At 38.8% G+C, this 62,858-nt stretch overlaps 1 protein-coding gene across 2 annotated transcripts; it reads left to right on the top strand.

Annotated features, from left to right (window-relative positions):
- Positions 1-19,654: 19,654 nt before the first annotated feature.
- RDX (radixin) lies at positions 19,655-57,695 on the top strand. Of its 2 annotated transcripts, XM_032099338.1 has the most exons (14): positions 19,655-19,858; positions 27,939-28,010; positions 36,788-36,871; positions 41,716-41,811; positions 43,962-44,236; positions 46,107-46,190; positions 46,643-46,789; positions 48,248-48,344; positions 48,984-49,147; positions 49,763-49,893; positions 51,993-52,153; positions 53,115-53,207; positions 54,042-54,284; positions 55,269-57,695. In XM_032099338.1, exons 2-14 carry the CDS (start codon positions 27,999-28,001, stop codon positions 55,431-55,433), a joined length of 1,752 nt encoding a protein of 583 aa, XP_031955229.1. In that variant the 5' UTR covers positions 19,655-19,858; positions 27,939-27,998; the 3' UTR covers positions 55,434-57,695. The 2 variants fall into 2 exon arrangements, with proteins under 2 accessions (XP_031955229.1, XP_031955230.1); XM_032099339.1 differs by lacking the exons at positions 19,655-19,858; positions 27,939-28,010; positions 41,716-41,811; positions 43,962-44,236 and having other exon boundaries at positions 36,813-36,871.
- Positions 57,696-62,858: the final 5,163 nt, after the last annotated feature.

Genomic DNA, 62,858 nt, shown 5'->3' with positions numbered 1-62,858 from the left:
GGTGTCAGGAAAATTAATGCACAAACACCAGAGGTTTATGTCCAAAAAGGAGACAGAGGAGTCCTGTTACTTAATTCGAACAAAGGGAGACGCCATGGGGCATTCCCCTGGGGTGTCTCAAATTTTTGGAGGGCGCAGCCTCCTATTTATCCTAATTTCCCGACTGCATTTCCCTCTCTCTTTCCCCATTGGCTGAGGTACTTGAGAGGTACCGGCTTCCCGAATTGCTTAATGCAGACGCCCTTCTAATGTATACCCCCCCCATTTTTCTTTTCCTATGGAATTTATGGCTCCTTCCATTGCTTCTTTCATCTCTCAGCATCCATCTTTACCTATCAGCAAACCCACAGTTTGTTTGTAAAGACAAATCCCTCTCACTCCTTTCCTCAGTCAGTGGAATTCCTCCCATTGTTTCTTCGACCTCTCAGTATCCAGCTTTTACCTAGCAGCAGACCCATGGTTTGTTTATAAAGACAAATCTGTCTCGTTCCTTTCAGAGGCCTGGCCCGTGGGGGAGTGGGCTCCAGCTCCAGGCTGGGCAGGTGGTCGATGCTACCTGGGACCCCCTTGAAACAGCTTATAATAATGTGGAACTCCCAGGGAAGTGGAGCTGGCAGCTGGGGAGTCTGAGCCGTCCACCTATGCTGTCCAAGCAGGACCATAGAGAAATTCCCAGTTCCTCATTATTATTTCTTACAACAGAAGATCCAACCTCTACAACACGGGCATCAGCAAATGGACAGAAGTGCTGCTGTCAGAGGGTCTAGCAGGCAGTAAACATTCATGGTGAATGGCTTAAGTACCAGCATGTGCCACAGGAAATTTTGAAATTTCCTGAGCAATCACAGACTGCACATGCAGGCTTAACTTGCCTCTGCTAGTTTTGATCAGATGGTTATCTAGATACCCTTCATTCCAGCACACCCTGACTGGAGAGTTCTAAGTGAATAAGGAAGAAATGAACAATTACTTTGAAATAATTCTTTCAAATGGGAATGGAAATGAATGGAGAAAAAGAGGAGGAAATGATACTTCTGATACACTTGAGGTTGCTAAGATTATTCTTGATGCCTTATAATTTTCTTGCATCAGAATAAGATTGAAGAGGGAGTTAATATAAACTTGAACTTCTGTATTTTCTTTAAGGAGAAGAGTAGGTTCTGGTGGAAATGTCCTGGTGGAATTGTCAAGAGTCTCCAAACTGTCTGTCCATAAACCAAGTGATCCAAATACCACGCTGATCTCATTTTCTTTGGGTTTCACTCTTTTGCAACACAAGAGAATGTGGCCATGAATAATGCAGTTTATTTCAGTGCCGTCACTACAGCATGGGGTTATATATGCATAATCTTAAGGCACTATACAGCTAAATACATACAGTTCCAGCTGGACGTCTAATATTGTAAAGCCAAAAGAGCTTTACAAAAGATCACATAATCTAGTTTGACTTCAACCAGAAGGCTGCCTGTTGTAAATTAATGGTTAATGCTGGAAATAAGCCTGAAAGGGACCCTCTGGACCTTCTAATGTAAACCTTTGCTGTCACATTCAACTCAAGTAACTAAATAAAGAATAATTTATCCATTTCTTAAAGTTTTCTTGCTGGTATTAACTGCACTGAAAAACAGTCCAAAAATTTCATTTTTTGGAAGTGGAGAAAGCCTAATTATTTATCAAATTTCAATTAATCTATTTTATTAATTTAATTCTGAGTATAGAAATATTTATGCCAATTTTCCACAGCCAGGGCTGCTCACAAATTAAAACAGATTTTGTTCTTTGCGATGTTCACCCATCATTTGTTGTACCTCCTCCAGCCCTTTTATTTTAGCCTCTGCTGTTACTAGTCTCCTTCCATAATACAGGAAACTCTCACTGTCCTCCTGGTTATCCCACTGAGCCATTTGTGTATATGTTAGTTTGAATTGCCTGTTCTTAAACACGGGTGACTAGTTAGTACATTAACTTCAAGTCTCATAGTGTGTCCCTGATAGAGGATGAGTCTGAGTGTCCCTGTATCCGTATGACCCTGATACATCCTATGATTGTGTTTGATCTTTTTTTCATGTACAAATTAAATCAGTAGCCTCAAATCAGTGAGCTTTAAATCAGTGTGGTCAGTTAATAACCTAGATGTCCTTTGTTGCTTCTCATTAATGAAGCCATCATTAACAGCAAGAGTCCTTGGTTTGCCCAAGCTGAACAGAGTAAGGTCTTTGAACTTTGCTTCCATCTACTTTTATGTGTGGTTTTCAGTCATGTGCCATTTTAACAAAAAAGGCCAATTCCTGCTTCCCCTGTGTTGGATGTGTTCCATAGCTCTGTTCCAGACCTCTGACTGCCGTGGCCCTGAGCACGTTACCCCTTTGCAGAAGTTTAGCTGGCAGAGTCCAAGGTCAGTTTCTTCCCTGATAAGAGCAGCTGTGACAAAAGAGAGACAGCAGCAAGGGCCTGTCTCTCCCTGAGAGCCACCTTTAAGCCGTGGCTTTGCACTGGCCCTTACCTGTGCTGCAGTGCAGCTGTGCAGCAGCTCTCTTCACGCTGCCTCGCATCTCCACGCGTCTGGCCCTCATCCAGACTTGCTGACTTGGCATCCTGGCTTGGCCTCAGATGTGCCTTGCCATTGCAGCCCTGCTGGGTGACCATATGGGCCATGTCTGATCCTGACCACTGTCTCTCGATCTAATCTTGGCCCTGGGTTGCTGCTCCACATCCTGGCTCCTTGTTGATGAAGTGACTACTTTCACCTGCCTCGGTATTGTGCTTAGTTTCTAGTACACCTTCTGTTGCAAAGCAGCTAAATCTTGCTGCTCCCTGACATCCCCCACCCCTAAACACAGAACCCCTCTAATTCCCTCATAATTTCTATATAATGTACAATTTTGGGTGGGCAAGCTTGAAGAAAATGGTGAAGCAAATTAGGTCAGGATTTCTCTATGAAATAAGAGCAGCACAGTGAAATAAAAGAGAAAAACTACAAACTATAATAGGTGTTTACCTATTTTCTCTCAGAATCTCACCTTGGTTATGTACAAATTTTTGTTGCTTGTTTCTGTGGGATATTCATTCTCTGGAAGAGGTGCTTCATCTTTTCTTGTATGGTGGGGTTTTTTTTTGTATAGGTTCTTGCACATTGAGGAACTTTTTTTTTTTGTAATTATATCCTCCAATTCTTTACTATTTTTAAGATTGTACTTTTAGGAGGCCAGCAAACCACTAGGTGGCAAACAGTTTCGGCAAGAGAGTTAACGCATGGGTATTGATACAACCTTCTGTCCTCTGCTTTATCATTCCTCTTCTGTCCATCTTCATGAGTTGGACCTGGGAAATCTGGGTTGAAGCTGATATGGTCGTTCTTCTCCCTGCCTGTCTGTCTCTTTTGCTCTTATAGGGTTCAGGAGTCAGGTGTGGGGTGGATTCATATGGGTGATTTTTGCAAAAACTAACAGGAAAAAAAAAAAAGAAAGGAAAAAGAAGAAAGCAAGCAGTTTCCAGGCATTTCACTTCCATCAACCAGCCTGGAGACCCACTGTGCAGAACAAGATGTGTCCTGGGAGAAAAGCAGTCCCAGCTTGGATTGTTTTATGCTGCTGAGAAAAGGTAGCACATATTGTTTTATTTGACATAGAATTCCAAGATTCAGGATGATACAAACATTAAATATGTGTATCATCATCAGCAGGTAATTTCTATAAATTACTAGATAGTCTCTCTGTATCCTGCTTTTCTATCTAAAAGAAACATGGCAGGAATGCATATTTACAAAATAGAAATCCAGCTTTTTTTTTTAGAGATATTTTGGAAACAAAAATATCCGCCAAGTAATCAGACTTCTATATACCATTAGCTTTTCTGGTCACTATCAAGTTCTCTGTGAACATGTATTTTAACCAGGATTTTCTTGGAAGTAAAATTGTGTCAAATTATCCCTTTCAGTTAAAATATTCAGGGTGAGCCATAGAAAGGAAAGAATCCATCCAGCCAGAAGTGGAGTTTCCATCTGCAGCTGAGTGAGTAGGACACAGACTCTGTTACCCTCAGCTCAGAGCACAGGACTTAAGAGGGGTGAGGTCTGAAGTAACCCATGCTTGAGAAAAGGCAGGAATGTGAAGGAGAGGTCATCAACCAATGAGAGGTTAATGGACAAGCAAAATGCTCACGGGATGGTAGTTTTTATTTTGGGAATTATTTTGGTTTGTAAGCCTTTACGTAAAGGGCAAGTGATCCAAATATCAAAGTGTCTGTAGCTGCCAAGTGATTCTATAGCTAAAGGGAGATCTGGGAATTTTGGCACTTGTTGGTGAGGATCTGGTAACTGTGGCGCAGGAGGGCAGGAGCGTGTTTTATTTGCAATTACTTTTTCTTCGCTGGTTTTGGAAAATTACTTTCCACCTGAAATACAGCTGGAAACAGATAGAAATGTTTGGTGTTTTGTCATTCAAAGAGGTGGCTCCCTAGGAATAAGCCAGAGAGCCTGGTGTTTTTTATCCACTCAGAGAGGAAAGCTGAGGAGGTGGGTCTGTCTTATGACAGAAAGCTGAATTACTGCCAAGAAATTCTGCTAAACTGTAAATAATCCATTGCTTCAAAGCCATGGTTCTGTCATACATAATAGACTGTGAAATCTGTGTGAGAATTTGGATCTCTGAGTAGGGGATTTTAAAGTTAGTTGTCTGAAGGTCTTGATACTCTTGAATAGAAAGATATGTGAGTTTTTACACAGAAAAACTTTTCTTACTCTTTTGATTTTCTGAAATTCTTCAACTTAATGTTATGCATAACATTTCATAGCAACAGGTCCTTCCTATGATAAGATGAAAAAGTACATGGACAGTGTAATGTGAAATATTCGAAAAAAAGCAGAATTTGTCAGCACTGAATTAGAGCCAGATTTCCATTGTCAGTATTTATGTCCATCAATAGGGGACCTTGAAGTGTGTTCAAAATGCAACCATACAGCGTCATGGAAGGGAAAACCACTATGAAATACAGAAGCACCATATCCAGTTCACGTCTGAATTCCTTCACCTGCATGTTGTTGGAAGATGGGAATGTATTCTGGGGAAACCAATGTTTGCTCTATTCTTAGATTCTTTCCCAGGTGTCAAATTTTACAGTTGCTGGAGACAAAATATGGGTCTTGAGGGACCTTTGGTCTAACATAAAACAGACTCTTCTTTTCGTGTGATGCTTTCCTAATTTTCATATGTATAATAACACCCTGAAATTCATCTTGTTCCTACTGGAGGACAGGAGTTGAGGACCAAAATCCACAACAACTTCCCTAGTAAATTTGGGCTGGGCCAATCTTTTTCACTACTACCAGTGTCACAAATACTGATCAGGACAGTAATTAGAGTCTTCAATTAAAGAAAAAAGCATTTCCAACTGCCCAAGATTGGTGTTGGCAATGAATTACAGCCTGACATGCACTCCTCTTGTCTGCTGGTACCCATTCCTCTGGATAATGCTGTTATGAATTCTCAGTAACACATTTTCACTCTTTCCCAGAAGTCCATGCAGTTGTTTTGTAAGAACATGTGCAAAAAGTGTAAGTAAAATCTCTCAATCAAGCAAGGATGTTGATTGCTGTAGATGCTGCAAGTCCTGCTGTGCTGTTGGTAGCAAGCGAATGAGTGATGTATGAGGTCCGGCATGCCGATCTTTTCTACCTTTGAAAAATACCTCTTCATATAAACCTCTGTGAAGGAATACATTTCCTTTTAGTGATAGTCTATTGGTTTATAGTGGGAAGCAGCTGAGTTACACACGAGAAAGGCTTTAGTGTAAGATTCTTCGAGGCAGAGTGATGCTCACAGGTAGTGCACCGATGCAGGGGGTTGTGTGTCCACCAGGAGGCACAGCGAGCTCGGGCTCTGTCTCGCTCACAACCCTGAACATGCGGCACGTACCGGCAGTGAAGGGGAGCAAAGGTGTTCAACTGATTTTTACAGCCGGAGGTAGAAAATGTGGAGAGCTGGCAAGGGGCTGAATGAAATGCATATATGTCAAAATATTCTCCGGACAAAGGTTATAATTTCAACTAAATTTTGCTGCTGTTGTTCACAGTCATTGGAAGTCATAAGTCATATGACTACAAAATACAAATGCTAATCGGTGTATAAAGCAACACTGGGGCTCAGCTTCTTAAAGTACATACCAGCAGTTGTGTGAGAGGCCAAATTAGACGCCTCCATGTACATGTGGAGAAGGACAAGGTTAGAATTATAGAACCATAGAATATCCTGAGTTAGAAGGGACCCAAAGGATCACTGGTCCTGGCCCTCCACAGGACTGCCCCAAGAATCACACCAGGTGATGCTGCAAACATTTATGGATGTGAATGGTCATATCTGTTATATCTTAACAATACAAAAGAGGTTGCAAAACCAGCTGGAAGCTTACCAGTAAGTACTTGCACGTTTGGGACTTCATGGGAATCCAGGCTGTAATAAGCTTATCAGTTATGCTCCTCCTCTGACAGTGTAACTGGAGTTACAAACAAGGATCCTTCTCTCTGATCCTAGAAGCATGTATAGCACATTAGGAATGTGAACAGTAGTGTTTTCAAAGTTGCTAAATTTTGTACTTTTTAAAATACTGTAGTCAAATTCTTCTTTTATGTCATTTCAAAATCTGGTAATTAGCTAGGAATTGAAAATCTAAACCCAAGCAAGTAAGAAGTTCTCTTCCCAGGCTTGAAGAGAAACCTGACTATAAGAACATGGAAAAGAAATAAAGAGAACCCCAAAGTATTATTAAGTCCTCATGAGTTTTGTTTTTTAATGCCAGCCTCATGACTTTCTGGGAAGCGATTTATTGAAAGCCTTGGTTTGACAATTCTGTGCTTGGCTAGCTTGGGCTTGACCCAAGTCCCTTTTTTCTTGGCAGCACTTAAAACAGTTGAGATGTAGCCTATGCTCCTTTGTAATCCAAGATTGCTGCGTGCAGTCAAGGACCTTTAGGCATGGGAAATGAATAAAGTGATCCAAAGCCGTGGGGCTGATCCAAAGCACCGGCTGGTGCTGTGGGCCAGCAGGGCTGGGATGGGGAGCCAAGGGCCCACTGTGCCTCCCTGGGACCAGCTTCTATGTGGGTTTAGTCCAGCTGACACACTCCAGCAGAAATTCTGTTTGACTTCTAAATTTTGCTAGCTTAGCTGGCAGTAGTCCAGCTGCTGGGAACTCAGTTGCATAGAGAGAACTCTGCTGATATTTCCAGTTCTTCAGCATTCACATGAGCTGCTGCTGCACAGCAAAGAGACGCAGTGTGCGGCCATCTCCTGCAGCAGGTCACGTCCTGCTGGAACAGTGCAGCAGCAGCACCAGGCATTTTCGTGACCATTCAGCAATCTCAGCAGTAAAGCAGCAATAAAACAATGCTTCCAGTGTACTCCACTGGCTTTGCCTGTCGGCTCTTATTTCAAGGCAGAGCGCTGTGCTGGCGTATAAATATCGTGCAGTAGGTTTCTCCCGCGCCGCTCCGAGGGCTCTTAGCCAAAGTGCGGGCACAAGGTCGGAGTTAGCAGCCCATAGTGGTACCACTGTCGTTCCAAACTGCTGAGGTAGTGCCCTACCCTGTTACTCTTTTACGTAGAAACAAGGGTAACAGAATCACACAGCTCTCAAGTCTTAAACCAGGCCAAAATCTGTGATTTAAACTGGCACAGCTGTGAAGTTAGCAGAGTCCTGCTGTGCTGCACCAGCTCAGAGCTAGGCTCACAGTCCCGATGCAGAGGCCTGCACAAAGACAAGTAAATGAATGTCTAGCTTCAGCTTTTATGCCCTCTGGAATTAATTGTGATACTTTTTTTAGTAACCTTGAAAGCAAATGTCTGTCAAAGTTTCCTTGTAATATCTTGGTCTCACTGACTTGCTTGCAGTTGTGATTTCAGGACTGCTGTTGGTGGCGCTTGACAGCTTTTATCTGTAGCCACTGTCTTGCTAAGGTGGGAGAAATTTGAACTATGCCATTATACAATGTAGAAGCAAATGCTTTTCCAGAAACTACTGTTTGTTTATTGAGGGAGGTTAGGAGTGTGTGGGCTGTTTCCTGGGTCACCATCATTGCAGTCATTGCAGGCCTGCTTGTTTCTCTGCCATTTTCTAGCTGGGACATCCAATTAATTGGACTGAATTTGTTTCCTTTCATATCTACCCATTCTAGGTTAATAGTTTCGAGGTATGAAAGATGGAAGTTCCTGGCACTGTGAACACGTGAACAGTTGCATTCAAAAGACTAGTCTCACTGCATGAAAGACCAGGTTGTCACACAACAGCTACAGGAAAAATACTTGTATTTTTACATCTGTTTTATTACAAACACACAAATTTTACTGAAGCTAAAATACTTCAAACACAAGGCCACAGAGTTCCATGCTTTTATTTGAGAGTATTATATTTTAATAGAAGTAAACAGAAGTTAGAACAGAACTCACCCTCCAGCAACACTCTGGAACACAACCTGTGTCAAGATGCAACTGTCCCTTGTGGAGATGTCAGCCCATGTGACACCTGCAGAAATGCTCACAGGCAGCCCATGGGCATCCTGTCTCTATACCGATGCAGAGTGGTGGCCAAGACTGAGCTGTACTTACTGAGAACCAGCCTCTGAGGTTCTCTGAGGCTCTCAGACGCCCATGCTGCATGGCCGGGTTTATGCCTGACAGAGCACATTTCTTCTACAGGACGAGTGTGGCGCATCCCTCAAAAGGCAGCTGAGATACAGCCACCCAGACCAAACATGAAACCAGAATTATCCACATCCTTCCCTGCAGGACTGATGTCTCAAGTTTATCTTCCTCCACTTCAAAAGGAAAAAAATCTGGGGAAAATCCTTTTCCCAGATTTTTGCTATAGCTCTGACATCTTGTGTAAAGAAATGTAACAGTCACAGCTAAATTTAGGATAAACAGTATCTTTTAAGCCATCTTTGCTTGATTTGCTGAATTATCTTTTTTTCTAACAGCTTTCTTTCTGGCTTTGCCTATCTTGTAGGAAATACCAGTCCAGTGGTTTTGATTTCACTGAATCTGGAAAAATTTACATCACTGGTTCTGCAAACCAAAATGCATATGAGCAGTTCTTTGACTAAAATGATCAGTACTACTAATGAGACTCATATCTCTTTTGAGACTAACTTTACTCTGTGTTTTATCTTACTGCAATAGAAGGTAGTGAGCTTTTGAGTAATACAACATTAGGTACTACACAAATATTTTTGTAACTGATATATCTGAATATATTAAGACGCAGATGAGCAGATAGAGTATCTTAAACTGATGAAAAAAAGTGTTAGCAATTAAAAATCTCTTCCAGGGATTTTGAAAATGTAATGAGAAGCAAATGACATCTCATTATACTAACATCTTGAAGAAGGCCTGAACCTTCTCTAAAGCATTGCTCTGAAGTCTTTAGTTTTGATGAAGAAATTTCAGCTGCAGTTCAGCAGAAGTGAAGAAGTGGGCAGAGAATGTGCCTACATGTGCATGTGACAGTACTGCTGCTGGTTTTACTCACAGTATCTGGATTAAAAGCCGTTATGCAGACTTCAGGCATATCTTGGTTTTGCTTGTAAAACCACCTTAACAATACAGCCTTCCTTGCTGTATTTTGCAGGATGTGGTGTTTCAGTTTCATCATACAACTACTAATGAAAAAGACATGTAAGCAAAAATGTTATATTCTGCTCGGCTACCATTGGCAGTAATATTGTGACTATGCCACAAGTTGAAAGATAAGCAGATTACAGTGAGAGCTGGACTCTCTTCCTCCATACAGTTGTAAAGGAGGACTACTGCCATCAGATTTTGGATATGTGGGAGAATGAATATCAAAATGAGCCTTTGCAAATACAGTGAACTGTAAAGAATCCTGAGTGGAACCATGACAGATCCTTCCACAGGGAAAGGTAGTGCTTTCGAGGATCTTAATAGTTGGCTATTGCAGTTCAACTTAAAAATTTAAATTTCTAGGAAGAGCTATAAACAGAAATCCATCTCACCCTTTTCATGGTCTGTTGCATTTGTGTTTTCCAAGCCCCAATAGTTGTATAGTAACATCTGAAATGGATCTCTGCATAAATGAATTTCCCAAAAGCCTAAGTTGCCTAAAAGAACTGACTTCCTTCAGTAATGAAGGATTTTCTGAACAGTTGTGTAACATGTGTTTCTTACATTCCCCTACAGGGTACATGCTCCTAAAGGGGACTAAAAAATGACCTTTCAGAAAAAGAGAATTTGGAGCAATTACTTGCTCTTCAGCAGTCTCTTTGAAACTTTGCTTTACAGAATTAAACCTTAGAGATTCCTTCCTCTGTTTTTCCTTGAGGCATGTATAGTTTGATCACTGACATGCTCTCTCTGTGGGCTAAACCTAGTTTTATTTCTCAGAAAATGTTGAGCTCACTGAAGCATATAACTTGCCATACAACATTATGTTCATTTAGCCCAGCTGTGTATCTGTAACTGTTGTCAATTCCCAGTGCTTCTGAGAAGATGCAAAATCAAAGCAAACTCAAACATATTTTCGACAGAATTGGGGTGATGGAGGCTTCATCCTAATTACAAACTTGTTTAAATTTTGTGTTTCAAGCTGCTCTTTTCTTTTAGTACCTCTTACGTAAATAACAAGAATATCCAAAAATACAGTAATCCAGGACAAGAGAATATTGTCCTCCCTCTTAGACTCCTGCTGTGTGTTTTGACTTTAATAACATCCTGGAGCAGTGAGTTTCACAGTCTATTTTGTTATTTGATGAAAAGACAACACTCAGAACTGTCAGCTACACAGCCTGCCTCCTCTTCTACTACAAGACTAAGAAAATGAAAGCTCTCAAACCACGTTCTCGATGCTATTTTTATGTTTGCAATCCTTTTGCTAGACCTTGAAGTAGAATCTACAAGGGAATATTTACTAAAAAGTGACCTAAAAATACTGTATTTCGTATTCACAAACAGCTTAATAAAACAGAACTTAGAAAGGAGGAAAGTAAAGGAAGGGAAATGGGATAGCAATTACACTTTTCCTAGAAGACAGTGGTCATAACTTAGAGTGGTCCCCTGATTTCTTAGGGCAGGTCACAGCTACTTACCCTCTTAGATAATACTTTGTTCACTGGCACAATACCTCAAGTCCAGTGTATTGATCATAAGCCTCAGTCCAGGCTACTGTGTGTTAGAACAGCACCATGTAATTTGGGTTGGTTGATCGCAGTCCTCTGCTGTCCTTTCCTACTCACCATGCTGACAGCTGTTGCTTTTTGTCAGTCACTTGTTAGTGATTTTGTGCTTTTTCATAGGAGATAACATAAAAAGACACAAATAATCCTTGTTGTGCCAGGAAGACTGCTTTTTACGGTTTTCCCTTCTAGAAGCTGCTGCAACCCGAGGCTTAAAGGGAGGTTTTAGATTTGGATGACTGCTAGCCCTGAGCACATTTACACTGAGTTAGTTTGCCCAGGCTTTTCACACATTACTGCAATTGCATCACAATTTCGAATTTATACCATGTTTTTTCTCAGTGTCTGAATTGTTAACAGAAATACAACAAAGCATAACCTTCCAAAAGAAGGTTTCGAGCCTGCTTCTTTCTGCTCAGCTTCTTTTGTACTCACAGGATGCAAATGGAGCACTCACCCCCTCTTGGTTTTCCATTCCTCTACAGTGCTCAGAGAAGGGCTGTCTTTGTTTTTTCAAGGGCTTTTTTGTTTTGTTTTGTCCTCTCCTAAGCCTCAGGCCCGCATATTTGAATCTCTTATTTATTTAATTTCTTAGGCAAAATGTTCTAATTCAGTTACGTGCCTTTTTTCCATGCCAATTCTGTATCCAAATGTCTTCTAATTCGTTAGCCTTCTGGACTGCAACAACCAGAGCTGTACAGATTTCAGCTGAGATTCTATCATTTGTACATATATGAATTGTAAACATTTTGTTGATCATAATTACTGTACTATCTACATTGATAGCTCAGTCTTTTTCTGGAAACTATTTTTAACATATAATGTGCACAATTAGTGTTTTGTCTTCTTTACCTTGTGCAAACAACTTGACATTGTACTCCCTCTACACAAACACTGAGGAAATTTCCCCATTTTTGTGTAGATTGACAACAGAAATGAAGTTTGCAGGCACCGCTGATGCAATGAAGGAAAAAAAAAATCTCAACTGTACTTAAACTATAGGAAATTATGTAAAGAAACAAGAAAGGGCAGATCTTCAAGGTACTGAACCTTTATTTTCATGCAAAGCCTCAATGATTTTGGCTGGCTCCAGGTAGAAGAAACTCCATATAGAAGATGATGAGCAATCAGCAGGGCAACCAGACTAACTCTCCTCTTGACCTGTTAAGTGGGTGCAAGGAACATACTTTGTTTGAAAAGAAACAAAAAGTGAGCAAATCTGACATCTTTGCAGGAGGAATGCTCATCTAATTACACTCAGAAGGTGAACAGTTGGATGATAGAGATGCAGCAGACAGATGTTCAGCCTATTCCTAGAATTCAGGTTTGGGATATAATGAAATTTTGAATTTTCAGATGGAAAAGGTTGTAATCACACCTGCTGGTTTCAATGTAGGCTGCAAGTAGCATTTAATGCCTAATATAAAATTTAATAATGTGTTATCTACAGTCTAATCTGAACCTTAGTCCAGGATATAGGAAAAAAACCTGTTCACTGTTTAATAAGGTAAATACCTGGGATTGGTATTTCTTCTGCCTTCATAGGGGATCTCAGTTTTATAACTTTATTTTCAGCCCAGCTTTTGTCATCAAAGTAGGTTCCTCTGCAAGTTTACTTGATAACTTTAGAACCTGTTAGCCAAATACAACCAAATGCAACAAAGGTAGGAGCCTTGGAAGAAATTAATATCCTAGAAATTTCATTTAAACATCCATCAGGAAAGAAGAAAAAGATAACTGAGGTATTGCCAGCTGGGAAGGATTGACTGAGGAATCTACTAACTTCTTGGTCCATAGGGAATCCACACCAGGCAGAGCTGACAAGCTTGTCTTAGCCAGAGGAAGGAATTACAGCTACCTCAAGTCAGTCAGTCACGGGGCTCTGTTTCCAAGCATGCACAACCTAAGTCAATCTAGTTTCATGGAGAAACTTAACTATTTTTTAATTTCAACTTTAGCAGCATCTGAAGTGTCAAATCTGCCTTTATGTACCATCCTTTCAATCTCTGTTCACCAGGTAACAGAAAACCATTAGCAGAATTTAAATCCTTAAGGGGACTAATTTCCCATTTCAGTTTAATCATTTGTCATTGTTTTGGTACTTGTAATATTGTAGCCCATCTGGTTCTTCAACTGCCTTTGAGGTATCCTTAAGGGTAGTCAAAGACTGCATCTTTTAATATTTTTTTTCTAAGGCAAATAAATACTCTTAAATCTTTCAGACCTTCTTCATACACAGTGAAATGCAAAAGAAGCAGCCTTTAAAAATATACTTGGAGACACAGCACATTGAAGATCTTAGCACCCTAGAATTATCTTACCTTTCTCCTTTTCCTACCTTTTTTCTCTTTGATGAACTTCAATGAAGGGTGATTTGATCTGGTAAGTTTCAATTGCAACATAGCTGCTGCAAAAGCATGTGCCCTCTTAAGGCTAAATTATCTTCTTGCCTCCAAATTACATCTTTGTAGGTGTGCTGATGATAAAGCTTTGATAGTATTCTGGTTCAGCAAATGAAGTGCCTTGATATATTCCACACTTGTTATGCTTGTGGGATGGAAAAAAATTAATCTCTGGGGATATCCGCTTCAGAAAAAGAGCTGTAACTGGTTTTAATGACACATGCTTTTGCTAATATCAGCTCACCCTTCTTGCTCCTAAATTCCTTCTGAAATTTAGAATGTCTGTGGACTTAAGACCTTGTACTCAGTACTGGCAGATTAATGCTGAAATAAGCCAGTGATTTCAGTGGAAGCATAGAACATTTAAAATAAGAGAGGAATTATAGTCAGTCTCTCACTACCTTTTTACGTAATGTTAATGCTGAGACTTTTTTGGGGTTTTTTGCTGTTTTTTTGATCAGAGTTTCATGATTAATGTTTAGCTGGAAACAACTTTGGCAAAAGTGGGTTGAGGAGACTGTCGTGGAACATCCCCTTTAAAGAGGTGATGAAGTGTTTCCTTTAGGCATTTTTTCATCTTTTGTGATACTACTGGCATGCCATCAAAAATGTCCCATATCTGGAAAACACAAACCTGAACAGTGTACTTCAATTTTCACTCTTCTTTTTTTCCCCCCTCAAGATATATAAGTATTCCAGAAAATTCCCAAAAATAAAAAAGGCTGGATTTGTGAAGAAATATGTGCTTCTATTTTGAGGTTTTGACATCTACATTTTTGTAAATCTGGGAGATGACAAAATCTTGAGAACATATTTTGCCTGAAAAATTGTAACACTCCTTCTGTGGTTTTGCTTATTTCTGCTTGTTAATAAAGAAGCAAGTACATGCAGTAAAATTAGAAGGGATCAGGACCTAAAAATACTTCAGTGATGCATTCCTAGTAAAAAGCTTTACCTTCTATTATGATTTTATTTATTCACAAAGTGTATGACTGTCTCAGAACAGTGTACATCCACCTTAGGAGAAAAAACAAACAAACAAAAAACCCCACAAAACACAAACCCAACAATAACACAACCTCCTAAACCATTTGCTTTGGCTCTAACAGGTATATACATTTTTCAAGTTTTCAAACACTTGCATCCAGTTCCCTGGTAATCATACTCAGTTTTTTTGCCCACAGAAATAGTTTCTTCAAAAACGTTGTCTGGATTGGTGCCTTTAACTGCTTAGTACCTTACGTGCTATTTTAATTTGTTATAACATTATTTCACTGAAGTGAATATGGTTATCAATTACTTTGATTTCCAATGCTATGGACATGGCACAGCTACTGCCACATTCTAACTAAATAAACAGTGTCACTAAAAAAACAGTGCTGTCACTGCAGAACAACTTGTACTTGTCATAATAATTATAACTGTGAATGAGATAGAAACAAGTAAGTGGACACAAGCAGGAACTGCAGCTAAGTGTCAGCTGTTAGATGACAGCCTTATGTGTCAGTGAAGGCATGTTTGGGTGATATGACACAAGAGCAGTGACATACAAGAAATCAGACAGCTTGCCCCAACCTTAACTGCAAGCAGCTTTGTTAAGCTGTCTCTTGTGCAATTACCAGTCTGCAAGAAAAAAAAATCATAACATTTTAAGGTGATTGAAATAATAGATGGAATGTAAGTGCTGCATAATATACATTTTGTGTACAAAAATTAAATTAGTAAATTATTACAAAGAGATGTGAATACCGATTCACTTAGAATGAATTGCTGAGATCCACATTTGGCACTTAAATACACACTCCTCTACAAGTGATTCTACTACTCCCTGTCTTGAATAGAAAAGGTATTAAAATTTGACTCTGAGATAGGTGGACACCACTGTGGTATCTTTGCTGTAGTACCAGAGACTAAATAACAGGAAAAAGCCAAAAATCTGTCATTGGAAGAAGTCACCATGTGTGACAGACAATCAGTGATAAAGCCTTTGGGCTTCTTATTCACCTGGAACTTCTGATAGGCACAGTCAGCAAGAGCAACAATGTTCTTAAATCTTACACTGGCAGGAGTTGATTGGGCTGCAGGACAGAGCTTTTGCAAAACCATTCGGATTTTCAATGGGAAAGGTGTGTGCTGGCCAGCCAGGCTTCACAGTTAATGTTAGAGGCAAAGCCTCCTCAGCAGGGTGATTAAATCAATAGGTGGAAGGACAGCCTGACATGGAGCCAGCTGCCAACACTGCAGCTCAGCAGTAGATTACCCTGCCCACTGTTTTTCAGGTGTTCCAACCAGGCTTTCAGGTGCTGATTTATCCTTTCTGTTTACTGTGTGTCTCTGAAGAGGGAGGATACCCCTTCCATATAACTTTTTGCACACTCTGTCCACCCTCCCTCATTACAACACTCATGCAGGGGATTATCCTGGACATGGACTCCTGGACTTCTTCACTGGAGCTGAGGATTCTGGAGGTGCTGCCCCAGTGCAGTCCCTGGAGGACACCTAAGTAAAGTTCACATACCTATGGTATTTCAGAGAGAGAAAAGACTAATTCCCCAGGATCATACCATATTTTGCCTTTTGAACTTGATCAAAGCTGAGACTGTACATATGCATGCAATAACGGCGACTTGGAATACTCAGCGTTGCTACTGGAACCCTTTTATTTTTATTGAAATCTGGTATGTTAATACCATGCATGAAAAATAATTTTTGGAATTAGATACATTTAATTTTAAGTGACAGAAAAATTTAACAAGAGACATGAAAACTATTACTTCAGACGTTTATTGTCATTTCACCAAATATTTAAAATATCTGTGAATTGTTTTCATCTAATGACAAGAGACTTCTTTAAATTCCGTTTGTTTCTAGCAAAGACTCTAAAGGGCAACCTAACATACTTGTTGGAAAAATAATTACTATTAACGCCCATTAAGGCAATGTATCCTTTTATTGTTATTCAGAAACCAACAAAAGAAAAAGCAATTTGGTTTTAGACCATACAACCAGTAACAGTAAAATTATCCTACAATAATTCTAGACAATGTCAGGTCTGCTTCTGTAAACATATTAATAGCTGAGTATGTGTGTTGAGTCACAAGTATAATTATTCCCAGAATGGCTGCCTTCCAGGCGTGTAGGCTGAGTCCACGTATAACTCTTCACGTCAGGGGAATGGTACGGGCAGCACTACACTTCTATCCAGGCTGATGGCATAAATCATAATTGAATTAGGCAACGTCAAGGTGTTTTGCATACCACTGGAAAATTAAAAAAAAAAATTAAAAAAAAAAATCAGAAATTTCTCTTTTTTTTTTTTTTGTAGTTCTCCCTTTCAAAATGCTTTGTCTAGTAAATGTCCCTTGAACTGTACATTTGGCTTTAAAAAAAGTAGATTCTAACACACAACCAGGTATTCACTGACTAATGCTTTATGCTTTTGCAGGTGCACTGCAAAAAAAACCTTAGCCCAAAAATCTTTACTTTCTAAAAGGATTCTAGGATTGATTTCTCAGATCAGGCAATGGAAGTTTAAAATCTGTTTTTTAATGAAGAGATGGGTTTTGGCATTACTGCTGGAAGATAAACTTCTATGCCTTGCAGTTACAGCATTCTTATCATTAGCTTTATCTTTATAACCTACCTCTTAGAGAACTGTGTAATTTAAGTTTATAGGGGTATCTGAAAGCTCTCTTTATTACCTGTAGTTCTTTCTGTAGTTTCAGTTCCATGGCTACAAAGAATATGATCTCTAACTACACTTCTGTTTTTACTGCCCTGTTTTATCAGACAAACTGCAATTTTACACCTTGTTAAGGAAGCAAGGTGAGAAGAAAACCACATTATACTGTTGACAAGGGAGATAAGACTATTATTTACCTTGACATTTCTGAGCAATAATATTCTTCATGTAACAGGATAAGAGATAAAGCATATCCTGCAGTGATAATGCACAAACTGAAAGGAACTTGCTTCCACATGCTATCAACATCAGTAATGAAACTGAGCCCTAGTGCAATAATCCCATATTTGAGCCAGTTCAGAATTTGGGAAGAAAGCAAGCCTTTAATTCGGTCAACTCAAGTAAACACATTTTAACTGTGCACTGCAGTGAATCATAGTCAATTTATTTAAGTGGCCGAATGAAACAGGGCTTGTTTTTCTGCCTTTTGTTTGTTTGTTTCACTTCCCTAACTCGGACCTGCAGGTAAAGGCCATCTGAACAGGGAACAGTACAATGCATAGGAATGGTGGCTGCTCCGGGAAACACTGTATCTGCAGACGCTGCAAGATGCCTTAGAAGTTTAACGTACTGCAAAATACTGTTTCACACAAGGATGTTCTTCACAATGAAGAACAACAGAGACAAAGAGGAATTAGCCACCATTGCTTCTTCCTTGGAGCAAAATGGCACAAACAAAGCTGGAAGTGAAATTTTAGCCCACGTGAGGAAACTGAACATACCTTTAATAGACTGAGATGTTCAGATTCTGTGGTGATGAGTGTTTAGATGAGTGCCTGTTTAAAATACACAACAAAATGCATAAAACTATCACAAATTAAACTCACTAAATGTCTCCAGAAAAAGTAATTACATTCAAGCTTATATCACTAATTCAATTTAATTTCATAATAGCTTGTATTAGCTGGTCATTTCCCTTATCAGAATGTTGTTTAAATTTTGTCCAAAAAATTTAAAAAATTTAGTCAGTGAGGCTCCCACAAACTCTCTGGTAGATTATTCCTTGTTTGCTAGGCTGCTTTCCTCCTGTTCCCCTTCTCCCCACCTCCAATTCACCCTAGAGTGTTCATTTTATTCTTTTTGAGGCAGCTTTTAATTGAAAATTCCTCATAGTTCTTCCCCCAACCTCTCTTTATCAGACAGCCAGAGGGCAAGGTGTATTAATAGCAGCTGCATGACTCAAGAGTTGGTAGCTCAAGTGGATCCCTTTGCACTGAGCTTTGCTGTTTGGCCTCCCCGCTTGGGTTGCCGCTGAGCTCAGAGAGCACCTTCACTTCCTTGCAAACAAAAACAAACTGAGAAAGCACAGTGGGGGCTGGGATTGCCTCAACCTCTCTGTCCTTCAGAAGGATTCTCCTTACGGCTGTTTTCTTCTACATTCCCATTGGGATGGTATGTATATACATATATATAAAAGAAAATTAACAAAAAAAGGTGTGATCCCATCCATAAATCCACCAGCGTGACTCTTTCACACGACTGAGTGATGAAAAGAGAGAACGCCCATCGCTGCGATGATACGGAGCAGAGGAAGAGGGTCAGTGCTCTCCATTCAGACTGTATTCCATGCTCTTTCCCTGAAGGCATCCTTGTTCTCATGAGCCTTCACAGCTCGACCCTTCCCAACCCCCGGCTCACCACTCACCCCGCTCCTGCCCGCCGCACCCCGGGGCTGGTGGCATCGCCAGCTCTCAGCCACCCTATCTGGCTAGACACCCGGCCTCCCACCGCGCCCCGGAGCTCAAGCCTGCCAAAAATGCACTATGCCTGGCGGGGCTTTGGACAGAAAAAAACCCCCATGCCGCCAACTCCCCCTCTCTGGCTCGAGCCTTTACAGTGGTTTTCCTTTCCCGCCCACCCGGCCGCGCCGAACGGGAGCGCTCCTTCTCCTCATCCTCTCCTCACTCAAGCGAGCAGGGAGTTCCTGGAGGGCAGCTCTGCCGCTCAGCAGTTGCCACAGGCTCACATAACACGAGCAGGGCTGCGCTCGGGTGGGCTGCGCGGGGTCCCGGAGCACCGGCTCCGCCCGAGCGCGCAGAGAGGCGCAGAGCCCCGTGAGGAGAGGCCGCCGCTTCAGAAAGTGAGCGCCCGCCGCCGTCCCTTCCCGGGAACTCCGTCTCCCGCCCCCGCCGGGAGCCGCGGTCCCCGAGCCGTTCCCGCCCCTCACGGGAGCCCCTCGCGGCCGCCGCCCCCGCGCCCCTCCGGGCAGCGGCTTCGCGCCGCGCATGCCCGTCCGCCCGCGCCGCGCGTGCGCGCGCACTGCCTGCGCAGGAGCCGCATCTGATAGGGGGGAAAATCCGAACGGCGGCGGCGGCCGCCATATTGCGGAGCTGTCACAGCGCTCGCCGCGCTCCGCACCGCGTCCCCGGCGAGCAGCGCGGGGCGGCCCCGCTGCGCCTCCTGCCCCGCTGCGAGGGGGCGGCGGGGGGGACACACCGCCCCGCTAGGAGCAGAGAGCGCCGCGCCCCAAGCACCCTGCCCCGGGGGCTCGTCCCCCCCCCCTCCGCTCAGCGCCGCGGAGGGAGCGGAGTCCCAGGTAAGGCGGGGGCGCAGGGCGCTGAGGCGAGGGGCGTGCGGGCGGCTGCTGGCGGGGCCCCGGGGGGGCAGCACGGGGGCGGTACCTCGAGGCGTGAGCCTGCCCGCAGCCCTCGGTGGGCGGGGGGCACCAGGCGACTTGTTGCGGCCGAGGGAGCGCGGCACCGTGCCACTCTTGTTCGGGGCACCGCCCGGGACCGGGACCCGGCTCACCGACCCCCGGTTCGCCTGGCTCTGTCGGGGAGCCCCGGGAGCGCGCCCCTGGCGTGCCCGCTCAGCCTCCGCTGCATTATTCATGTCCCCGAGCAGCGCGGCTCGGGAGGTTATACCGTAGTAGACATGTGGCAGTCGGGTCGGGCCAGCGGAGTGCGGCGGTGTGGGAGAATAATAAGGAATTACTTCATAAACAAGTGCTGTGGAGCATCTGTTGCTGTCTATTGTTTTCGACAAATGCGCGTTTTTAAGAGTCCTTAAGTACTGACCGACGTAATGGGCGCAGCGGCCCTGAATGAGCCTTTGTGCATTGTTTTTTGAATGGATTAATGTTTTGTACAAGTCGTGGGCATTTGTAATTAACCTTGTCGCTTAAAGTTTAGCGCAGATAAGGGGTTTTAGTTTCAACTTTGTGGAGTTCACTTGTCTTTTGTCATTTTCTTAATCTGAACGCGAAAAAAAACCAACTTCTCTGGACTCTATGCCAACACAACTAATCACTTCAGTTGTAAGGTGCTATTAAGCTGTCTTTTCCAGTCTGTGTAACACCCTAGACAAGTATTTCGTGTTCCTCTTTCTGGTACAGGCTTTAAAAAATATTACATTTTTTAAACTGAGTTACAGGAGTGGCGTTTCTGACTTTTAAGTAATTCTGTCTTTGTGACCGGTTCGTGTCAGGCTTCAGATGTATCCCTGTATGTCACTCTGGTTTGTTTCCACCGGAGATGCCTGTCGCCGTGTCTGTGCCGCGGGAGCGTTTTGGGGATGCGTGTGCCTGCACAGCGCCTCGCACATTGAGAAGATTGTGGAAATGCGGTTGTCGCTGTCAGCTCCGGGTGCGTTGGCACAGCGCTGCTGGGCAACGTGTGCTTCCAGGGAAGATGTGGAGTTGGTGTACAGTAACATTATGGCTACTCTGATGAAGTTGTTTTTTAATCATTAAAGATGGGACAAGTAGTAACTGTTTATTGGATTATAGGACTTACCTCTATTGATCTATTGATTTAGCATAAGAGGGACTGTGAGAAAAATAAACTGCAAGTCAGTGCAATGTTCCCAGATAAGCAGCCTCCCAGCAAATGGCAATTGCAAGGCAGTGGCATATTTCCAAGCTTTGTACTGAAGCGACACAGTTGTTCTCTTAGGTTGGGAAACTGGAGAGCAAAAGTGAAACATCTTTAGAAAACGCATGAAAAAATGACATGGTGGGACATGTCTGGAGCTGTCCAGAGAGTTTTCATTGAGTGCTGACTCAAGGGAAAGGTGTAGAAGTGTGTGTAGAAATGACGAAAAGAGTTCTGCTTGGACTGTTTCTGCCATTGCAGTAGAGAGCGTTTCAGGGCTTGATGGTAATAGTACTGCCAGAAAAAGGTTGTTTCACAGAAAATTGGGCAAAGACATAAAGAGAGTAAGGATTTGGATCCACCTACGAGCTGCAAATCTAGGAGAGTAAGATGCGTAGATGTTATGATGTGAGAAGGCAGTTCCTGGCAAAGTTCCTTTCTCCTTTGCTAGGCTAGGTAAACGGCCTTTCTTCTTCAGCAGCCTTGCTCTGCTTTTTGAGAAGGGGTGCCTCTGTTGGCAGAGGTGAAGAGCAAAGTTGTTGAAGGCATTACGTTTTTCTGTTGGATGTGTTAAATGCATCAAAGCTGTCCTATCGCTTTGTATTGCATTACAAGTCTGTGGGAGTAGAGGAAAGGGAGGATTTTCAAGTTTGTAAATGTAAACAAAGCTTTATACAAACTTCTGAAGAAAGAACTGATTGTGGAAAGATACTGATCCATTAAAGCAGCACCCAGTGTATCCTGCATGCTCAGCGAGTTTACTCCAGAGCTGAAGGAGCCTGGGTAAACTCTTTCCTTTCAACACTGATGAACTGCATTTGTTGGCTAACTTTACCAATAGGCTAAATACTTAGCTGTACTTTGGATTTAAAAAGTATTTGTTTTCCTTTCTGCTTTAGGTATTTATTAATCACTCTGTGGAATGAAACGTTCAAGTCATGTTGTACAAAGAAAAAGAAATATGACATTGGCCCAAAAAGGCAGTTAATAATCTTTACACTATACCATTATAATTTAAGAACTCTAGCTAGTGCATATGGAGAATGATATGAGTGGCCAGTTCATGTTCATAAGTTTCCTTTATTTTATGGAATTAGTTGTAAGAGCCTTAACAGCATCCTTCAGAAAATAGAATACTTGACTTTGAGATGAGGTATACCCAAAATTCTGGGTATATGTCCTATTTCTTTGCTAACTGTATGCTTAGAAAAAGGATTATTGCACTTGGAAGCAACAGTACTTCCATCATTTTTGATGGCGCATCCAATGTACATGGTAAGATTGGCCATCCTATCATTGTAGGACTCCTCAGAATCTTAGAATTATTTCCCGTAGTGCAGTTGTGGGTACTTGAAGTTAAGATTACTAAACTTCATAAATGTTAACTGTATGTAAATTGTGTAGCATGTCTGAAACATTCCAGTTTATTAACTGCCAAAACTGCAAGTAGTGTGCAAATTCTTTGACTGGTATGTGTTGCTTTTAGTTGAATACTGTGTTGGCAACTGCCAGGTTTTCATTTCACTTCTGAAGTTCAAGAGCTCCAGTTTAGATGTACTTCACTCTTCAAAATGTATTTTCCTATAGATACATTGAATACCTAAGTTGTACGAGTTATATTGCAGTTATTTTTCAGAGATAGCAAGCCTGTTTTGGGGGTTTCAGAGAAAGGAGGGTTGGGGGAAATGGTGGTTTTAAGAAGGGAAAGATACAGTGCATAAAAAAAAAAGTTGGCATGTAAAACTCTGCATGTGATATCTGGCACTGGTCAAATCTCAATTTTTGCATGTTAGGTATAGAATTCAGCTCTTTCTTTCTTTCTTTTTTTTTTTTCCTGTGAGATAAATGGCTTGTTTTAGTTCCCCCCTGGTTTGCTTATATTGCAGACAGCTGTGTGGGCGGTCTTTCTGTCCGTCTGAAAAAAATGTATGCAGAAGTAAAGTCTGTGGCAAATGAACTTCTTTATTGGATTGCAGCAAGTGTGTCATTAGGGAGCTGTTAGTGTGAAAGATGATTGCCCTGCAGACATTCACAGACTGCTTTGGAGTAGAGAGCCATTTTTGTAGAAATCTGAGACCAGTTAGTCAGGTCCAATGGCCTGTGAGTTGCCTGTTGCTTCCCCTGCAAAGATCTAAAACTTTCATGTACCGCAAAAAATGGAATGGGATAAGACTTTGAAAAGAAAAAGTATACTATTTTTAAATAAGTTCCTGTTAATAAATGAGTGAGTTATATTGTTGTGGGTAAAGCTCTGTGGTCCCTGACATCTGTCTGTATTTAGGGAAATAGTTGGTAAACCTCTTGCTCAAGATTAGGAGCGCTGCTGCTGGAGAGGCTGCTTCTGAGAGAAGGCCCTGAGCTTTCTTAGGGCTTAGGATAGGGATCCTGCTTTTGAGTGTTGCATCTCTACCAGCCAAGTGTCCTGCTCGAGCCTTCTGCCTGCTATCCCGTCCTCACCTGACCTCAGACCCATGGCTGTGTTTATGAATGTTTCTTTTGAAAACAGCTGCTGCATAAATTATTTGGCAGAATTTTGGCATCAGGCATTTTATGCACCATCATTTTCTGAAGAAAGCTTTCATTGTCATCTTTCAACAATTGCTTTATTTGTTGCTTTCTGTGGCATAACTAGAAACATGGATGATACTGATTTAAAAACCTTAACTGCCTTGTAGTGAAATAAATTGAAATCACAGCTTTTCATTTCAAGCGAGTTCTTGATGTTCTGGATGACTTTTTTTATCTATTTGTGATGGAGCCTGCTGATACTTTTGGGTTTTTTTGGCCCAGAGTCCAGATTACTGCATATGTTCCTGAAGGTCCTGAGTGTTGTAGCAGTAGGAAGCCTGCAAAGTCACAATCCTGCTAATCCTGACTTGGAAGAGGGACCTTTAGGATTTTAAATGCCCAAGTGATGAGCCTTTATGCCTAGTAGGTCACAAGCTGGTTTCAGAATGCAGGAAGCAAACGGAATATCATTCGCAATCCCAGCTGATTGGGGTCTTTTTTGCTGTTGGTTTTTTTTCCCCCCACTATTTGCAATGCCATTTCCCATGGGTGTTAAGATAAAAGTAAGTCTAAGTAATTAGTTGCTTCAAAGTTAAAAATTTTGCATCTGCTAAATATAAGTTTATCTGGAAAGGCGTAAGTAGCAAAAGTGAACTGAATCCAGTAATAATAGTGGAGATACACAATATTTTGCCTGGCTGCAATTTTTCGTTTCTTTTGGCCTAATGTTTTCCTCATATTTGTTTTCTTTTTAATGTTAGCTGGTGCCAATAATTGAGAAAGATACGGTGATTTTCATTTTTTCTTCAGTGTTTATTTGATGTCAATATTTGGAGTTTTAAGATCTGTGAACTTCTTGATTTGTATATACATATAATAGTTACAATGTGTTCGTGTGAATGAACTGTTTCAAATTTGCACAACATTTTGGATATGAAAGCATAAAAAAGCCAGGCTGTTTTTTGTATTATATATAAAATGAAAACAATGGAAATAAATTCAGCATAGTTTGCTATAAATTTGTTTTTGGCTAAAAATGTTAAAAAATTTCTTTTTTTAAAGAGATATAGATTTTTTTTTTACTTTAGTGAAAAATACTACAAGCAAACACTTGAACAAAAAGATATGTGGGTTGCTGTTTGCACGTGTTTTCTATTGCTCATATACTGTGATAGTTTCTCGGACCCATGAGATCTGTGGGACTAACAGTGAGACTTCATTTTTATTGAGTTTTGCATAAGAGGATTCTTGCTTTTTGCTGATAACTTTGTTCTCTTGCATGCGAAAACATGTCTCCCAATTGTGTTTTGATGACATAGGATTAACCTGTAAAACTGTGTAGTCACATTTCTGATTTTAAAAGTTACCTTAAGGTTTTAAAGTACGTTTTCAAATAAATTGTTTATGGTTTGTTGATTGTATTATAACAAAGTGAGTAAATCCCAAAGCAAAAATCTGGGACATGTTTGTGAATGAATTTGTAGTGATAAAATATATGAGGGTATGACAGTCATTGTAGAAATTGCTAGACATGTTGTCTCTTAGAGGGACCTCAGAAAGTAATCGTTTGATAACACAGATCTTGGTCCTGTGCCATATGCTGTCATTGCTCTCCTGGAGACTGGGCTCCCTTATCAGTAATCTTACCATGCCCCTTCTCTTCAGTGCTTTGTAACTAAAGGCACAGGAAAGTAGCTGTGCTACTTTCTGTTCCTTTTGGTACTGTTGAGTTGGCATGCTTACAAAATGGTGGATGAGAATCTAATTTAGTTTTTGCATCGTTAATTAACTGAATGTAACTCTAGGGCTTCAATCTGCCTTCAGTTTTTCAATCACTGAGCCTCTGCTGTCAGAGGTGAGCACAGGGATTACTACAGCTCGGAATCTGTTAGCAGATATTAGAGCCAAGCTTGTTTTGGTTTCCGTTATTCCCTTGAATTTTTCCAAGGAGTGCATTAGGGTAAGAAGGGAAAAGAGGAGGCAGTCTCTTCTCTGAAAGGGAAACGTGCTGTTGAATTTTTATCAAAAGCCAGAGTTTATCAAAAGCCAATTTCTTTTTTCCTCCCCTGGAAGCATTTGTGGTTAAAAAAAAGGGGGGGAGAGGAATAGAGGAAAAGTGTATTCATTATGTTCAAAAATATATTTAACAGTATCTTAGAATAGTAGTCTTACTGCTGATGTCCAGGTGTTAGAAAGATAAATGACTTGTCAGTAGAATTGCCTTATTAAGGTTTAGGGCTTGACACTCTTCAGCCGTCTCAGACCCAGGGGGAAATTAGCAAAGTTTGGGAAGAAGGATGTTCCACTGATAGTGGGCACAGGGAATGCAGAATTCGTGAGCCACAAGGACGTTTCGCAGAACTCCCTAGATAAGGAAGAAACAAACAAAGCCAACTCAGCAACTGTGCTGAATCAGTTCCAAGTAGAGAAAAGGTAATTGTGGCAGGGGGAGACTGTGACCACAGCTTGGGGCCCATCGACTCCTGAAGTCCATGACTCAAGAGGGGAATGGCTGAGCGTGTTCACTGGTTGGCAGGAGAAGCAAGAGAATCATTGAACCAGTAGAAGGTAGAATGTTAATCAAGAAGAGAGCTATGTAACCTGTAGCAAAAAAAAGCATGATTTCATTTGCTGAAATGTATGAAAGGTGTAAAGTTTTGATGATTGGGGTGCCAACCTTTGGTGGGCTCCCACCCAGCTCTCTGCTCTGTGCAGAGCAGTACAGATAAATGGAAGTGCCTCAGCTCAGTGTGTAAATTGGCACTGCACATCAGGCAGTGAGCCTGCATATGGGACACGACTGATACTGTCCAGTTCTCTAGAGTATCTTCTGTAATTAGAAAATCTACTGGAATGTAATTGTCTTTAGGCTAGGCAAACAGTATTATTATACCTTTAGAGCTGGGCTAGATTAGTTATATCATAATGAATGTAACTTCAAGATAGTGTTTTAATGTTTTCAGGCTGATTTTTTGTTAAACGCAGTTTTGTTCCATGTCAGAATTAGGTCATTAGATCTCTTTTTCTGTTATCTTTAGTCTTAACATTTGTTTTCTTTACCAGCTAGCAACATTTATGCTTCTTAAATTCTGTTTTCATCCTTTATCTGTTTTTTCAGTCCCTCTTTTCAAACATATCTCTACAGATTAGAAGAAAAAAGAAAGTGCTAGTGCACCTTAAATTGCTGTGCAAATGTTTCTAATATTTAATGTATTTTTATTGCCAATAAGCAAGGAAAATTGACTTCTTTTGTATTTTTTATATAAAAATACTTTATTTTTTCCATTTTTCTTTATGAATGAAAAATCAGTTACACAAAAGCTTCGTTTTGATAACTGGATTGCTCTCAAGTATTCTGTTTTTCTCTTTCTTTTAAGCACTTCTGAAGATTTTATTCATCTGTTGCAGCTGTGGAGTTATAATACTGAAATCTCAGATTATTCTGACTAGCATGTCACACTCATTTTTCTTAGTTTAAGTGTAATTCCGGTTATTATTATTTTTGAGGGCAGTGCAGTCTTTGATGCTCCTTGCAAACCAGCAACAGGTCTAATTTGTGGAAGTCATTACTGTAAATATGTGCAAGAGGGTGACTAGCTGCTTGCTCTTTCTGAGTTAGAAGGAATAAAAAAGGAGGTAGGATGATATCTACCAATAACATTGCAAGCATATTTTTTTAGGGCATAAAAACTTTCTTGGAACTGAACACAATAGTGAATACTTTCATTACCATGTAGACATAACTTATAGCCTTCTGCTTAAAAAGAACAAAGCTCTGTTATTTTAAGCACAGCAGATTTTCTTCCTTTTTTTACTGTTGTGGTGTACTTGCATTTCTTTTCATTTGGAAAAAATGACTATCATTCCTTTGCTGAGAGAAACAAATGATTTTATAGCCAGGAAATACAGTTTTGATGCTTTAAGATTATGTTAGAGGGTTGTTTTTTTGTCTTCATGATGTTTCTTGTAAATAATGTTAGAGGTTTTTAATAGTAGATGATATATGATAGCAGAACCTTTAAAAAATTTGTAGCACTTGGGGAACTGTTGTCTCTATTGTAACATTACTGCTTAAATGTTCTACAAAAACTAGGAAGGATGTTACTGCTTCGAGGCCTGTAGATGCTGGCACTGGCTAAATTAGTTGCTCTTTCTATATGTCATCTGCTGAAAAGTGTATTTTGTACATGTAGAGCACTTCCTTACTTGTTTTGGAATTTGTACTATTTGCCATGATGTATATGAACTCAGTTTTGGTTAATTTAAAAACAACCCTTTTAATTTTGTTTTTGGCAGAACGGGGCAAAGAGTTTTTGGAAGATTTAAGTGGACAGGAGACTACAGAAAACAAGAAAAATGCCGAAACCAGTAAGTAGCAGGTTTATATTCATCTAAAATCTAGGAAAATTTTTACATTTTAGAGGGATAATCTTGGAACTGTTCCAGTTGTTTTGACTCTGCCCTTTCTAGATTTCGTAAGATTTGATTGTGTATGTTTGAAGTTGAGACAGTTTAGTACCAACGTGTGGAAAATAAGATCAAGAAAGCTTGGTACTGCAAGTTGCATGGAGGTTGGAAATGGGAGCAGTACTTGGGCCCATTTGGCTGGCAGGAGGAATGACTTTTCAGGAATTGTTGACTTTGAGATGAGCTGATTTACAGTGATTAATGGAGGCATAATTTGAGCCTGACTCAGTCAGTGTCTGTGAGAATCAGTGGAAGGGTTTGCTGTAGGATTTGGCAGGGGAAGACAGAACATGTGTAAAGTGTCTGCTCCAAGTTAGATAGTAGTTTTACCGTGGTAGAGGTTATCTCATAGAAAGTAAGTTTTGAAGGGAGGAAATAAGCAGTGTTTATGGTCTCCTGTTCCTCTCACTTCAGCTAAGATAAGGGTTCATCTACTTTCTATCCAGGGGGGAAAAAAATCTCCAACTTTTGTTTTGATAATAATTCTAGAAGTCTTTGAGGAGATAATTATTCAGTAGGTTAATTCTTTTTCTGTTGATGTAATATTTTTGGATTAGGATTTCATCTGCCATGTGTTAAATGACTTTTGCTTGTCTCTTTCACTTGTATCCAGTGAGCAAACCATTCAAGAAAGGGAACTGAATTGTCAGATTATTTCTACTCAACTCAGTTGGTTTATGTAATAGCCTTCAGGCTTTCTTTGTTTACTGATGTTTCATTTTGGTAGCAGATTAGGAGTGGGGCAGATCTATTGCTAAGAGTAAATGTGTCTATGTGCATGTGTATACACACATACATCCCTATACATAGATTTATAAAAGGTTTTTGCTATTAATCAGAAATTACCTGTGTAAATCATGTGTGTTGTGTGCCAGTATTTGGAACTGGTACAGCTTGATGAATATTTTGAGCGTGGGACTAAGGGTTTGAAGTTCTGTTCTGAGCTTTGCAGTTGGTCTGATGACTGACTGGCCATACCTTATTGTTTCTGTGATTTCTTCTTTACCTGCCAGTGGATTAGGGGCAGTATCTTGGTACTTTCTGCAGCTGGAAGTAGCTATCTGTATCCTGCTCACTTGTGACAGAAAGCTGCACTATAAAGGGCAGGAAAATGAATTGGCAGCATACTGTTTTCTGACCTGTTTGAGTTCTGGCTATGAGAATTGAGTACTGCCTTTGATAGAGCTTCTCAACTGGAAAACTGATTTAAGAATGAGGCAAAAAATCATTGTGAGCTCATGAGGTTTCTGAGGCCTTCAGCTCCATGCAGCTGGAGAGCCATGAAGCCACAGAGGTGGTGACTAGAAAAAAAAGGCCTGGGTGAGGTAACTTCTTTTTAAATTCTGGGATTGGAACCATGAAATTTAGGCAGGCAGGGTTCTCTCTATTTTAAGGACCAGAGAAAATTGAAGGAAATAAGAATTTTAGGGTTGTTCACAAGGAAAGCAATATCTGTAGAACTGAGATTGCAGTGGTGTTGAAAGAGCGCACAGTCCACCCTAATAATGGATATTAGCTACCAGGTCTTGTGGCAGAAGCTGGCCTTGTGGCAAAGATAATTTTTTTCTAAGGGTCTTTTTTTAAAGAGTTCATGTATCTCTTGATGATGCAGGTGCATGTGAGATCTTAGAAGGAAGCGAAGTCAAAGGAGCCATTATAAATGATATTAAATTGATTACATTTCTCAATGTCTTCCTGTAAACTGCGGGTTGCTGTAATTATAGTTGGTAATCAGGGAATGAAGAAGTAGCACACTTGCCAAAGGTTAAGTAGTATTACCTATAAAAATCAAACCTTAGATTTTGTTCTGGTTGCTTCTTAAATGATAGATGGCTTTGGAGCTCTCCTTCCCCTTCCCCTCTTTTTTTTTTCCTTCTTTCTTCTTTGGAGACTGAGGCTTAAGAGCCTAGCCACAGTTATGTTTGATAAATCCGACATTGTTCTTTGAAGAGTCTTGCTGTTCTGCTCAGATTTGATAGTACTGGACAGTAGGAGGTCTCTTGCTATGGATATTTACTGTAGCTCTTGGGAGTTGTCTTTATGGACAATCTGCAATAACCAAATGTACTTCTAGTCCAGAAACTATTTATGCTTTAACTCCTTGTTGCTTATTTTTGACAGCTGTTGCAATAACAGAGTCAGTGTTCTGTACCTTTATTGCTGGAAATCATTAAACCTGGAAATGAATGAAATAATCATGGGTAAGAGCTAAGAAAACCCAGTTAACATAACTGGTGAGATTTTTGACAGTGTTATTTTGTCTCTCTTCTGTATTACTGTGACCTATTTAGTTTTTTTTTTTTTTTTTCCAGACTCTGCCATAATGATCCAATTGATAGTTTTCAGAAGGTCTGGTAGTCTTGTAAATATGTAAACTTGTGCAGTATAAGTAAATTCTTCATGTGTTTTTTGGGATGAATTTTTTTGTTCAGAAAATAAATAAATAAATAGATCAGTTTAAATGGAATCAGTACATACTGAACTGCGGAAAAGGCAATTAAATAGATTTGGTTTCACTTTTTTTTGGTTTCATGTTGAAAAGTTATGTAGTATTCCAGGCAAAATTAAGTAAATGAAAACCGGTAGAAGGTCTTGGCGTATTGGAATTTTTGAGCAAAGAACTTCCATTTTTCCTGGAAGTCTCAGTCTAAAGTAAATTTCATGCCACTGTGAGTGATTCTTATACACGGTAGTACAAGGTCATGTGTTTGGGATTTTCTCTCTTAGAGGCCAGTAGGTTAAATAGCTTGGGTGAAGAGGCTGTTTTGAAAGGGTAAAAGCAACTTTAGTATATTGTCCTGAGATAGTAAGGCAATATGTGTCTGAAAAATATACATAATTGAAACATTTTCTTGTTTGATTGCTTCAGTAGAAAGTCTGTTCCTTCACTTTGGCTGGGTTTGTGACAAAGTGGCTTTCCAGTTTTTCGAGCTGTTACTCGGCATCTACTCTACTTTTAAAACCAAATAGTTTGTTTTTAAAAGAGACTTACTATTCTCAGTTCTACCTAGCACTGTGAATTTTAGTTTCATTTAACATGTTGTGGTCTGATTTTATCTGAATAAAACTGATGACTTCTTTGTTTAATTACATCTTTCCTGCTCTAATCAAAATTTGAGCTGTTAATAGGGCTGTTCTCAGTGTGCTTAGTTCTCGTCTTCCTGAAGAACAGAATATTTGTTGACTCTTATTTTCTGTGCTTTCTTCCTAAAAGAATATATACAAAATGTTTCTCAGCTGTATGGCATTCTCACAGATCTGCACCGAAAATAGAAACATAGAAGCTAAAATTAGACATCGTGGGTTATGTAACTGTTAATCATTTCATAGGCTAAGAAGATTGAATTTAATTGACTGAAATATTGCATTTATATTTACACTTATAGGGTGTAGAAGGAGTTAAATTATCATCTGCTTTTGGTGGTAATTTGCAGCACTTTTGTACAAGACTGTAAGGCATGAGAGAAAGAAAGCATTACACTGGGGAATAACAGAGATAGATATCAAAGTTACTAAGACTAAAAAGGATATTTTTTTTTAGATTTATTCCACATTTTATGGTATTGTGTATTCAGAAGGAGTAAATAACAGATTCTGGAATAATATGGTGGTTTAAAGCTCTAATATTTGGAAGATCAATCTAATTTCTGTAAGGTGGTTGAATTGAAATAGCGTATAAATTTTTTTTACTACAGTGGTGTTACACAGGAAAATCTTTGAGTCTGTGTAATGCAGTATTTGAATTATGGCTTGAATTCATGATTTATTTCTGTAGTATAGACAGACAACTGATGTCAGTTTGGAGGACTGCTTTCTTTTGATTTATCTATTAGTAAAATCTGTCTGACATTATTCTGTAGCCTTCTGTTCCTAATGCTGTTTAATCCTTACCTTTTTACCTTATCGTCTTCATAAAGTTTTTTCTTTCATCTCTTCCTATATCTACTTTGATGTTGGTACGCAGGGAGTGCTGTGTGTTTATGCAGTCTGTAAAGCAGTGGGACTAATATACTGCTGCTCTTAACACAGTTTAATATGCAAACTTGAGATAGTAAATGGCTGAACCAGTGTGAGGAAGCTCTTTGAACAAACTTTTTTTTGCCATATGTAATTTTTTTATGAATCAGACTGGTTTTTGTGGCTTTTACAAATTACTAATTTGTATTGCATTTATTGAACCAAAGCAAAACCTCTGGAAACCACTTCCATGTTTTTTTAAATGGCGTTTTAAGTTTTGGTACCTACGCAGTTTTGGAGTTCATGATGAAAGCTGAAGTGCCGTAACTAGTATCTGCAAAGGATGGCTGAAGTACAGTAATAGAAAGTGTTAGATTATTAAGATTACAGCCAGGTTTTGTGCATGTTCCGTGGACTGTATCTGTTTGAGGAGAGGTTCAAAGGTTAATGTGGTGATGTTGTAATATTCCCTTAAATTGTGGAGGGTTGAAGATAGGTACTACAGGAAAATGTAGAATTTCACCTAAAGGTGAAAGAATGCAATACAAATATAATTCCCTTCTGAAGTACATGCTTTGATTAAGTGCACATTGATGTTTGTTGTTCCGGATACATTCATTGACTGTACTCTTTATTGGTTTTGGTAAGTTATTTAATAGATAATTTGTGGTAGAACTTTTTTTATAAATACTATTTTGTGAGCTGTGGCAAATATCCTCATAACGCATTAGCAACATTTGTTATCAAAACATCAGTTGCTCCCTTGGCAAAGAATAATCAACACGTAGTTCTTCAGAGTGTGTTCTTCCCTTTCCTTTGGCTGTGTTTAATCATTCTGAAGCCAGTCTGGTAAAATACAGATAAACTCAGACTGCTGCTGATGCCAAGGACCTGGATAAGCTCAAGAAGTGGGCCAGTGTGAACCTTGTGAGGTTCAACAAGACCCAAGTACAAGTTGCTGCACCTTGGTTGTGGCATCCCACAGTGTCAACACGGGCTGGGGGATGAACAGATTGAGAGCAGCCCTGTGAGAAGGACTTGGGGGTGCTGGTGGATGAGAGGCTGGACATGACCCAGCCATGTGCCCTCACAGCCCAGAGAGCCAGAGGTGTCCTGGGCTGCATCCAAAGCAGCGTGGGCAGCAGGGCCAGGGAGGGGATTCTGCCCCTCTGCTCTGCTCTGGTGAGACCCCACCTGCAGTGCTGCATCCAGCTCTGGGGTCCCAGCACAGGAGGTGCAGGAAATGAAGGAAATGGTGGTGTTGAAACAGGTCTAGAGGAGAATCATAAAAATGGTTCTCAGAATGGAGCATCCCCTCCTGTGAAGAAAGGCTGAGAGTTGGGGTTGTTCAGCCAGGGGAAGAGAAAGGTGCCAGGAGACCTTATTGTGACCTTTCAGTACTTAAAGGGGGCATATAAGAAAGGTGGGGATAAACTTTTTATCAGGGCCTGTTGCAATAGGACAAGGGTAATGGTTTCAAACTAAAAGGATATAGATTCAAACCAGATATAAGTAAGAAAATTTTTATGATGAAGGTGAAACACTAACAGTTGCCCAGGGAGGTGGTGGATGTGCCATCCTTGGGAGCATTCAAGGTCAGGTTGAATGGGTCTCTGGGCAACCTGATGTAGTGGAAGCTGTTCCTGCTCATTGCAGGGGGATTGAACTAGATCTTTAAAGGTCCCTTCCAAGCCAAACTACTCTGTGATTCTATTTAATATACAGACTTGAGATAGTAATTGGTTGAACTGGTGTGAAGAAGAGAGCTGTGTGGACATTACAAAGATGTGGGATCCTGGTGAGAGCAAGTTTGAAAAGCGGGCATTGAATGGATCATGTGATATGTGTAGTGGTAGCCTTCCAACCCTTGCTACAGGAAACCTTTATGCATTTCTCTTGTCACCACTGCAAGAGCTCCTTCCTGTTTCTCTATTTGTGTGGTAAAGTTGGTTCAGATTAGTGCCTGTCCTTGTAATTTGTGGTACAGATAATTTCCCCTGTCACCAATGTCATGTAAAGAGAATTGCTTCAAAGTAGCGGGATACTCAACAGCAGGTTACAAGAGTGACCATTGCTGAAGTTCCTGAGCCTTCTTTCTCTGCCTGTGTTTTCTCAGTTCCCTGCCTTATTTATGAAGTGGAAACTTCCCCCATGACTCTTGTTAATGCAGTTTGCTAGCTTTATTTTACAGACAATTCACCTGGTACCAGAGGTTTGATTTTTGTTGAGAGAGTGCTGTGTGATCAAGGTTTAAATTAGATAAGTAGGCCTTTGGGGCTCTGCAGGTTTTGACAAAAATAACTTTCTTATTTTCCATGCCCAGATATAATTGAAGTTGTGAAACAATGTTACAAGTTTGCAGAAGTGTGGTATTTATATGCAAAAAAAATTAAGTCTGTCCGAGTGCCTTCAGACAGAAAATGAAGTGTAGTGTTAACTTTGTAAGTCTCTTCTTAAATAGTTCATATCACAAAGGTAATGTTTTAATGTTGTCATCATTTAATTTGCAACTTTATTATTAGAACTGAATGTAAGTATTAATTAGCAGTTGAGTGATCTGTTAATTTGAAGTTCAAAGATAAACAGGAATGCTACAGGCTTAAGCAGTTACTGTAATGTGTGTAAGTGGCCAGGTACTCTTAATGTCTGTTTGTACCTATTGCAGGTGTAGAAGCTGTGTACTCTTAAAGCACAGATTTTTTTGGGGGACAGTAACATCCAGAAGCAAACAGAATTCAGAGAATTGAGTTTGCCTCTGTATTACAGCTATTATTTTACTGTTTGGATATTCTAGTTCTCGTGAAGGATAAACTCTCAGGTAGTAATTCTTGCATTTGTACAAGATGACATTTGTTGTAAGGATATTTATATAAGAAGTTTCTGCTGCATGCTGCTGCAATTAGTTGAACTTGCTGTGCTTTGTAGATCTTCTGTGATGCTTCTTGTTTTGGTGATGGTGCTGTTATATAACAGAGCACTTTGGCATTTAATAAAATTATTTTTTAGCCTTATTCTTTGTGACTTGCTTACTTGTAACTGCCCTAAAGAAGGCTTCATTTTATTAAATAGAAAAACTGCTTTAAAAAATTAAATTTTTGTAATTAGGGGGCAATCCCCTTAAACTAGTGCAACTGACAGTGAGTTAGACCTGCCATTTAAAATTCGTTCTTTTGCTAGAGGAATTCTGTTCTATAAGGGTTTATTTTTCTTCTCTTGAAATGGACAGTCTGAGAGAATCTACAGAAAACATCTTTTTCCCTCTTCCTGACATACACCCTCTAACCCTCTATTTCTTTTTTTTTTTTTTTTTTGCAATACAATGAAACTGTCTTTTACTCCAAAGTCTTCAACTCTTGTTCTTTATCAGTGTTTGCACACACAGTAAAGTTGGCTAAGCCCCTTCTATCATTCTTGTTTGCAAGTCTATAACCTAGAGGTCCTCGGGCTACAGCTACTCTTGTCTTGTATATGCCCTCCGTGCCCAAAGTTGTTTACCTTAACACTACAGGGAGCAGTGATCAAGCTTCACCTGTTGCATGAGGACAGACTGCTCTGCAGTTTTCTTTTCCCCACCTTAGGTCTCCCTTCTGTGTTTTGTCTTGTCTTTTCCAGACACTCACTTCTCAGAGTATTCCACCTGGTGGCAAAATTAGGAAAATAGCCAATGGAAATGGTTTGCACATTCATAGATCAAGTAGTGTAAGAATCTGTAATACAAGTCCTAATTCCTGTTCCCTTTTTTATAGTAGAGAGAAATTGGAATAGATCTGTGTGAGTTTGGTTTTTTTGCATTTATAGAAAAGTATATTTGACTTTTATATTCCTATGCACTAAAGATAAATAAAATGTGATACCCTGGCAGTAGGGCTGTAGGACCGTTCTAACACTGAGAAGACAGTGCTGTGCATTTAATACTTTGTTCTGTCTCATGGAAATTCTCACTTCTGTATGTACCAGCTAAAGAGAAATTGGAGAAGACTGTTGTACTTCCAAGTAAGGCTTCCAGATATCTCCTGCAATATTTGACTTCTTGTTTTATAAGAAGTAAACCCAGTGATTGTCAACAGTCATCTGGGAAATGGTCTTCCCTTTCAGAAGAAGGAAGTTCATTGAATGGTGGCGATTCTTTAGTCTTGTAGTAAGGGAGTTGAAGGGGGTTGGTACTAAGGAGAGCTGACTTCTATACTTTTTCCTACCATTGATGAAAACCTGCTACTAGTCTGTCCTGAGATGTACAAGCTCTAGTCCTAAATACTTTGACCACCAAACCATTTGATTTTAGAAATGGCAAGCAGGAGGCTGCTTGTCTTATATTGCTAGGCATAAATACCTTAAAATGATATATGCGTGACCAAGAACTTTTTCTTTTGCATGCATTTGGGAAGGCCTCTGAAAGATAGTGCCCAGTAGCTGAGTATCCCAGTGTTCTTCAGCTGTTCAGTAGTGATGTCAGCTATCCCAGTAAATTTATTTTGAACTTTGTTCTCTAGTTTAACCTTCCAACCTACTGGTAAATACTATCCTGATTATGCTTTTGTACTAAATAGAAGATGAGAATTTTTTCAGATTCAAATTTTCTGATTTTCTTACTGCTATGTTCTGTGTGTAAACAAGACCGTTAAAATTGTTGAACTTACTTATTGTTTCTTACAGGCTGGTCACAGGATGTAGAAGCATTACACTGTTACAGTATGATTTAAATATTTCCTTATGTTCTGTAGATCAATGTCAGAGTAACCACAATGGATGCAGAGTTGGAATTTGCCATCCAGCCCAATACAACAGGCAAGCAGCTCTTTGATCAGGTAACTTATATGTCTCTATGTATATATGAGTACAAAGACATAAGAGTATTGTGGTTATTAAGGCATAGTCTGAAAAAGTGGTAGTGTTCTCATGTACAGATTGTTTTTCCTTACATTATCTAAGCTATGCTCTGAGTTAGTGTGAATTTCCTCATTACTTCTCATGGAATGTATTGAATTCATAGACAACTCTGTAAATACGTTACCAGTGAGGCTTCAGAGAAATCGTGTATAGAACTGCTTTGATATTGTGTTTATGTCTAATAATATTATAGTTGCTACTGCAATATAGTTGTTAGAACTGCATGTATTAGAAATATGCATGTAACAGTAAGTTCATTAATGAAAGCTAACACAATTGTTTTCCAGCAATGGATGCTGTAAGATGGTTTTTCACTTCCCAAATGTTAGAACTAAATAATGTTGTTCTGTGAACCAGTTTGGAATTTACATTAAAAAAAAGGAAAGGAAAAAAGCCAAAGAATAGTTGAAAATGATGACCTTAATGTGCTTATGGATTGCAGACCTATCAGAGCTGCATACTCTCACTTGATGGTGTGCCTGCTGTACATCAGTCAAATGGACAAAGTGAACAATTTCTTAAAAAGGGTTGTTCTTGCACTCACGTGGTGTTAGTCATCAGAATCTTGAAATAAGTTTTTGATCTGTGTTGTGGAGTGTTACAGGAAAACGCTAAGAATAGAATCTTGTCAATGTGTTGTGTCATTTTCCAACAATATACCAATAAATGTGTTTTATTATCTAGATTCAAGATGTATGTGTTTATTTAGGAAATGTGGAAGTATCTGAAATTACTCTTCAAAATAGTTTAAGTAGATCAACAGTTATGTCTAGTAGTTGTTTCTGTCCATTCCACTATAGATGCTTGAAGTATGTAATGAAAAGTACTAAGAGAAAGTAACACATTGAAAGAGTTCTTTAAACTTTTAGTTGACCTTTTAGAGTCAATTAAATGTCTTATTATATAAATTGAAAAGAAGAGAATGTTTATTGTTTTAACACTGAACTTCTTTTCTTAGATAAATGAAATTGCCCATGCAATTTTTCTTTTGAAATGACTGACTCTTAACACTTACTGCCTGCCCTTTTCTCTAACATCAGTAGCAGTGTTTCTTCAGCCCCTACAAAGGAATAAACTTCATGACTCTTAAAAAGACTTCTTCTAAGAAGGGGCTGTCTTGCTTTTTGTCTAACCAACATCACCATCAAATAAAACTACGGTATTCTGTGGCATAGAAGGTTCAAGCTGTTACTTGTCTTTTGCCAGTCTTTGCTATCTTCTGCCATGCACTGTTGGGTGGGGTGACATTCTGCTGTGTAATGTCTTGTGCCCAGGTAATCACGTTCATCCAAGTTGGGGCATTTGCAAACACGGAACAAAGATACAGTTCTGAATTTGTTGTCATGCTCTCTCCTTTGTTCCTCAGTTCTCTGTGTGGTGTTTTGACATCTCACCAGCTCTTACTTCTGGAGTTTTAAATTGAAAAAAATTTAGGTCAAGAAAAATCAACCCGAATAGTTGTGTATGAGAAACATTTTCAGCCTGATCTTAAATTCATGTGTGAGTTCCACAGTGTAACATCAAAAGCTGAACTGTATTGTGAAACCAGCATGAAATTTTCAGACAAAAAGTTATCCTGTTTCTCTATAGAAAGAGAGTTGAATAGTACTGTTATTGAAAGGATTGGCCTTCAAGGTTTATGCAGAAGTGGTGGACGTGGCAAGCACGTTGGTTATTCCTTGCAGAAAATAACCTCTCCATGAATTCAGCTGTTATCTAGTGCTGCTCTACATTTTTGGTGAACAACCTTTCAACCTTTTATCAGCCGGTGTTCTTTTAAGCTTTTAATTGGTGTTTTCTAGAGTTGTTGATTTGTTTCCCATTCCATATGTGTGTTCTCATCTTTGTCTGCTAGCAGACAAGAATTCAGCGTTTGAAATATGTGGTTTTCTCTTTTCTGTTGTCAAACTCAGTAAACTTCTTATTTATTGCACAAGCTTTTTTTTTTATTATTACTTGCATTTCAGAAGGTGTTCTAACATACCTGTCATTGGTCCCTCTGTCTATCCTGTCAGTGGTCAGAAGAGGCAAGAGGGGATCTCTCTTCCTGTAGTCAACCAGTTAAGCATCTATAGCTTTCCTAGGAGAGGAAGAACCCTGTGGGGGATATGTTTCCACACACTGGTGGTAATCATGGGGGGTTGTTCTGTTGTGTTAGCACTGTGCATTAGTAGCTTTTGGTTCACTGTAGTTGCCATTAAAGAATGTGAGGTTTGTCTCCTTTATTTTGTGTTGTACCCCACTGTCCCTTCCAGATGCCTCCAAAGCCTTCTTTACAGTCTTTCGGAAGGTGACTGTTTTGAAATCCTTGTTAGGTTGTCTTTGTGTATGTTGTGATTTGCCCAAACATATATTGTTCAGATTGCTTTTTTTCTCCAAGAAGTTTTTATTGCCTATAAATAGTTAAGTTGTAGGATGTGATGGTGGATAAATCTGTTTTACAGATGTGATGAACACTTGCTTGAAGCTACTTAATGGAAGCTTTTAGCCAGAATCAAACTCCTAAGTTTTTCATTCTCTATTTACTTTTCATATCATGCTACTGCAGTGCATAGGTGCATGCATTATCTTGGTACAAAGTTTCAGAAAGGTTTTTTTTCTTTCCTTTGAGATGCGAGGCAGTGTAGGCAATGCTTGTTCCTTATTTATGGATTCTGCTGGTTTGAGTGTTGATTTTGCAAACTTGTGTAGCTCTGCTTTGCTGTATCTGTATTTAAATCATGTGCATCTCAGGGGCCATAGTTAGTGGGTCGAGAGCAAAAAGTTGACATGAGCATAAGCGCTTGTCTCCTTATGCCTTGCAGGCAGGGCTGTTCAACATCTGCAGTTCTTTGCAGCTCAGAGAGCTGATAAGGTACAAGGGCTCAGCTTGGACAGCTGCTAAGTAAAGAGCATTCTCACTCATCTGATAAAGCCATAAGTAGTTTGATCAGCATTATATAGGAGGTCTGTGCCAAAAGAAACAGCAGGTCTGAAATTTTTTTATTTGGGACACCAAATTTAATGTTACTTGGTACCATACTAGTAACATATACCTGTTCTTACCATCTCTTACGTTCTAAAGTACGTGATGTGGGAATTCTAGAGGAAATAATCATGTTCACTAAAAACATCAATCAGGTTGGATCCACAAACATTGTCCATTTTGTGCTTTGGACCTTGAAGGTGAATGGATAGAGGAAGAAAAAAGGTGCGAATGGTTGTTAATGATTATGCAAATATGCAAGGCAGCAGAAGTAAGTTTGCGTAGTTATCTTATGACGTTTTCTAATTTTCAAAATCTTAATTTTGCAACCCAATAGTACTACTTTAAAATGGAGGAGGATCTATGTGTAAAATTCTATTTACTTCACATGCATCTGAATGCTTCCATAAAACAGCCTTCAGTAAAGCAGCTTGGCACCATGGTCCAACCTGAGGACATATGTAAGTACTACCATACATGATCTTTGGAGCCAGAGTTTGCAGTCATTTAATAATCTTTGCTGGACCTTTCTGATTAATTGCTTATTGAATCCACATGTGCTTTTGCTGTGCAAAAGACTTGTAAAATAGTTCCACAGTTACACTTTTACTGAGTATAATGATTCTTTTTGTTTGCTTGCTTCGAGCCTGCTATGTCATGATTTCTGTTGATTCTCTTCTTACACTATGAGAAATTATGAATGATCATTCCCTATTTTCCTTCTACATGCCATGCAAGTTTTATAGACCTGTATCATATCTTTCCGTATTTCGGTCAGTAGCCCTAGTTCTTATCTTAGCTACGCAGAAAATGTTCCAAGTCACTGATCACTTTTCAACATTTCTTAAACATTTCCAGTGCTGCAGCATCCTTTTTTATTAGTTGATGTCACCGTTCCTTATGTAGAATTAGAGATTTGTGAATCCCTTACATGTGTATAGTAATGTAATAGCTTTCTTGCCTTTTTGCTTTACAACTATAACTTTGCTCACATAATTTAAATTGTTGTCTTTTATGTACAGTGTTTTGCTTTTATTAAATACGATCTTTATTGAGGTTCATCTTTTTACTGTTATTCACAGATCTTTATGGAAGGTTTTTTACAGCAGATTTTGTCAACATCAGTTTCATCCTTTTTTAAAGTCCTGGGGGACTTCCGTAGTGGTTACCCTACAATTCTATTATGAAAACAGCCTGGTAGTTTTGTCTGTCTTTTTAAGTAGTGTGTCCATAAAACGACCGTGCCTGTATTAAATGACAATTTTACTTCTTTAGTAGCTTTTGGTGATAGACCTGATCAGAAATCTTACAGGAAAGTCATGTATGTTTAATTAGGTAGATCATCCTTACCCCTTTTGTCATTAACTCTTAGAAGATGGCAGAAATATTTGAAGGAGGCAGTTCATCCTCATTACATCATACTTGCCCACAAGTACTACTCTTTATTATCATTTCACCAGTTGTCTTCTGTTGAAGTGTACTCACTTCTCCATAGGTCTGCAGATCACTTCCCAGATGTGCTTTATAACCTCAGGATCCTGTTACTTCCTTCTGTTCCTCAGGTGCTGAGGTACACAGCTGCACGCTCCAGTTGGTAGCTTGGAGCGTTTGAGTTTATTTAGTACTCTGGGGTTCCCTGAACCTGACATTTTGTACTATTTTATCTTTTTTTGTTCTTGTAAGGCTTGATTACATTTCAGTTTGAAATTGTTTATGTACCTTTATTAAGCTACAGAATACCAGTTAAGAAAAATGTATTGTGGTGATTACTGATGATTATGGCTCATTTATCTTTAGGTGGTGAAAACTGTGGGTCTTCGTGAAGTCTGGTTTTTTGGGCTGCAGTATGTGGACAGCAAAGGCTACTCAACTTGGCTGAAGCTAAATAAAAAGGTAACAATTCCCTCATATTTAGCCAAGTGTACAGTTTGAGTATACTTTATAAGGTTTGCTGATCTAATATTTTAAGTGAGGTATAGTTTTCAAATTTAGTTGAAAAAAAGCTTTTCATTTGCTTTAAATGACAAAATACAGTCTTAAGTTAGATTACTTATAAAAGAATATGCAAAGCTGCGTCAATATTTAATTTGAGGAGACAGTTTCCAGTACTGTGGAATGCATGCATGCATGCATGAGGAAAATTTGAATTCATATAATTATCCCATTTTCATGTAGCAAAACATAACAGAATAAACATTTTACAGTTTGGGTGTGTGTATGGGGAGTATTTGAGCTTCAGGAATTTGTATGCATACAGCTATAGATTTTAAACAAGGCAAAATAATAGGCTTCTAAACTTTAGGTATCTAATAGGCAGGTTGTAGGATAATTTATCTTTTTTTTCCAAACAGCTTTGGGTACTTTGTATCTCACAGCTACTGGGAACCAGGTCATTTTACTGTAATTTGTATTTATGAATTCGAATGGTCACTTCTTATTTTAGTACTGGCTGTCAGATTGTTTGTTAATGTCACTGTTCAGAATGGAGATACTTGTTTTTTAGTTCAACATAATCAAGAATACCTTTTTTATCTTTAGTATTAGGAGGCAAATTGGGAGGGGGTTAGGAGCAAGTCCCACTGTCTGCACTTACATAATATTTGCTTCTCCTCTGTAGTAAATCCCGTGAGTTAAGCCTGCTAACCACCAAATCTGTCTCCTAGAAGTTCATATGTGTCTTGTTTCATACACAATAAACATGGTAGTGCTACAGATACTTTGTTAGCTGTAATGGGAGACCATGGGATTTATTGCGTCAGTTGTGAAAAATACAGAAGACATTGGTCTATGAAAACCTTTAGCAATTTAAGTTGCTGGTACAGTTCAGAAGCAGTTGCGGGTGTGCTCATTTTTTTAAACTTCAACTAAGGCAGTTATTTATCTTTTCTTTAGAAAAACTTGTAACATTTGACTCTGAAATGCATTGCATTAACTGGCTCTCACTTTAATTTACTATTTACGTATTTTCAGTAAATACAGATAAAATCTTATAAAGAATAGATGTGCAAGTAAGATTTTATTATGGTGAGCACAGCTAATTTTTCACTGGTGAGATTTACATGAAATGCTGAGTCTGTAAATAATGCATGACAACAACGAAAATTGAGCAAAACTTTAAAAACTGGCTAATGTTGAATATATGTGTACTTATGCTGTCTTAGGTGTTTAAAAGGTTCTATTTATTATATTCACAGTTTGAGACTTCCTACAAGTTGAGCAAACAGATACATCATTTCATGCGTAGCAAAGAGGTTTTAGTGGGACTAGTAGTGCACATGAAATTAAATGTGTAATAAAGTGCTTGAATTGGGATGTATGAGAATTATTTTACTATGAATGTCCATTTTAACAATTACTTCTTTATGTTAAAATTAGTTTAATTTTGAATGTTTTTGCTTTGGTCATAATTGGTGTAGCAAGCTGAGCACAAATGAAATGGAATTCTACATAAAAATGAGTTTTTGTTGAAATTTGAAGTAGAGTAAGTCTTAAGACCACATCTGATCTCTTTGCGGAAATCACAGTTTTAAAGCTTATCCATTCTAGAAAAATAATGTGATTAAAGGAATTAAGGTTTTTGCACAGGAAAAAACCACATGTATTTAGTTCAATAATTGAAAGACTTTTAAAAGAATCCAATTTTACACTCACACTGAAGAAATGTGCTGTAGCTCTTGCTAAAGAGCCATTGCTAGACTCTAATTTATTACTTCCTGCAAATCATCCTTGGGGGATATAGTTTTGACCTTTTTCGTGTCTGTTACAACTTCTTAGTTTCTAGATCTTTGTTGTGATAAATACAAATTCACACAAGCCTACAAAAAAAATCTCTTAATCAGCCTTTAAGTAGTATTTCAAAATTGTCTGGTTTATTCAAATTGATGTACTTGTTTGTGCCATGTGAACCTTTCAGTGAGGTCCACAGTGGGCTTGTCAGGAAGCTCTGGGTTTCAGTGTAGAGGAGCTAAAGAGTTAAGTACTACTTAATCACATTTGATTTACCATTTAGTGCTCTTGTTTTTCTCCTTATTCCTTTCCCTCAGGTAACACAGCAGGATGTACGGAAAGAAAATCCTTTGCAGTTTAAGTTCAGGGCTAAATTTTTTCCAGAGGATGTATCTGAAGAATTAATTCAGGAAATAACTCAAAGACTTTTCTTCCTGCAAGTCAAAGAGTCGATCTTAAATGATGAAATATATTGCCCACCAGAAACTGCAGTTCTTCTGGCTTCTTACGCTGTCCAGTCCAAGTATGGAGATTACAGTAAGGAGATCCATAAGCTGGGCTACCTAGCCAATGACAGGCTTCTTCCCCAGCGGTGAGTGAGACGGGTTTTGCACCAACTGCTGCATATAAACTTAACTACAGCACATTTTTTAGAAATAAAACATTAAGCGACAACATGCATTTAATAGTGACTTTCTTCGAGTTTCTCTTTTTGGTAGTAAAATTTAGAGATCCTAATTTAGACTTAAAATAACAAAGAAGCCACAGGTTTCTTGAGACATATTTCCTGTCCTGTCCACAAACACCTGCACAGATTTAGTTGAACGCATTTCCAAAGTGCTCCAAAATAATGTAATGTTCCTGGTGCCTGGCTTCTGCTAAATTAAAATCAAAATACTCCAATATAGAAGTAACTGAAATCTGTTTGATACTCTCTCCTTTTCTTCTATTTCCATGTGTTGGTACACTTAAATGATAATAATTTCCTGAAAGTAAAAGTGTACTGCAAATAAAATATATTGCAGGAGAGTGCTAGCCTGAACAGAAACTTTAGAAACTAAATTGTTGCCATTGCTGTTGAGAATAAGCTCTTTTGTACCTGTCAGTCATCTAGTTGGTTAGGGAAAGTAAGCACCAAGATTATTGTTCTGTTCCTTTACATAACTGAAACGATGCTCCTGATGTATTTGGCATGAAGAGAAGCATTGTAACACAAATGTACAAAGTTAGACAATTTTGTTAGTGTAGATGAATACATAGTGTTGTATTGTGGAGAAACAGGTACTAACTAAATATGTAACACTAGGACACTGTCAAAGAAATGAGAGCCATGCTGTATTTTGAGGTTTCTTTAAGTCATATGCTTTGTCTCTTTGGTTTGAAAACTAAAAGTGCAAGCTCACTTTTTAGTGTAACTAAGCTTGAGAATTTTCTAGCAAACAGGCATTTCAAAGACTGTGAGGAAGTATTGAAAGTAATACTTCCAGAAACATTTCCGATTTTTAAAAATCCTGGTGAAAAGCTTGAGTTTGGCTCTTTGCTTCCAGCTTGTGACAGTGAAGTTTATACTTTTTGTATAGGCTTCCTAGAAAAATACCCTTTCTTAGAAAGTCAGGGAGATGTAGAACCAGTAAAACTGCCATTACTGAGTATGTTCAGAAATCTTGGTTTTTGCTCAGTTATGATGACAGTCTGTGAACACTGACATGCTTGGGTACAACAAAAACTCATATATTTAAGGTGTTCCTTTTCAGTAGACAAATGCTAAGATGATGTTTTAATTGTCCTTTAAAACAGTTTCTTCAGGAATGCCTGAAGTGCTGGCTGCATGGAATAAAAGCATAATAAAGTTACCATATGCATTTGATTTCTTACTGCAGTACTACACTGAACGTTCTGGTATGCCAAAAATGTAATTCCATCATTGCAGCCTCTTGTAGATTAAACATCAGATAGCTTTCTGAAGCTGCTTCCCTACTGATTTTATTTTAAAAGGAAAAATAAACAAAAAACCACTCACGAAAAACCCCCAACAAGGTTGTCTGCTAACCTGTTGTAATGTCTTACTTTTTCTTTCAAATGACAACAGAATGAAAGCTTGAGTGTATCTTTGCATACCTAGAGATTAATTTGCAAGCATTGTTGCCAGTAGATTGTATAGGTGTGCATTGTCAGCTGTTGCAAACATTACATTTTATGACTTAGCTGAAAGTTGAGGTATGCAATGGTGTGACTTTTATGTTACAAAGAATATAGAATACCAGGAAAAAAGAATTGACTTTCACACTATTTTGGAAGTGAATTTGTTGAAAAACAAAGATTCTGTTTCTGTGCTGAAAGTATGAGCAGTGCACAGGAAGTCATCTTTAAGTTTATTCAATTAAAGCATAGGATATGCTGTGCAACAAAAGGGATTAAATTTGTTGTCAGAGTCATTTAATAGCAACAATTTTTATTCACAGTGTGTTAGAACAGCACAAACTGACAAAAGAACAGTGGGAAGAAAGAATACAGAACTGGCATGAAGAGCACAGGGGAATGTTAAGGTAATCACGTAAAAAATGTTCAAGACATCTTTCTTTATTATTAGGGTGTATTTTGGGAGGTGTTTGTTTAGAAAGTGGCTTTCTTTTATTCTGACCAGGGTAGGTGGTTATGAAAGACTTCCATGAGAGTTGAGTTTCCAGTTAGGTTACTGGTTTACCTGCATGATTTCTGGTAAGGCTCTCAACTGCCTTTGTCCACGGTTGCCTGCCTGTAAAATACATTTAGTATTTCCTTAGCTCATGGGGCAGAAAGACAAAATGCAATGATTGGACTCTGCTTGGATATTAGGGTGTAGAGCTCTTTAAAAGTATCTGAGTCAAACTGATTTCAAAGAGAGATTTAATTCATAACTAAATTTTACCCCAAGTGTTCATTCTGCAATAGTTCCCTTATTCTTACAATGTATTTATGATTTGTTGTCTAAACTATACCAATTTTTCTTCTTCATCAGGGAAGATTCTATGATGGAATACCTTAAGATAGCACAAGACTTGGAAATGTATGGAGTCAACTATTTTGAAATAAAGAATAAAAAAGGAACTGAATTGTGGCTAGGAGTTGATGCTTTGGGTCTGAATATTTATGAGCACGATGATAAGTAAGTGGGTAATACTCATTTTGCAGTTCTGTCCTAGGAGATGCTGTCTGAGACTGTACACCCCCCACCTTACAGAGCGTTCAGTAAGATGTAGCAAAACAGATTCTCCTTCTAATCTATATGAGAGATAGAAAAAGAGAGAGAGAGATGTGAACTGCTAGAATGTTTGAATTTTAAAGATTATGGATGCAAAAGAAGGGAAAGGAAGAGCAGTTCTATGGAAGTTTAAATTTACATTGCTTCATAAGGATTACTACAGCTAGACTGTCTTTATATGGTTTCTTCCTGTACCTTTCTCTCAAGACACTCCCTTCAGTCAGGATGAAAAGGACATTTTAAAGCTGAGCAACATATTTAATGAGAAACATTTGTAAGAGCTGTGACAAGGATTATAGATGTTGGAGCGTGAAAAACTTGGATATTTAAAAGTGAAACTTGTTAGACACCAAAGAAAATAGATCAGTCTTGTGTCCTGATAAAGGATCAAATAATCTGTTCTACTTGGAAAAGCTGAAATGTCGGAAATATGAAGAATTTGTAAATAGAACAACAGACTTTTTTCTTTCTTTACAAGCACTCATTAGTAGTATCTGATGTCAACAGACCATTCACAGTGATTCGAAGTTGAACATGATGTGTCAAACTCCAGATGGGAGCAGTCAACTTTAGCTGTATATACTCTGTAACAAAATTCTGTAAGCCTTAATTGCCATTAGATGGCAATATAACTCCTGAAAGAAGGAAATATTCAAAATGTTCAGCTCAGATTGAGCTATGAGGCAATTTTTGGTATTTCCTATCTCCTGATAGTTAGCAATCAAATATTAAATATTTTCTGATATTTATAATTATGGTAATATGAATTGAAAAAACTTTCTGTGCTGGCGGAGAAAAATATTTACTGTTACACAGTTGATGCATAACATGATAAGAGTTTCTGAATTTATTTTGCTTAAGATGCGAGGGAAACAAATTAACCTTGAATTCTGAAAATGTAAGAACACAAATCTGAGCTAAACAGAAGTACAACATGGCTGAAAGTTACTTTAATTTCAGTATTTGAATTGTCAGTATCTCAAATTTCAATAGTGACTCTTTAAAGTGAAAATGCAGTTACCAATACCATATAAAGAATGAGTACATGATCGTGATGTTTAGCATCTAGGTCATAGTAGTAGAATAAGTCAAAAATCAAAATTCCTTTTGTTACAGTGCCATGTAATTTATTAAAATGTAATTGATTTGATGGAATACTTGTAAAAAGAAAAATCTACCAAAATATGCTTGAACTGTTGTTAATGTTTACATTAAAACATAATGTTGTAAATGTAATATTCTAAATGTAGCTACGTGTAATAGTGAAAATGGTACAGACATAAGCCGTATTGAATTAATATATGTATATATATAAAGTGCACATCCTTGCTGCTTTCTAACAAGAATTTTTTCTCTTTGAAGGCTGACACCCAAGATTGGTTTTCCTTGGAGCGAAATAAGAAACATCTCTTTTAATGACAAAAAATTTGTCATAAAGCCAATTGACAAAAAGGCCCCTGTAAGTAGGGTGTAAAACAGTATCACTTGCTATATGAAGAGATTTAAGCCTTCAGGGACTTTGTGGCATTAAGGCATGAGTAAATATTGGTGACATTTATTACTTCTAATGATAGAATAGTCACTAATCAAAAGAAAATGTTCATTTTGAAATATGGTATGTTTATTTTTTCTCTTTTCATTCTGTTTGGTACTCCTAAATTGTTGGGGGTTTTTAAGTCAACTAATACTTTGTGATGTGTTGACAAGACAGCGTAAGATGCTAAATTCTCTGCCTCTTCCCTCCTGTTTTTCTTTTTCTTTCTTTCTTTTTTTTTTTTTTGGTTACAACAGCACATTTCATGAGACTTTCTAGGTCAAGTGTCATCAGAATAGAGAACAGTCTTACTTTTTTAGAATTTTAAATAAATAATTTTGTGTAAACCAGCTAATTTCTGGACTATTCCAGGTGCAATTTTGAATTTATCTTACAAGTTTCTGACAGTAACTAGATTTACAGATTATGGTGTTCACTTGGTCAAAATGTGAAAATACTTGTAAGTTTTCATTTAACCAATGCAAGAATGCAGTAATGCTTTGAATCTTGTCATAAGTGTATTTTTTTAGGTTAATGGGTATACTGGAATTATTGTTTTCCTAGGATTTTGTTTTTTATGCACCCCGTCTGAGAATTAACAAGCGAATTTTGGCACTGTGTATGGGAAATCATGAATTGTACATGAGGCGGAGGAAACCTGATACAATTGAAGTGCAACAGATGAAGGCCCAAGCTAGAGAAGAGAAACATCAGAAACAATTGGAAAGGTAATTAACAAACTTACATGAAAAAGAAAAAAAATGCTACCTTTTTAAGAAGTCGTAGAATACTATATATCTTAGAACTCTAGAAAAAAGAGAGCTGCTTTTCTTTCTGCACCATTTAAGCAGGTTTGTGAATTGGCAGGGCTCACCTGTGTTAATAGAAAAACGTATCTTTTTTGAGCTTTCAGCACAGTAATAGTAGCTGTACTGTTGTTCCCCATCCTGTGTTTTGTGAAAATCTTACCTCTCTGTTGCTTGATTCTTAGGGAATTTTATACTCTATGGGTGAACCCTTAAAGCAAGTTCATTGAAGAATGTCTTGGCTTCCCTTTTGTGTATTTAAAAAATACTGTTGCCATTTCTAGCCCAGATGAAATGTCATGTCTAAAATGCAGATATAGTGACAGATTTACCTGGTGAACCATAACCAAGGTTGATTATCAGTTCTGTTAATAAATTGTTTTTCTCTACCGTATTTTGAAGCAGAAACTGAATTAGAAGCATTTAAAACTCTGCTTCCCTGATGGCTGAGTAAACTGAAAAATTGGCTACCAGCATCCAAAGAGTAGCATTTAATATGTTGGAGGGTAAAAAAACCTTTTTACTATTTTTTTTCAGGGCACAACTAGAAAATGAAAAGAAGAAAAGGGAGATAGCAGAAAAGGAAAAGGAAAGAATAGAGCGTGAAAAGGAGGAATTAATGGAACGCTTAAGACAAATTGAGGAGCAAACAATGAAAGCTCAGAAAGGTGAGGTCATAGATTTCTTAAATCTGGTGACAGTGTTTAGTTTAGTTGGGTGGTTCAGTTCCGCAGGTCTCTGTATGTTGGTGTGTTTCGTTACTGTGTGGGGATATTATTTTACTAGTAGCGGCAAGAATTTAGTGGTGTTTTATTTGATATAAGAGATACTCTTTCAGTGCTTAAACGATGGTGTGCATGTGTTTGTCTGTATCTTTTTAATATAAAACCAATTTCTAATATAGCAAAAGTTTTGATTTAGTAAAAAGAAAATGCATACACAGTTCAACTCAAAATTATGAAATGCTTAAAGTGCTGAACACTTGGAGTTGGAGGGAGCAGGGAAATTAGAGGGGAAGACTCAAAGTACTTTCTCTAGGATTTTGTTGAATTCAGCTTTTAATTTGGAAATTCTGTGTTCCTTTCTCCTTTCCTATTCCTTTGAAAGATTTGAGAAGTTGAAAATTGAAGTCTTGTCAGACATTAGTGACAAAACATGTAGTTTCACCAATAACAATTCTTTGTGTTTAATCACTCTGTAGAGTCCCTGCCTCCATGACTTCCCAGTCCTTCCTCCATGTTCTTTTTTTTTTTTTTTTCCTACTTCAGGTTTGGTTCACATTCATAAAAGTTTTGTTGCTCCTTTCTTTTCCTAACTCTTGGCATCAAGCATCATAGAGAGAATCACTGATTAACACTATGCAAATAAATTACATATGCCGGGCACTGCTCTCCAGCTCTATCCCTGCATTTTTCAGTCTTTCAATGCAGAACAGGTTGGACACATCCAGACAGGTAACACACTAACTGTGCCATGAAACTGTTTAGCAAGAGCTATTTGGCCCGGGACAACACAGTGTCAGGGTGATTCTGGAGGTTTGACAATACACATTTTCTCAACTTTGTGGCCAGTATAGCCTAATTTCTGATGCAGTACATAATGTTCATGTGTTGCTGGTCTTTTTAGCCTTCTATTCATTCACACATGGAAAAGTCTTTATGTAAAGGGTGTCTGTTGTAGTTTCGTGCTCTGCATTTTCATGGAAAGGTTTGTTTCAGTAGTGTTTATAAATAATTTTGTGTTTTATTTAACTTTAGGTACTGCATTTGTAGAACCCCACATACTTGTGATGCTGTTCATTTAATTTTATACCTGAAGTAGTAGTAGGCCTGGGAAACCAAATGAAGAGTAATGGTTACAGTACTGCTTAAAACTAGAAGTGCAAAGATGAAGCATGTGTCAGCATACCTGGGGAGGTGCTTTTATAGTATTAAAGCTTATGGTGAAGGCAAATGGATTGTTGGAAAAAATGAGTAATTCTTTAGGTATTCTTGTGAAGGAGTCTATGACAGCTGTGCCTAGCCAAGTACATAGAGGAAATTTTATTGTTAGAACTGGCAAAGAGCTTTAGAGAGACTTTTTTCATAGTCACTTAATTTTTCACATCAGGGGAGGAGTATATTTTGTCTGTGTAAACCTTACCTTGCAGTACTGATTGATTATTACTACTTCCTATTTCACTAAGGGTTGTTCTGCCCTTTAGATTCCAATATTTTGCTATGCAGGCAGCTAGACAGCTTTTATCTCTCCCTTGATTTAAAATTTTCCTCCTCTGATGTACAAAGAATTTTTCTGACCCTTCCAGTTGGTCTTAAGTAATTTTGCTGGAGGCATGTGCCTAAATTTTCGGCTATGATTAAAGAATCTGCCAGGCATTTTAATAAAGAAGACAATTTTTTTTTTTCTTTCTGTAAGAGAGTAATTTAATGTACATAAAATACCCTCATAGTAGAAGCATGTTCATGTATATGTACATGTATTTTGGTGTTTAGTTTTTCAGTGAGGTGACAGTTTTCTGAAACACTGGGCTGTCAGAACTGTCAGGTGAGATGAAGTATATCCAAAGAATGTCTTAAAGTGGGGGGGAAATCAGACATGGAACAGAGCTCTGGGTAACATGCTCTACAGTTTGTCTTAGCTTGAGGCGGTCTTGGAAATCTCGGTTAGTGTTCTAAGTTACTTTATTTTGAGCATATGCTGGTATCTGTGATACATATGAGGAAGAGCTAGGTAGCGATGCCTTGTCTGTACACTTTCCTCTTGGCAGAGCTAGAGGAACAGACTCGAAGAGCTTTAGAACTGGATCAAGAACGGAAGCGTGCAAAAGAGGAAGCAGAACGCCTAGAAAAAGAGCGTCGAGCAGCTGAAGTAGCCAAAGCTGCTCTAGCCAAGCAGGCAGCTGATCAAATGAAGAACCAGGAGCAGCTAGTAAGAAACTTCATTTCTTTTCTTCAAAATAGGATTAAAATTGAAAAAGACAGTTGAAAATTTATTTTCTCTTGTTTATGTCAAATGAAGAAGTACACTGAAACACAAAAGTACGTGAGATACTGTAACAGATTGTTTTGGGAACTGTTTTAGAAAACTGCATTAGGCTTTCCACTACTTTGCAAGACAAAAATAAAACTCGGGATCTGTAGGAAATTAAAAGAAGACCACCACCTTTCAGACTGACAACACTCACTACATTCTCTTTCTAATAGTATCAGGCTTATCCAGCTGAGAACAACAGTAGCTTCCTTCTGCAGTCCCCTGGGAAACCTGTTCTCTAAGGCAGGTCTGTTCTGAAGCTGCGTGGTGGTGGTGGGGAGTTGGTGACACTGGTTTGTTGGGGTTGGGGGTTTTTTTTGTTGCTGTTCCCCTCCTGTTTCCAGTATTTGCGGTGTCTTCTCACATACTGTGCTAGACTACTTCTAATTCAAGATTTGTGCATAATAATCAAGGAAGGCATGAAAATAGTAGAAGAAATGATTTCTCAACTATAAATTACCTTTTGATCATCTATAAACTTAGCACACAAATCCAATGGCAAGATTTAGCTTAATAGTACTGAGATTATGATCCAGAATCATAATCTTAATGGTGGGACTATTAAAGTTGTATTAGACTGAAACAGCATGAAATGCTAGTTGGTAACATCATCTTGCTGTTTCTCAGCAAGCTTTGGAAGTGCAGAAGATAAATATTTTTTAAATATTATTTCCATTAGGTGAGAGTACTCTGATTCCCTCTGCCATGTATGCTTAAAATTTCTATTTTTCACAGAGAAGTGACGGATGGTAACTAACTCTTTTCAAGCTGGATCATAGCAAAGGCTCTGCTTTCTTCCACTGCAAAGCCAGAATGATACCAAATTAAAACTTCTACTTTGTTCTTTTGTTTGTTTCAGGCAGCAGAAATTGCTGAATTCACAGCCAAGATTGCACTTCTAGAGGAGGCCAAGAAAAAGAAAGAAGAGGAAGCTTCAGAATGGCAGCACAAAGTAATGAGCCCATGCTGTGTGAAGTCAGAACTTCAAAGAAACTAAGGGAAATGAGTGCGGAAATCTTACTGGAAGTCCATGGGGTCAAATCTCTCCCTTTCCCCTTAGGCTCAGAAAGTCTTTCTTAAAGGTTTTTGTCCTGCAGTCTACTGAAGCCAGCCTATGCTTCTGTTTAACTCATTTCTTGGTATTACATAGTCATGAAGGGGGGGCGAAGTTCTCATCATGACAATATGGTCAAAGATTAGAAATGGCTTCTTTTTGTATGATGATGAAATAGATTGGAGCTTTATGTTAGAGAAGAAAACACCTCAGGAGGGAGGTGTATGAAATCATGAGTTTTGGTGGAAAGATGAACCAAAACAGTTAACAAAGGCATATGAAATGCAAATGGACAAAAATTTAAAGCAAATTTCTTCATAAAATCTATAATTAGCTATAGAATGGGAATAATTACTCTGTGTGTGGGTTCCAAAAGGGTTTGAACAAATTGTCGTAAGTTCTGTTTAAGTATGAAATTTGAAGGCATCACCTTTGATCTAGGAAGTCCCTGAGCCTTACATTTCAGGAGGCTAGGAGAGTTGGAAAACAGTCAGTATGATTGCCCTATTCTTCCACTTTTCTCTTGTCTACTGCTGGAAATAGCTGGTACAGCTTATTTTGAGCCATATCTGGTTTTTACTGTGTGTCTCTATTTGACAATTTTCAGTGTGTAAGCTAGTCACGTCAGTTATAAAGGATAGTTTCATGTGTCTGAGAACATCTCAAATATTTTTTTTTTTGACTCTTGATAAATCATTTTAAAAGATGCTAAGTACTGTTTACTGTATTTAGGCTTTTGCAGCCCAAGAGGACTTGGAAAAGACCAAAGAAGAACTGAAATCTGTGATGTCTGCTCCTCCTCCACCTCCACCCCCACCAGTTATTCCTCCAACAGAGAATGAACACGATGAACATGATGAGAACAATGCTGAAGCCAGTGCAGAACTGTCTTCTGATGGTGTCATGAATCACAGGAGTGAGGAAGAACGGGTAACAGAAACACAGAAAAATGAACGTGTTAAGAAACAACTCCAGGTAATGAAGATTCGTAGTTGTATCAACACAATTCAGGCTTTGGGTTTTCATTCTTCTTTTGTTAAAAATTTCACTGACGTTATGGTCTGCCAAGGAAACAGCCTTTTTATCATTTATTACATTTATTACTGATTTACCAACCAATATCATTCATAGTGTTCTAGAAGTGAAATACATAGAAAGATTGGATGTAAGGTTGTGTTTTATAGCTTAAAGGTGTAAGTATGCTGCTGCATTGGCCAGTAAACATTTCTACTAATTATATAACTTCCAGAACTCTGCGTGTTAAAACATAATGCTTTCCTTTTTCAATACTAAAACTCATTAAATGGTATGAACAGATGCTTTCTTAGTAGTATTGGTGTTTGTTTGCAGTCACTCCCAGGTGTTATAAATGCAAAAACTCAATTATGCCCATTTTGGATTACTTGTATTTGCCTGAAACTGAGCAATTCCTCCCAGGCTGCATCTTACCTCTCGAAGCATAATAATCTGTATTAGTGGTAGCCCTTTTCCTCGTTATGAAATGTTTATTTGGGAAGAAAACAGAAGAAAAGGAAAGCTGCTACTCTGTTTGGCAGCATTATTTTAGTAGCGCGTGTGTGTAGTATTCTTGCTTGGAGTCACTGAACAGATCAGGGAGATAAGTCTTTTAGCTAAAGAAAAATTGAAAAATAAGGTGGTTTTCCTGCTTTATCCTGCTGGTCCCTTTCTTCTTGGATTTTATGGTGTATGAGACTTTTTTTTTTAATATAGTTTCATGCTTACACTTATTTAAGGAAAGAATCCTATGCTCTCCTTATCTTTCCTTCTGCATTCCTTCTGATAGGCATCACAACTTGAGTTACTGAGAAGCACAACAAGCATTTCATAGGTTGGCATTCAAGAAATACTTATCCAGATTGCAGAATAGTTGTTATCAGAAACTCCAGAGTCATTAAAGGATTAGTCAAAGCACTTAAATTCGAATATTTTATTCAACAGGCTTTAAGTTCAGAGTTGGCTCAAGCCAGAGATGAAACCAAGAAAACACAAAATGATGTCCTTCATGCTGAGAATGTTAAAGCAGGCCGCGATAAGTACAAGACTCTCCGGCAAATCCGACAAGGCAATACAAAGCAGCGTATTGATGAATTTGAAGCAATGTGAGAGCTGGTATTTTGCATATGTGTTCCTCGTAAAGCTGAACCACCAACAGAGAAAAAAAGCAGGCCTTTGCAGATTTGATGGATTGCACCCCACTTTGCCAAAGCACTTAATACCAGGTTGACTACAGTGACTAGAAGACAAATTTAGGGGAAGCTATAAAACAGTAAGGCAGTCTGTGAACCCTAGGTTTTGGGTGGGGGGAGGGTGCGGAGGTTAATAGCAGGTTTTTCCCCATTGTCTTTTCAGTTTCCTTGTTTGTTTGTTGGTTTTTTCCCTTTGGAAACAGATGTGAAGTATATAATGACTGACAAGTGTATATATTGCTTAAACATTAAGAAATAGAAAGAAGAATGGACTGTACCTAAACTGGATAGGTACTATTTCAGTATGAAGTTTGAAATTAGTTTTCAATGTAGCTACTCCATTAAGAGTTTGATATTGCTCACTTTCAGTTTTGGTTGTTTTTTTCTTGTTTTGTTTTGGGGGTTTTTGTGTTTGTGGTTTTTTTCTCCCAAGTGAAATTCTTTGGTGTTTCATGTCCTGTCATCATTGATGGTTTTCTTTGCCTACCTGTTCACAAAGGTCTGGATGGCAGGTGGTAGTTCCAGGAAATGTTTTTTAATGGAACACTACCTGTGGGCAGCACATGGCTGCTGATAGGCTTGAGCAAGTATTGCTTTTCGTAGCTGATTCTTTTAGATGTGCAGAATGTTCCAATGCAGCAAAGAGGGAAAAAAATAAACAAAGCTTAATGTGCTATTTGCTTGTAATTATTTTATTTGCAGTAGGGAGACCTGGACCTTTCTGGCAAGGGAGCATATGAAAACATCAGTCCCAGGGAGGGGACAGTATCCTACCTCACTACTATGTACATGATGACTGGTCCTTCAAACACCATGAAAAAAACTGTTTAAATTGACTGTCACTACACAGTGATATCATAGATTGCTAGGAGTCCTTACTCCTAGGATTTTATTTTACTTTATGATGGATTTATAGTGCTAAATACTGTCTAACTGCCTTCTGTTGAGTTTAAATTGTAAAAGCATCTGGTGTGTTTTAAAGCTGTAACCTGTCACTGGTATACTATATTCTGGGAGGGGTGTAGCGTGTGCATGTCAGTCAGTTTGGGTTTCAAATACAAAATGAAACTTCCCAGAATTGGAGTAAAAGTGTTTGTAGCTTCAGTTTTCAGAGAAGCTAGTATTGTGATTGTCATATCTGATGTCAGATGATTAAGTCCTTTCCCTCTTGAAAAGGAAACCTGCTTTTTTGAGAAATTTCCTTAGATATTGAACTTTAGTAATAACTTTATAGTTAATGTGGACATCAGTTACTCCCTGTGTTAGAGTACCCTAGTAAATGTCAACAGTGGAAGAATCTAGGTTTCTCTGAGGATGGTTCAGCTTTTTTTCTGTTTGATATTATGCACTCATAAATTTACACTTATCTATTAAAATTTGCCATTTTATTAAACATTTTTTTCATGCACAATAGGTTTAAATTTCTTATGAACAGTCCGACTAAGTTTGTTTTTTTTATTTTGCGGAGTAAAAGTTTGGCTATGTGGGGTGACATCATGAAAATTAAATAAAGATACATTAATATATTTTTGGTTTGTGGGGCTAAACATATCTGCTTGACCTTGAAGACTGGTGTGCAGATGCTGTGCACATGCTTCAAAATGCTGCTTGGTGGAAGTTGGTGTTTCAACTTGCAGTGCATTTTAAGAACAGTTTTTGTTTCACAGGCTTCATACACCGAAGCTTAAGCAAATTTCTGAAGTATTTGAACAGTTTGCCATAGCAGGTGAAATACTGTGCTTCCAGTGAGTTTTCATTTTTCCCTGAAAAGTGTGCACTAACACTGATCCATTAGTTTCAGTGTTGGGAAAAAACACCAGTAAAGATTGTTGTTCATAAATCTACAACACGTAGAGTAGGGCTAAATGGATTAGATCCATTTATAAAGCTGTGTGATTTTTTTTTTTTTTTTTTTAATCTAAACAACTAGGGACAAGCATTTGTAATACAGATTTTCACAATGAACAAAGTGGTAATAGCTGCTGTCACAAGCAGCTGGGAGCACTTACTGGTGCAGAAATACTAAGAATACATTTAATGATTACTTGGTGAAGTAGTTTTCCACATGCTTTTTCCTTTAGCATCATGTTTTGTGTTGTACAATTAAGCTACAATTACATCTACTATTTTGGATAACATTCATTGGTTAACAATAAAGAGATACAGTTAATTTCTCTGAGGTCCATTGTTGTTATTTAATGCCCTTTTTTTCTAACAGTTTTACTCAGCACACTCCGATAGCCTCTCTTTCCAGAGCAGTGTAGAAATTTTGATCATCTTTTTGTTTCATACTCTGCTCAGAATTAAATAAAAAAATCAAATTTATTCTCTACCCTAGAGAATGGTATTTTGCTTAAGAAATTACCACATACAGTTAGGAGGATGCACTGGTGTTTGTCGATTCAAAACAGGATGTGAATCATCACAGCAAATTTTCTCTTTTGAGAGCAGAGGATAATTTGGCCATATAAGAGCTCTGTGGGTAATGTAAGAACTTTCAATCACTGCCTACATATTGCTTAGCCCCAGGTTAAGTGAAATTTAGTTTAATGGGTTAGTATCTTAATTACTGAGAAACCGTGATGTGATTTTTTTTTTTTTTTTGATACTGCACCTTATAGTGGACAGTGCTGTCAAATACATGCATGACCATGTGTTTTAAACAACAGCAAATTATTGGGCTTTTTCATCTCTAGTACACTTGAAAAAGACAGGAACAGTCCCGTGTAAATAGGCGTACAAATAATCTGCTAAAATATTCTCACATAAATTAGACCTCCTCTCAGGTGGCATTCCATTCTCTCTTGTAGTTGTTTGGCCTTGCACTCAGTACAAGCACACGACCTTTTCTGTTGCTCCGTAGGGAAGAATTGCCATGAGGAATTAAAACTTGGTACTTGTAAATGTGCATATTTCTAGTTTTATAGTTCCTTTTTGTTGTAGTCCCTCCTGCTGAAGCCTTAGATCTGAGGTTTCTCACTTGTTAGAGAGCTTCTGCATAGCATAGGTATGTAGCTTCACAATATTGTGCATGAAAGGGGAGGTAAGTGCTTTGAAAGATTTATTTTTTTCTAAAATATGCTCTTGAGGTGGAGAGAAAAGGATGAAAAATAGTGCCACTATTTACAGGCCAGACTATTACAATCAAACAGAATGTCTCGTTGTGCAAGAAGATATTTTATCTTCTTGAAGCAGTCCCTTCTGCACATCAAAACCTACATTTTCCACCACTTGTACCACTTCGGAAAGCATTATTGTGGTTTTGCTTTTTTCTTAAAACATGTTCTCTAGGGTTTTTCAACTTACCTGCTTTGAGCACCTCTGAGGAAAAAGGAGGTTTGTTCTAAATGAAGTATTTCAAACTTCTGAAGAAAAGGTACCACAAATACTTCTTCTAAATTTTAAAAGAAAATATAGAGATTAAAATAATTAGTTAAAACCTTTTGTTTTTGAAGAGGAACTTTTATGCAAGCGTTTTCCATGTCTGTTTACATATGGATATCTAAAAAGTTGTTCTGCCCAAGACTTCAGGGTAATTTCAGGAGTCAGGGATTTTTAATAAAGATGATGTATCCAAGTGGGCTGAGGTAGTTGATCCTGGTGTTTGTAAATGTACTTTGAGTAAAAATAGCAACATAAAATTGAAAACTTTCTTACAAAAGAGAAAAGTTCAATTTTTAATAGAAGTTGTCTCATACACATAATTTGATTTATCTTGGCTGGGTGATAAGATTTTCCTGGAGAATATAAGAAGTGTCAATGTCTCAGCATACAAACTGTGGTGATTTCTTTGACCCCCGTGGAGCACATTCTGCTGTTTGTGCTTGTAGGTGGAGAGTACCTGCCTCCCAGCAGGAATGCTGTGCTGGCTGCTCGGCTGGCTGGGTGGCTGAGGGAGATGGTTCTGGCTGGTGGCTGTGGGCACCTGCCATGTGCCATGTCCCACTGCTCCATTTCCAAGCAGCACAGTGCAGTGCCTTTCCTCCCCACACAGCTGGTCTGCAGGCAGGGGAGTTCTGCCTGACTGTTCCTTTTCCCAGTTGGGGGACCCAGTTCAAGGGTCAGCAGCAAGGGACAACTTAGGGCTGAAGGGCTGATGTAATGGTAGAGGGCTGTAAGAGGGGAGACAACCCCAAATGCAGATGTCCGCTAGAATCCCCTACTGGCTCCTTTATTTACTTGCATGGAGGACTCCTTTTCAATGTAGTCATGTGGGAGCTGCGTGACCAATAATCTGTTTAGCAAATTTAGCAGCCAATTTTCTGGAGCAAGTTGCACTTTCCATTTCACCGAGCTGAGCCTAGATCCATAGGCCAAAGCCAGTTACCTGAGTTTGTTTGGATTGATGGAGTTTGTCGCTTGTGTTCGCTTTACTGTCTGAGTTAATAAACTGATGCTTTGCAGTGCAGTTAGAGAAGCTTTGCTTTGCTTTGCGTTGCTTTTTTTTTCCTTCATTCCACACAAGAGATTGCTTCCGTATCAAATGTATATGTTTTGTTCAATGTGAATGAAGTGGGCTCACCAAGCCCAAAAGGCTTTCTCACCAAGCTATCAAATTTCTTCAGAAGGGACCACAACACTTGCAGCAGTGCCTCAGGAAGAGACAGATTATGCCCACATAGCTCATAGTTTAGGGAAAGACAAAGTTAGCAGGAGGAAATGGAGCATTTTGAATTGCTGGTATTCCATGAGGTGTTTATATTGGTTTTTGTAAATAATATGTCAAGAGTGTTTCTGTTCACAGCAGTAGGCTTTAGGCAGCAGAAGAAACGAGGGGAGATGGAAATGCACATCAAAGGACGCGGCCTGGTTGGTGCAAATATTCCTAATGCACGTGTGCATAAGAGTTAATGTTTCCTGTGCTCTGGATAAGTGGATCAGGTGAAAACAGATCAAGCTCAGAGGTAGGACAATTGCATTGCTTTTTCTGCTTTTTTGTTTTTGGGTTTTTTTGTTTCTTTGTTTGCTTTTAAGCTACCTTATTTACAGAGGAGGAACTGCCATTATCTGAAGGCTTTTAGAAAGCCTGCTGCCCAGCACTAAAAGGTCTTGGAGTTCTTAAGGCCACGTGCTCCCAGCCTGGCCTCTGTGTTATAAACTTCCTCTGCAGCGTGGTAATTTTGCCCTAGCACATTTCTGCAGTGCCAAGAGCCGTGTACATTCAGGGTTCTGCTGCTCCACTTGCTTGTTCCAGCAACATGAAACCCATGTGTGCCCCTGTGAAACAGTAATCGCTCCACGGCCCTTTGGCTGCCTACACAGCTCTGCGGGATCTTGTATCCACAGCTCCCTACAGCCTCAGCTTTCACACCTCTTACTCACCCTTGATTTCTTCTTTGAACTTGATACAGTATTTAACTTAATCTATGGCTTCAATAACATTCTACTAAACTGAGCTTACAGTGAATGGTTGACTACAGTGTCAAATGCGTTCTTAAAATATATCAATGAGCCACACTTTTATTCAAATAGCACTTCTGATTAATTAATAATCTCTATGAATATGGTAATTGCAGTTGTGTTGCCAGAAAGAGCTTCATTTGCATTGGGACTGAGGCTCAAAACTTTTCTGCTACGTGCATTTCAGTCTTCAGCAAAGTTGAGAAATAATATCCAGAATAGACAGATGAACCGATCATGCTGCGTTCCTTTATTGTTGGGAACAAATTAATTTACATCTGAGTGAGCAGATTCAGTGTTTGAGACTTGGGCAAACTTGTCCACACATCAGAAAAAATTCTAAAAATTAGAACAAATCTTCCCACCATTAATCAGCACTCCACTGTTTGTTTCCTTTCCTTGATAGTGTTTCTTCAGTTTGATTCACCTTTTGAATTCTTGGATCTCTTCTCTTGTGAACAGCGTTTTGGGCATCTGTCTCGCTGCTCAGTGCCAGTTGTACTTTTCCATACCATTTGGAAACACAGCTCTTTCCTCTTTTGCATTTGGGATCTTAGTGTTGTTTTCAGCGAAGCCAGTGAACTCATCATCTTCAAATTTAGAACTATTACTGCTGCTTCTCAAAATAGTCTTCGGATTAATTTTGGGTGCATGTTCGCTTACCAGCCAGCCATGGCATACGCCACCTTATAGCGTAAGTGATTGTATTGACAGTTAATAGTTACTGGTAGCTTTCTGGAGAAATGTCAGAAAACAAATATGTTAATGCAGAATCCGAACCACAGTGTTCATATCTGTGAGGTTCAGCTTTGAACCTAGCCCTGCTCACACACACAAGGGAGTATGTGGGAGAGAGAAATTCTGTGCTTTCATTGTGTAGCTCATCTGGCTGGCTGGACTAGGCAGGAGAAAGCACTGGAGCAGGGTGGTTGTTCCTGCTCAAACAGCAGAGTTGTCAGGCACAACCACATGGTGCTGCAGCTTTGCTTTTATGCACAACAGGTGTCCTGGATGTAAAAATAAAAAGGAAAAAAAAGCAGCCCTGAAATAATTGGCTTTTCCTGTGGAGTCTTAAGTAAGTCTTATTTATTGCTATATTTCTGTCTGGCTTGAACTTTCTCTGCAGGTCACTCCTGTAAAAGCTGAACTGCTCTATAGCATAAGCACAGATACCTGAGAGCAGGAGTCAGGTGTCCCATGGCTCTTCAGCCTGCCCTGCCTGTAAAAAACAGTGGCAGGTGTGGGGGAAAAAATACCTGTCTCTGTTTGTTTTAATAGAGGGCCATGAAAATAAATTCTGGAATTCTGCTGGCTTTCCAGCAGTGGCTTCTCTATGCTTTGGGATGGCCCTTTCATATGTGCTTCTCCCAGTCTTCTTTGAACTGGTTCTTACATCTCACTTCTCTTTGCTGCTGCTTTACTGCTTGGTTTGGGCTTGTCTTTGTTCTGTTGTTTTCTTTTTTTTTCTTCTCGCTAATGTGTCCTGCCTTTTATTTCATCTGAAGAATAGATTTTAGTTTACGTCATTGAGAGCTTTAATGCAATTATTTGTTTCAAGATGAGAATGCAAATTAAGACAAGGAAGGAAGATGTTGCATAATTATTAGTTTAAAACCATTGTGAGGGTAAGTTCAAGCCTTAAGTCCTAGCTAAAAAATATGTTGCACTTAGCTGACTGCTTAGACTTAAGGTGAAAAGTGGAGGCAGACAGCTAGTTATGGCAAGGTGGACTTCTCAAACTAAATTCATGATAGAAAAGTACTTTGGTAAAAATCACTAGGCCTTTTATGTATTTGCATTTGCTGGGTTATTTTGAGAGCACTGGAGAAGAAAATATGGAATGATTTTTTTTTTAGTCGTATTTCCTTTAATTGCTGCTGTTGTGGCTTATTCCACAAATTTAAGAGTAAAAGTGCTTTTTTTTCCTCCCCAGCGATTTTGT

Source organism: Corvus moneduloides, chromosome 2, assembly GCF_009650955.1.
Source record: "Corvus moneduloides isolate bCorMon1 chromosome 2, bCorMon1.pri, whole genome shotgun sequence".
In the NCBI taxonomy this organism is placed as follows: Eukaryota; Metazoa; Chordata; class Aves; order Passeriformes; family Corvidae; genus Corvus; species Corvus moneduloides.
The sequence above is the reverse complement of the archived record's forward strand: the minus strand, read 5'-3'. Positions and strand labels throughout refer to the sequence as shown.

Excerpts from the sequence above, each read along its gene's own strand:
- RDX (XM_032099338.1), top strand. Across the intron at positions 44,237-46,106 it reads GACAGGCTTCTTCCCCAGCG|TGTGTTAGAACAGCACAAAC; the intron begins GTGAGTGAGACG and ends TTTTATTCACAG. Across the intron at positions 48,345-48,983 it reads CAATTGACAAAAAGGCCCCT|GATTTTGTTTTTTATGCACC; the intron begins GTAAGTAGGGTG and ends TTGTTTTCCTAG.